The following is a 72,089-nucleotide window of genomic DNA, read 5'->3' as shown; positions in this document are numbered from 1 at the left end:
AAGTATATCAAAAACGTGATATACTGTCTATTAACTGACACAATCGCATGTGTTCTTGCTTTTTCCTAAGAAACTATTGAATCGCTCTGAATATGGAAGTGGATCTTGCCCAGAAAACGAAAGGCCGGTAGGGGTCCGAGCTGCCATGTATTCCTTTATGTCTGGAGCCATATTCATCACAGTGTTTGGCAATCTTGCCATGATCCTTTCCATTTCCTACTTCAAACAGCTTCACACACCAACCAACTTCCTCATCCTCTCCATGGCGGTCACTGATTTCCTGCTGGGATTCACCATCATGCCATACAGTATGATAAGATCAGTGGAGAACTGCTGGTATTTTGGGCTTACATTTTGCAAGATTCATTATAGCTTTGATCTGATGCTCAGCATTACATCCATTTTCCATCTTTGCTCGGTGGCCATTGATAGATTTTATGCTATCTGTTACCCTTTACAGTATTCAATCAAAATGACGATTCCAGTCATTAAAGAGTTGCTGATTCTCTGCTGGTCAGTCCCCGGGACATTTGCCTTCGGAGTGGTCTTCTCTGAGGCCTATGCTGATGGAATAGAAGGCTATGACATCTTGGTTGCTTGCTCTAGTTCCTGCCCAGTGATGTTCAACAAGCTATGGGGCACCACCTTGTTCATGGCAGGTTTCTTCGCTCCTGGGTCTGTGATGGTTGGAATTTATGGCAAAATTTTTGCAGTATCCAGAAAGCATGCTCGTGCAATCAACAACTTACCAGAAAATCAAAATAATCAAATGAGGAAAGACAAGAAAGCAGCCAAGACTTTAGGGATAGTGATGGGTGTTTTTTTATTATGCTGGTTTCCCTGCTTTTTCACAATTTTATTGGATCCCTTTCTGAGCTTCTCTACTCCTGTAGTTTTGTTTGATGCTTTGACATGGTTTGGCTATTTTAACTCCACATGTAATCCTTTAATATATGGTTTCTTTTATCCCTGGTTTCGCAGAGCCTTAAAGTACATTTTCCTGGGTAAAATTTTCAGCTCACATTTCCATAATACTAACTTGTTTACAGAAAAAGAAACTGAATAGAATTATTTGTATGAGTGGAAAGATGCAAAGGACTGGAATTTAGAAGAATAAAGTTACTTAAACTCTGTGTGTGGTGTGTGTATGTGTGTGTGACTTTGGCTACCATGGAAAGTTTTTGGTTTCTAAAACTTGAGAAGAAAAAAGAATTTTTTCTTTGAACCCCAAATTCTGTCTTTTCAGAATAGTTCTTACTGCTTATAGGTAGAGAAGAAAGAAAAAAGTCAGAAAGGTGAAGAGAAGGTAGAAAAAGCCAGGAAGGGGATGAAGGGAACACACACAAAGTTTTGTACTATTTGGAAGGGAGCAAAACACAAGCTGAGCTTGAGTATTGCTCTCCCCATTCTCACCATCACACGCATTTTGTGTGATATTTTATTTACATTGTCTTCCTCAGAGTCTGATCAGAGGTATTTTGAAACATCGACCACTAAAAATTATAGGTAAGTAAATATGGAAATAACAATTTCAAGAAGTCATATGATGTCAAGAATCAATCATTCGATAGCTGAAAATCAGCCTTTACCAGATTTTACAGTTGTGAGATTGAACCTTTTTTTTTTTTTTAACAAAATAAGAAATGGAAACTGTAACTGAGGCCCCAGATTTCATCCACATTTCCGTCCAAGTATCATCTTAATCATACAATTGGCATTTTTTCTTTTTTCTATTTTCTATTTTTCTATTTTACTAGCCAGAGAATTCCAGCCAGAGCCTTCCTTTCTTTCTCTGGCTCATTCACACTTTGTATGACTATTGGTGTTCTGATTTTTAATAAATGTGAAGTACATACCAAAAAAAGGTTGCATTTTGACTCAGTCACTCGTTTTTGCTTAAAATGTGTACATATATCTTTGAATAATAGAGTAGTAGCAGGAGGAAGCAAAGAAGAAAACTTCTATTTATGGTGGTGCTTCTGGGTACAAGAAGCTTTATACAGTATGTGCTATTCAATGACTTTTAAACTTTAAGTTGTGACCCATTAGTAATTTTCAAAATCCACTTAGAAGTCTGCAACCAGTGGTGTGCTAGAAAATGTTTAACATCTGGCTCTGAAAAGAAAGAAAAAAGCCCATATTTGTAGAATTTGATTTTTTATTTTCATTGAGCTGATTTCAAGCTATGAATGTAATGTCAACAGGTTCTAAAATTTCTCAAATTTAACCTATTCCTGCACGTGGACATAAGAAGTTCTAATTTACCACTGACTGCAAAAAACGTTTTTAATGAAAAGCAAACCAGAATAGAAGAAAGTAGATAATTTCAGAATATACTTGCATTCAGGGTAAAGATTGCCTTATGAAGTTTTCATTTAAATGTATATACACAAGTATGTTTGTGGATGTATTTTGTGTGTGTGTACGGGCTCTGTGTTTCATTGAAATTTTTTTTGTTTAATTTTTCCATTACATTATTTCAATGAGCATTTTTTTTTCTCTTTTTGGAAATGTTTACATCAGTTCAGTTCAGTCACTCAGTCATGTCCGACTTTTTGTGACCCCAAGAATTGCAGCACGCCAGGCCTCCCTGTCCATCACCAACTCCCGGAGTTCACCCAAACTCATGTCCATCCAGTCAGTGATGCCATCCAGCCATCTCATCCTCTGTCGTCCCCTTCTCCTCCTGCCCCCAATCCCTCCCAGCATCAGAGTCTTTTCCAATGAGTCAACTTTTCGCATGAGGTGGCCAAAGTACTGTAGTTTCAGCTTTAGCATCATTCCTTCCAAAGAAATCCCAGGGCTGATGTCCTTCAGAATGGACTGGTTGGATCTCCTTGCAGTCCAAGGGACTCTCAAGAGTCTTCTCCAACACCACAGTTCAAAAGCATCAATTCTTCGGTGCTCAGCTTTCTTCACAGTCCAACTCTCACATCCATACATGACTACTGGAAAAACCATAGCCTTGACTAGACAGACTTTTGTTGGCAAAGTAATGTCTCTGCTTTTGAATATGCCATTTGGGTTGGTCATAACTTTCCTTCCAAGGAGTAAGCGTCTTTTAATTTCATGGCTGCAATCACCATCTGCAGTGATTTTGGCACCCCCCAAAAAATAAAATCTGACACTTTCCACTGTTTCCCCATCTATTTCCCATGAAGTGATGGGACCAGATGCCATGATCTTCGTTTTCTGAATGTTGAGTTTTAAGCCAACTTTTTCACTCTCCTCTTTCACTTTCATCAAGAGGCTTTTGAGTTCCTCTTCACTTTCTGCCATAAGGGTGGTGTCATCTGCATATCTGAGGTTATTGATATTTCTCCCGGCAATCTTGATTCCAGCTTGTGCTTCTTCCAGCCCAGTGTTTCTCATGATGTACTCTGCATATAAGTTAAATAAGCAGGGTGACAATATACAGCCTTGAGGTACTCCTTTTCCTATTTGGAAACAGTCTGATGTTCCATGTCCAGTTCTAACTCTTGCTTCCTGACCTGCATATAGGTTTCTCAAGAGGCCCCACAAATGTGCTTTGATCTTAGTTCATTGCACAGATGACAATGAAACAGTGACTACCCAGAAGTCAGCTTAAGTGGTGTCTTGCCTGGTTGCCTGAAGATGGGCTGACCCGTGTTTTCCAGACCTTGTATGTCCCTTCCATCCTTGCTGTCCTAATGATAGGTTGATCTCACCCAATAGCCTATGAGGTAGAGGTGGAACAGTGCATCTTCTTTGAAATGGTGTTCTTTTTACAGAATGATAGTGTTTGTGATGGTGGTTGTTGTTTATTATGGTGTTTATGGATGAAATAACAATTTGTCAGTCCTATCTGGTCCAAAAGTTTCTCATGATGCTTCTTTCTATTAGAATCCTCCTCATATTTTAAAAATCATTCAGGTAGCTAAACATTCTACTCATTTATTCCCCTTTCACTGAAACATAATTTTCTTTGCACTTAAAAAAATTATTTTAACCATATTTAACTGTACAGTTCAGAGGCACTAAGTACATTCACATTGTTATGCAACTCTCACCACCATCCATCCCTCAAATTTTTCACCTTCTTCAACCATACTTTGTTCCCATTAAAAACTCCCCATCCCCCTTCCCCACCTTACTACCCTCTACTCCCCAACCCTTGGCAGCTACCAGAGTACTTTATGACTCTATGGATTTGAATCTTCTAGGTATCTCATAGACGTGGAATCATATCACCAGCCATCTACTTCATACATAGCAGTGTACACGTCAATCCCTATTTTCCAATTCATCCCACCCTCTCCCTCCCCTCTTGGTGTCCATACATTTGTTTTCTAAGTCTGTGTCTCTATGAGGCACTTTTTAGTTTCAGAATGTGGTCATCCTGGCTTGTTCACTAGTTCAAATACAGTAGTAACCCAGCATCCTATCTGCTTTCCTCCTTCCACGGTTCACCCTGCATTCATTCCCAAAGTCAGTACTGTTTCCCCTCACACTCAAAATTTTATAGGCCGTTATAGATGAGAAAGCTGAACCCAAGGGAGATTGAATGATTTGCCCCAGATTATACAATTTTCTATTGTATTGAAGCTGAAACGCCAATGCTTTGGCCACCTGATGCGAAGAACTGACTCACTGGAAAAGACTCTGATGCTGGGAAGATTGAAGGCAGGAGGAGGATGAGATGACAGAGGATGAGATGGTTGGATGGCACCACCGACTTGATGGATATGGGTTTGAGCAGGCTATGGGTGTTGGTCGGAGAAGGCAATGGCACCCCACTCCAGTACTCTTGCCTGGAGAATCCCATGGATGGAGGAGCCTGGTAGACTGCAGTCCATGGGGTCGCTAGAGTCGGACACGACTGAATGACTTCACTTTCACTTTTCACTTTCATGCATTGGAGAAGGAAATGGCAACCCACTCCAGTGTTCTTGCCTGGAGAATCCCAGGGATGATGGAGCCTGGTGGGCTGCCATCTATGGGGTCGCACAGAGTCGGACACGACTGAAGTGACTTAGCAGTAGCAGCAGCATGGGTGTTGGTGATGGACAGGGAAGCCTGGCGTGCTACAGTCCATGGGGTCGCAAAGAGTCGGACACGACTGAGCAAATGAATGGAACTGAACTGATACAATTTTCTTTAGAAGCAGAACTAGAACTTAGCTTTCTGGACTCCTGATTTACTACACTAGTTTTTATCAAGATTTAATTGGATTGTATACTTTTGTTTTTTTAACTAAGGATTCTATTAAACTGGAACAAATCACTGAAGCAAAGATAAATACTTTTCTCCCATCCCAATATCTTCTCATTTCATCCAGGAATCAAAGTGTAAACTGAGGCCTTTTATGATTTGGACAATTATTTCTACTTTGGATATCAGCCAACATTTAGTTTAGCTACATAAGTCTATATGTTTTTAAGATACAGAAATTTTACTCCCCTATTTTACCAGAATGAAGCCCAAATGACCATGAAATTGATATGAAATTGTCATCCTTTATTTGGAAAAAAAAGCACTGAAAACTATCTGGGATATTAAAAATAGACAGAATAGGTTAATATCCCTCAGGAAAGAGAGATAAAAGAGCAATTCCACTGGGGCTGTGCACTTAGTTTCCCTCTAGGAACTCCTGAATCTGTGTTCTTCACTCCAGTCCTCTGGAGAGAAGAGATAAACTTTTATGAGTCAGATATCTCAGTCCTTGACACTACACTGTCTACAATCCTGACTTGATGCCTGCAAAGCCACCAGAAGAGACACAATGATTCACAACTAACTTATCAAGAGAGGGAAGGTACTGAGTCAATAAAAAGAATTAGAAATGTACTATCCTAGTTTTTTTAAATCTGATTTATTCTCTTCTCCAAAATAACTGAATAACAGTAACTAAATTTTACAAAGAACCCAAAATTGTTACAAATAGCATGCAAGAGAGAAGGCAGGATTTTTTTCCAACTGCAAAACAATTATTATGAAAAAAGTTTTTAAATTTTACATCAAAATGGCAAGGTTTAAAGTCTCTATGTAGGGCATTTTAAAAATGTTTTTGCAGATAACAGGAACTATGCAAGACATGATTTATAGTAAATGTAAGTTACATATGTGTTTTAATAATGTTAAAATGCACTCTCCTCTTTGATAATATATCTAAAAAAAAAAAAAAAAAACTCTTGGTATATACTATTTAATTCACTGCCAGACACTACACATCTCACTTTTGATATTTTTTTCTCTTGCAAGCAACATTTACTTGAGTTAGTCTGTCACTCTTTACTCCTCAAGATTATCCACTCATTTCATACGCAAAGAGTGTCCAGACTAAAAATACAGCTTCCTAATTGTCTAGAACCATTCTTCCAGAATTCAATAGTCATGTAAATAACATATTATCCTGCCAAAATGTGCATTGGTGGGAGGGGTCTGAGATTTTTCATTTCCAAAAATGTTCCCAGGAGATGAGGTCATCCATAGCTGATTACAGGCCATAATTTAATTAGCAAGGACCGTATGAAAGAAATATGAACAGATGAAGCCATAGACTTTCTTATTGATATTATTATTATTTCCCATGCTTGGAGAGTAAACAATCGTGGGAAGCTTATTGCAGCAGGAACCAAAGGACCTGGATTGCAATGTTAGTTACAGCATTTAGTAACAACTTCTCCCTCAAGACCTTGGTTACATTCTATACCTGAAAAGTTGGGAGAAGGCAGTGGAAATGTGCCTTTTAAGTAATTTAAAAACTTTAAAATATCCAAATTTTTGTTGGCTGAGTTTCATTTGGAGTATTGTATGTTTGCTGCTAAGTCACTTCAGTCGTGTCCAACTCTGTGTGACCCCATAGACGGCAGGCCACCAGGCTCCCCTGTCCCTGGGATTCTCCAGGTAAGAACACTGGAGTGGGTTGCCATTTCCTTCTCCAATCATGAAAGTGAAAAGTGAAAGGGAAGTCGCTCAGTCATGTCCGACTCCCAGCGACCCCATGGACTGCAGCCTACCAGGCTCCTCTGTCCATGGGGAGAGGATTTATTAGGTACTTTCTAAATAAGCCATAAAAAAGAACAAATTTGAGTAAGCTCTAGTGAGGTGGATGAAGTAAATCAGAAGGAGAAAAACAAATACAGTGTATTAATGCATATATATGGAATCTAGAAAAATTATATTGATGAACCTATTTGCAGGGAGGGAATGGACATGCAGATGTAGAGATTGGATGCAGACATAGAGATTAGACTTGTGGACACAGTGCAGGAGGGAGAGAGTGGGGCGAATGCAGAAAGTAGCATCAGCTACTTTATGTATACACTGTAAGGTGTAAGATGGATAGCTGGTGAGAATGTGCTGTGTAGCACGTGGAGCCCAGCCTGCAGCTCTGTGATGACCTGGAGGGATGGTGGGGTGGGGGGTGTTCGGGAGGAAGGGAATGTATGTATAATTATGGCTGATCTGAGCTGTTGTATGGCAGAAACCAACACAACATTATAAAATTTTTTTAAAAAATATTTAAATAAACAAGATTTACTGTTTCCCTAATGATTTAATCTTTCTCAAACCAAATGTCTCTAATACCATGAGACAAAGTGCCTATTATGTAGATTTCTCAATGTGTTAAAATTAATTTCTTTCCATTTAATTCAGCAAGCCATTACTGCTTACCTGAGATGAACGCAGATCCGTACTAAACATTGCCAGGCTTAGACAGTTAAGGGCATTTTATCTCATTAACTGTAAACTTCTCAAAAAATTGAATTGTAAATTAACGTAATGTATGTTTTTAAAGTGTTGTGCTAAGAAAAGGATAAAATAAAAGGCATTTGAAATCAAAGTCAGCTGTAAAATGGGGAAGACAATATAACTTTAAGATCTTTAGTCATCCCAATAGTCCAGCTGGGAGAGTGAAAAAAGGTTTCTAGAAGGCAATGATATTTGAGCTGAGCCTTCAGGTTTTCAAGAGATTGAAGGGTCAGGTGGAGAAAAGGGGACTGGCCAAACCACAGGTGTTTGCAGGGAATATAGAGACTACATGACCAAAGGTTGCGGAGTATTGTAGATTGAAGGGAGGAGGGGTTACAACTGGGGTTTCCATGCCAACAGATGAGGAAAAGATTTATCATTTATCACAGGCGAACTAGTGCTCCGATGTTCTAGCCAAAGCATGTTTTTCCAGACCTTTTCAGTGTATCCACCAAAAAAAGTACACATAGACTTGATAAAACATTTATTTAGATCAATTTCCATTGGACCTCATACTTCTTTGATAGTTGTAGTAAAGATTTTTCTCTTCTGTTTGTTTTTCAAGAATGCTATAGTTTATGGCTATTTATGAGAAAGATATTTACTATGGTTTTAATTTTCACTCTCCTTTCTCTCCCTGCTCTCTGACATGGAGGTCTCTCTGCCTGTTTCTGGTATGTATTTACTGTCAGTTAAAATATTTTTCCTGCTCCCAGATGTTTTTAAGAAGATTGTTTTCAAGGTGTTATCTCTGCCCATTGCGAACTGCCATATGGTTTTATGAAGCTTACTTACAGACTGTGATTCCATTTATTTGGAATAAATTAATCATTTGTCATAGAAATCAGCCACAGAAAAAAATTTTTTCTTCTCTTTATCTTAGCTTTCAGCACAGCATTTGAATGCAGTCTACTTATTGTCATCCCTGGAATGGTTTCCAAGCAGTTCTGTTATTGTAATAATCATTATGTAAATAATCATTATGGTCTATGTAAGATGTTAGAGAACTTACAGAAAAGATCCAACATCATGGATTTTTGCAAATTTTAAACTTTTGCTTATCTTTCCTGTTATACTACATGTACCATTTACACTGTTGCAATATAGATACTGCTCAAATTTTGAAATTACTCATAAAATCATACTTTTATCTTTATTTAATAAAAATATTAACACAAATCTGCTGTTTGAATGGCATCTACTGTTTAGGCTAAGCATGATTTTGGAGCTTTAAAAAATAGAATTTATATTTGAGACTTGGAGTTTAAGATTTTTTTTTAATAGATATTATAAAAATTGACATTACTTTCTGACTGATGGAGAGAGAAATGAAACAGTTATTATTGGTGTTAGTTCCAGGTCTTTGCATTGATCCTACTTTCAATAAAAAGTCTCTTTGTCCTAACTGAAAGACATAAACAGAGACATTCAGAAAAGTCTACATTTTGAGACGTGGATTTGAAAAGTTATATAGTTCTCTTAAGCAGTTTCCTAACAGCTGAAATACTTTAGGCTTCAGCCTTAGATGCCAGGAAACACATTACAATCAAAATTTAAAGGAGAAAGTGAAAGCACATTATTTATCAACCTTATCTAAGTTCAAACAAATAAAAAATTAAACATTTAATTTGAGTTAGTATATTAAAGAACTAACAACATTAATGTTTATTTTCCATTGCTAATCCATCTGATGTGATTTTTTTCAACAGATAAAAAGGAGGAAAAACTAAATTTAGATAATAGTGTACTTTGCCTGCATGTTCATGGACTTAGAAGTATGTAAGTGTAGTTGTAAGTTGTAAGTCTCCCACATAGTATTTTCTTTAATTTTTCAGAGTATCTGAATCAGCAGGAAGAACACTTCCAACTCTGCAAAGGTAAGGCACCAAACAATGCATAAGGGACGTTAAAGCCAGTATAACCCCATCCTGGCTTCCCTGATGACTTAGCGGGTAAGGAATCCACCAGCAACGCAGAAGACACAGAAGATGTAAGTTCAATCCTTGGGTCGGGATGATCCCCTGGAGCAGGAAATGACAATTCACTCCAGTATGCCTGCCTGGAAAATCCCATGGGCAGAGCAGCCTGGCGGGCTACAGTCCATAGGGTTGCAAAGAGTTGGACATGACTGAGAACACATAACTCCATCCTAACAGGGTCATGGAGCACTGAGTGGGTTCTTATGCCACCACTGCCACCATCTCCCAAAGGCATTTAGCTGAAACCCCTGCAGCAGTTTTTTCTTTTTTTTTCCTTTTACTAATACCTTCATATCCATATCTGAACTCAAAATCCTTAGGTCTTATCTCACTAGCCTAAAGGATCAGTAAAATATGTTTAGAGAAAATCTCTCAGGTCTGCCTCTCTAAATGCTACTCTGGGAGTGATTCTTTTATAGCAGTATTAGAAGCAATTTAATATAGAAAGATACTTTATGAAGTGAGCTCCTGAAATTATTCGATTCTTTTCAGCAAAGTTATAAGTGTATTGAAACAGTTGCTTTTATTGGAACAATGGAAGTATTTTAAAACAGCCATAATTTCACATTTATGTATATACTTATTCATTCATAAATATGCATCTAGTGCCTGCTACAAGCATTAACCTAAGTACCAAGAATTCAGGGAAAACAAGAGACTAGTCCTTTGCCTCCCAGTAGAATAAGAGAAAGGCATGCCTATGATCAATATGAGTCATGCGAAATTTGATTGGCCAAAGTGTGAATAAAGAAGGATGAAATGAAAGAGAAGGATGAAATAGAGTAAAATTGACTAAAACAGGAAAGAGTGAGCAGTTGAGGTTTTTCACTTTCAAATGCAGCAAACAACTCAGAAAGTAAGCACCATTTATATAATTTTAAATATTTATATATTATAATTGAAATGAATTAATGACAGGTGACTTCATTGTACTTTCAGGGCTGAAATTTCCTGGGATCATTTTAAGAGGAGAAGAAACATTGACTTACCTTCCAAAAAAGGAGTTTAAAGAGATAAAGCACCATGGATCTAACTTATATTCCTGAAGATGTATCCAGTTGTCCAACATTTGGAAATAAATCCTGTCCTCCCACCAACCGCCATTTTCATATTCGAGTAATAATGTACTCAATTATGATCGGAGCCATGTTCATCACTATCTTTGGAAACTTGGTTATAATCATTTCCATATCACATTTCAAGCAGCTTCACTCTCCCACAAATTTTCTGATCCTCTCCATGGCAACCACAGACTTTCTGCTGGGTTTGGTCATTATGCCATATAGCATGGTGCGATCAGTAGAGAGCTGCTGGTATTTTGGGGATGGCTTTTGTAAATTCCACACAAGCTTTGACATGATGCTAAGTCTGGCCTCCATTTTCCACCTCTGCTCCATTGCTATTGATAGATTTTATGCTGTGTGTTACCCTCTACACTACACAACCACAATGACCATCTCCATGATAAAGTGGCTGCTTGCAGTTTGCTGGTCAGCCCCTGCTCTTTTTTCTTTTGGTTTAGTTCTATCCAAGGCCAATGTTTCTGGTATGCAGAACTATGAGATTCTTGTTGCTTGCTTCAATTTCTGCGCACTTGCTTTCAACAAATTTTGGGGGACAATATTGTTCACTACATGTTTTTTTACTCCTGGCTCCATTATGGTTGGTATTTATGGCAAAATCTTTATTGTTTCCAAACGACATGCTCGAGTTATAGACAACATGCCCACAAAGGGGGAAGTGAGAAAAAACTTATCCAAGAGAAAGGATCGCAAAGCAGCCAAGACCCTGGGTATAGTAATGGGAGTGTTTCTAGCTTGCTGGTTGCCTTGTTTTCTTGCTGTTTTGATTGACCCATATCTAGGCTACTCCACTCCCATGATAGTACTTGATCTTTTAGTGTGGCTTGGGTACTTCAACTCCACTTGCAATCCTCTCATTCATGGCTTCTTTTATCCATGGTTTCGGAAAGCTCTTAAATATATAGTGTCAGGAAAAATATTTAGCTCCCATTCAGAAAGTGCAAATCTGTTTCCTGAAGCACATTAATAAAAAGGCCATTACAAGTGAATGGAGTATTGAAAGTGAGATTATTATAATTTTGACCTGAAGCATGTACGTTACATCCCCAGGTCACTGCAAATATTATTTTATTAAATTTCAATAATTCTAGATCCAAGAATAATTTAATAATATAATTCAAATATATAGGTTCAAATTGTGTCTTGAAGCATAATATTCAGTAAGGACTACTTCATTCATTACGGTTTTTATTCCCTGTACTTGTTACACGCACCATGAAATTAAGACATTTGCTCTTTGAAGGAAAGCTATGACAAACCTAGGGAGCATATTAAAAAACAGAGACATCGCTTTGCTGACAAAAATCCGTATAGTCAAAGCTATGGTTTTTCCAGTAATCATGTATGGATGTGAGAATTGGATCATAAAGAAAGCTGAGCACCGAAGAATTGATGCTTTTGAACTGTGGTGTTGGAGAAGACTCTTGAAAATCTCTTGGATTGCAAGCAGATCAAACCAGTCAATCCTAAAAGAAATCAATCCTGAATATTCATCAGAAGGACTGGTGCTGAAACTGAAGCTCCAATACTTTGGCTGCCTGATGGGAAGAGCTGACTCATTGCACTCATTAGAAAAGACACTGATGCTGGGAAATATTGAGGGGGCAGGAGGAGAAGGGTTGGCAGAGGATGAGATGGTCAGATAGCATCACTGATGCAATGGACATGAATTTGAGCAAACTCTGGGAGATAGTGGAGGACAGAGGAGCCTGGTGTGCTGCAGTCCATGGGGTCACAAAGAAGCAGACACAACTTAGTCACTGAGCAACTATTTGTTGGTAGAAAAGCAAATGTGCATAATAAATGTATAATTGGTAGCCAATGAATATTTTTATATTTACCAAAGAGTATTTATTAACCCAATTTGACTGCTGGTCTTGAAGTGAATATTTTAGGCTCTGTCCAGGAAGAGACATGTTAGGTTGTGAGAGCAAGGCCAGGATCCTTCTTCCTGAGAGTCTCAGAAGACCATGGACATGATCCTATTATGCCACTCCCTTCACAGATGAGGACATTAAAACAGACTTGAATCCCTTCAGTAGTAGATACACTTCACATCCAGTGATTGGGCTGCTCTGTTTGGCTTCCTTCAACTTTTAGAACTTTTATCTGTTTCTCTACTTTTGAACAATTTCCTTACTCTTAAAAACTTCATGCTCTGTGTGTTAGAGATAAGAAATTATTCATGATATTTGTTAAAGACTGTAAGGCAGACTATTCAAGGAAAGCTTCTACAATAGGGTTTTTTTTTTTCTAATTTTATTTTTAAACTTTACATAATTGTATTAGTTTTGCCAAATATCAAAATGAATCCGCCACAGGTGGTTTTTGTAGTAAAGTAGAGAGATCGAATTCAACTCTAACAAGGTGCAGTGGGGATTTGTTCCCATGGGACTGGGTTGTGAATAGTGGATTGAAAATTATTAAGAGGAAACATAAAGGAGTGTTCTTGCTAGACTGACTCATCAGAATTCTTGCTGAACGTAGGGCAGAGTGATAAGATAGTGAGGCTAGTCAGATACCAAGAGTGGGGGAGTTTTTGCTAAACTGACTTAGCAGGATTCTTGCTCAATCTAGAGTCTACCACAGCAAAGAAGGAAGTCCAAGTTTGGCTTAGGCAAGCAGAGGAGTCATAGGAGCTTGATTAAAATTTGATCAAAGGAGAGAGTCTTTGTCCTGTGTGTGTGTGTCTGTGTCTGTATGCTTATGCCCATGTGCTTCTCAGGGAAGCAGGATTAGGAATTTTCCAAGTGGGAAGGGAGCAGTGTAGGGATGGCCAGCTTTAGTATGTACAACATTAGCATCTGATTATTAGACTGAACATATAAATCTATATAAATATAAATGGGACAATCTATTAGAATGGACTTAGCTAGTTTCATGAAATATATAGCCAAGAGGCTATAGGAAAATTGTCTACATTCACTGAGATAGATATTGGATACTCAGTAAAGGATAAGAATATTTACTTAGAATTGATTCTCAGCATACGCCTCTTCTCTCACCATGTTAGCTAGTGTTCTTGCCTCCCATTTTACAGCTTTGCAATCTACTCTGCACAATTATCTCAAGTTGACACTTTCCTCTTAAATATCTTACATGGTTTCCAAGCTAAATCCCTTCTGCTTGTCCAAGCCTTCTCCACGAACTCTGTGTAGAAAGCACAGGTTCGAATTAGGATGTACAAGGTCTCTTGCCCTGGAGTGTCTAATGGATGGCATTTTACCAACAGGAAGCACTGGCAGGAGATGTCAGGATGGAAGGAGGGGCAATCAGCGTGCTTAGGCCACCTCCCTGCCAAGTTACCCTGGGGCTGGCTGACTCCTTCAGGAAAGGCCATTCAGACTCTTTTTCCATACAGCCATCCTCTAGTGCTCCTGGTACCATCCTCAGCTTCTGTCAGTTCCAGCCAAGGTAATGCTCCTGTGCTCAGTCGTGTCTGCCTCTTTGTGACTTGATGGCCTATAGCCCACGAGGCTCCTCTGTCCATAGGATTTTCCTACTATTGCTGCCCTGGGTGCTAGAATTTTCTGGCTGGTTTCCTTAAACACTGCCCACATCTTTGTAAATAGTTTCTTTCTTTCTTCTTTTTTTTTTTTTTAATTAAACTGTCCTCAATCATACAGGTTGATTGCACCATTTGTTTCCTGCTGGACCAAGAACGAATGTAGCTTTTCATTGTTTTGAGATAAAATGTTGAAACTCTCCTCAAAGACATCAGGTCTGTATAGGCCTGACTTGGCCTTTCTTTGTGTTTCTACACAAAGTCACTCTTTGTGTAGAAACTAAGTTTCTGTACTTACTCACTCTTCTGAAGTCTACCCTCCTCTAAGGAATCACTGGCCCCCTAATAAGTCATCCCCCCTTTGTTGGCCCTACTTGAGGGCGATTCACCCTCCTCCACTTGGCAAACTTCTTTTTCTTTTGAAGATCAGTTATCATACTGAGATTTCTGGTGTCTTTTTGTGTGTAAAAAAGAGTAAGATAATTTTGGCTTTAAGAATTAATATTTTATTCAGAAAATAATATTGAAGAAATTAGCTCTTCTTTTAAAATTTAACTTATAATTTCTATTGAACTTTATTTAACTTAGAATATAAGTTATTCTACACTTAGTAAATTTTCACAACATCTTTTAAGAAGCAGTTAGAGACTTAGGTAATTGAATTCCTTCAATATTTTTATTTACATTTATCAAATTAAAATTTCAAGGTCACTTTTTGAAAATTTAATTGTCAAATATACATAAAACATTCCCCAGTACCTAGCTCTTGCAAATGTAATGACTTACAAATATGATAAATTTAAAAATCTTAACAATTATAATAACTTTAGTAAACTTAGCAAACTTTACTTCTTCCTCTCAACTTAAAAATCATGGCTAAATCAATGATTTAATGACGTATTTTTAAGTGGGAATCATAAAGCTTTTGTAGTAAATGCTAAATTCCCTTAAACATTGCAAATACTGAAAATGACAAATGTACAAAGATTACTTTTAAACTGAGCACAAACTATATTAATACTATGTGGTTGATTTGCTTCATCTACCTGGGAAGAAATTTCTAAAGAGAAGTTTTGTAAACCCAGATGAATGTGCAAAGAAAACAGTATTTTCCTATCATTCCTATTCATTTTATGATGAAAATCCTTAGAAGCTGTAAAAGTTAATTTTGACCAGTTAATTTAAACATGGATAATTTGATTCTATTTTTTATAAATAAACTTTGATACCCTCTAAACATTTTGGGCTCCAAAATCACTGCAGATGGTGACTGCAGCCATGAAATTAAAAGACGCTTACTCCTTGGAAGGAAAGTTATGACCAACCTAGATAGCATATTCAAAAGCAGAGACATTACTTTGCCAACAAAGGTCTGTCTAGTCAAGGCTATGGTTTTTCCAGTGGTCATGTATGGATTTGAGAGTTGGACTGTGAAGAAAGCTGAGCGCCGAAGAATTGATGCTTTTGAACTGTGGTGTTAGAGAAGACTCTTGAGAGTCCCTTGGACTGCAAGGAGATCCAACCAGTGCATTCTAAAGGAGATTAGTCCTGGGTGTTCATTGGAAGGACTGATGCTGAGGCTGAAACTCCAAAACTTTGGCCACCTCATGCAAAGAGTTGAAAAAGACTCATTGGAAAAGACTCTGATGCTGGGAGGGATTGGGGGCAGGAAGAGAAGGGGACGACAGAGGATGAGATGGCTGGATGGCATCACCGACTCGATGGACATGAGTTTGGGTGAACTCCAGGAGTTGGTGATGGACAGGGAGGCCTGGCGTGCTGCAATTCATGGGGTCACAAAGAGTCGGACATGACTGAGCAACTGAACTGAATTGATCTGAAATGAAACATTGGTTATTTAAAATATAACAGTTCTGTGGTTTGATGGACACCAATACAGTATACTAACGCATATATATGGAATTTAGAATGATCGTAACAATAACCCTGTATACGAGATAGCAAAAGAGTCACTAATGTATAGAATAGTCCTTTGGACTCCGTGGGAGAGGGAGAGGGTGGGATGATTCTGGAGAATGGCATTGAAATATGTATAATATCATATATGAAACGAGTCGCCAGTCCCGGTTTGATGCTCGATACTGGATGCTTGGGGCTGGTACACTGGGACGACCCAGAGGGATGGTATGGGGAGGGAGGAGGAAGGAGGGTTCAGGATGGGGAACATGTGTATACCTGTGGTGGATTCATGTTGATATATGGCAAAACCAATACAATATTGTAAATTTAAATAATAAAATAAAATTTTAAAAAATTATTGTCATAAACTCCCTGAAGCTTAGCACACCATTTGAACTATGGTGCACTAGTGAATACACCGTCTCCCAGTGACTATGAAAATACCCACATGATGATGGAAGTTTCCCCTCTTCCTTTGGTTGGTTTGAAGCATGGTTCTTATTGCCTTTTGTTTGGGCTCAGGAAATTATAGACAAAGCACTGCAGTGTGAATGAGTATCACTGATTTGTACATGGCAGCAAACGGGAAAGATATATAAATTAGTCAAATTTTCTCAAGAATTAAAAAACTCACTATTTGAAAACATGCAGCATTTGGAGAAGGCAATGGCAACCCACTCCAGTACTCTTGCCTGGAGAATCCCATGGATGGAGGAGCCTGGTGGGCTGCAGTCCATGAGGTTGCTAAGAGTCAGACACGACTGAGCCACTTCACTTTCACTTTTCACTTTCATGCACTGGAGAGGGAAATGGCAACCCACTCCAGTGTTCTGGCCTGGAGAATCCCAGGGACGGGGCATCCTGGTGGGCTGCCGTCTATGAGGTGGCACAGAGTCAGACACAACTGAAGCGACTTAGCAGCAGCAGCAGCAGCATTTGGTAATAAGTATAGTGAGCATTTGTTGGATTTTAACTCCTTCCTTTGTTCCTCCTTCCCACCTTTCCTCTCCCCCTTTCAATCTTCTCCACTTTTGCCTTGTGTGAGGCTGGTTCTTGGTGCCCCTTTGAAATCATGGAGATGATAGCACAAAACTTTTATTCTCCCAGAGCCAATTCTCTGGTGACTCGATATAGCATTTCTGCTGACAACATGTTGAAGTTAAAAAAACACTCCTGTTAATAGCACAACCCAGGTAATGCAGCCACAGGAGGCATATTTTGTGTATAAATACTGATGACAACACAGACTGCCAGGAGCCTACCAATAAGATCTCGGGCCTAAGTGTATTTTCTGGGGGGAAATCATCAGGGAAGAGAGTGGTAAAGTATAAGGCTCATTTGCATGGTAAGAAACCTTAGCACAACAAATAAATCACTTTTCAACCACGTTAGCTCCAAATTACCAACTTAGCCAAACAAATTCTGATAAGCAAGAGTATCTTGAAAGAAAAGATCAGATATATGTATTTATGTTTATATGTGTGTGTTTATTTATTTCAAGTAAAATAAATATTACCAAACTTAAAATATTAATCTATAAATTCTACAAAGTATAAGATCTATAAAAATAGATTTGGATCATTTTTTAAAAATCACTGGAATTCTAAAGAGGCAATTCTAAAGATCCACAACAGTCATTTCTCACATCTAATTCACAAGTAATCTGTCTTACCTAGGAAATTATTGTTTGAGTGAGATAGAGCAAAGCAAGACAAAATCATTGTTTTCAGAAAAACAGTCTCAGAGGTGGAGTGTTTAAGCCTCATAACCAGTAAGAGGAGAAAAATCATTCCTGATAAAGCAAATATAAGTTCTCTCCTTATTTCTTCCATTTCATTTGCGATATGTTATTGAACTTGTTGGATATTTTCCTTCTTATTTGAGGAAAATACATATATATTAATAGACTTTTAAATATTTAATACTTGAGGAAAATTATCATATAATTTCTTTTTCATATTTTCCTTGAAATTCTGAGAAAGTTCTACATTTTTCAAAATTATTATTTCAGTGTCCTTGAGTCTGTTTATCCATTCTGTAATTTTTTCCCTGAAAGAATGAAATTTGAACTAAAAAGTAATACAGTTTTTGCTTCTCTCCAGAACTGCTAGTAAATATTTCTTTTCACTTCCTGATAAAATTAACAATTTTCTGTACTTTCCTTAGGCCATTCTTTGTAGTGTTGTCATTAATTTGATCCTTTTTTGAAATGTCAGTAATTAAAAAGAAAGATAGGTGTAACAACAATGTCCCATGATAAAAGTCAGATGCCATAGAGGATTTAACTTTACATTTTTAAAAATTACTGTTATTAAAAAATTCTTTCCTGGAGGTGAATCTTCAGTGAAAAGGAATCTTTACTTTGTTAAGTTTTTAAATAAAATCCTGTGCACTTAATAATTTCCTTCTTTTTCTTCTGGACTATTTTCTTTTTTAACAAAGCAGTAGACTAGTAGTTATACTTGTATTTGCTTATTTATTTTGCAACTTTTAACTAAGACGATAAAAGCTTAATTATCTTTGATATTCTCTTAACAAATCTTCCATGTATTAACTTTTAAAATAAACGTGTTTTATTCTATCCTTTTGTCTTAATATGATACTTAAATGTTAAAATATTTCTCTAATATATACAACCATTCATCAGAAGCATGAAATAATACTATTAATTTCTAGCAGCTGTTTCATAACTTGTCTTCCAAAATAAAACAAACAAAATTCACTTTACAAACCTAGGAGGTTAAATTATATCAATCCGTTGTTCACGGACTTTTCCAGGCAAGAATACTGGAATGAGTTGCCATTCTTTACCTGTAGGGAAGCCTATTAGTGACAAATGTATAAGTTATTTTGTGGTAATTGTTAGATATCTTTCAAAGTAATTTTTAAAATAATTAAAAAAAAATTTTAATTCACAAGAGTAAAAGGATAAAAATAATTTTAAAAGTTCATTTATTAAAGAAGGTGATTAGGTATTTAAGATTTTATTATATGAATATCAGAGTTTAGGAACCAAAATGATAAGTAATCAAATAATTAGTGCTGGATACCCTGCAGTTTAAAAAACAGTTGAATAAATCTTTGTCTCTCATATGTTACTCTCTACATTTTGGTTTCTCAAGTTCAACTCAGTTGCATAATATTGGAATGGTTTAGTTAAAATATATCTTAAGAAAAATACTAGTCTAAGAAATTAATTCACTATACCCAGAGCAAATAAAATGTGCCATAATGTTAAGGTTTCAAATAATGCACATTGGAAAAAATTGTTAACCTATGGTTGCAAGTATTGTAAATGTAAATATTATCTTCAAAGTTACATGTATTCTCACTAGTATCTTTTCCAAGTAAATCTGGCAAGGACTTGGTGGTGGGTTCATTTTCCCAATGGACCAGTGAGTCTTAATCTATTCTCAGGCTAAACTCCATTCTCCAACCTGACCTTAGATCTTATGAATGCTTGTCATTGGTCATCAGAGTTACACATCCAGTCCTAGCTCTGGAAAAACAAGTCAAACCCTTGTCATACTCCAGATGAGTCAGTCCCATTATTTTCACATTTTAAGTACAATAGTGTAAATTACATAAAGTAAAACCAATGAGCACCCTATATGTCAAATTTGTTACCAATGTGAGACTTAAAGTCTGTGGACGAGATGACGTCAACTTGAATGTGAGTTTATAAATGAATGTGGCTGCCAAATGGAAGGAGACAACCCAGAGAATTTCACAATCTATCATTTGAGATATTTCCCACCCCTCTTTGGAGGCAATTTCTGTATAATCTTGTAGGCTTTAGAGTATTTTTAGTTACGTATATTGTTCTAAACTCTAAAATCTATATTGACCACATTTGAAGAGAACAATATTTTCTTAATTGAAGAGTATGTATTAAATGGCAGGATCCAAAACATTTGCAAATATTCACAAGAGAAATTTTAAAAAAAGAAGAAGAAGATGCATAATCTTTAGATCACAATTATTGTTTAAACTCAGCATTAAAGAATACTTCCCGAGGTCCTGGTAATTCTTGAGGGGAATTATCCAGTAAATCAAATTGATTAATAAAAGTGGGACAGGGAAAAATTCTTGATCTGCCCATGTCTTCAGAATCCTGAATAAGGATAACATATTGGTACAATCAGAACATGCATTTACCTGGATTACTTAGGTGGTTTTAACTGGGTTATTTAGGTGTTGGGTGACAATATTCATTTAGTTGTATTTAGTCCCTTTCTAATCAAGGAATGGTCCTTAGACTAATAGCACTGGCATTTCCCAAGAGCTGGTGAGAAAAGCAGATTCTTAGTCCCCACCCCAGAACTAGAATCTGTGTTTTGAAAAGATCTCTAACTGATTCATATGCACATTAAAGTTGGAAGCAGCACTCACGGTCAGTAGGGAGCTTATCCCAGGATTGAAAGTGCAGTTAGTTGGACCTCTCTGAAAAGATGCACTATTTTTATTGTTTTTCCTCTTTCTTTCACAGGAAAGAGAGGAACAGTATTTCTGCAAAAGACTCATAGTACCCACAAGACAAAGACAATGAATTCACTGGACCTTTGGAACCCTTCAGAAGTACAATTCTGCTTTGCTCTGGTGAACAATTCATGCCCTAGAAACACGAGGTCTGGGCTGAGTGCCTGTGCCTTGTATGTTGTCATGATCGGTGCCATAGTAATGACCATGCTGGGCAACCTGGTTGTGATCATTTCCATTGCCCACTTCAAGCAGCTCCACTCCCCCACCAACTTCCTGATCCTCTCCATGGCCACCACTGACTTCTTGCTGAGCTGTGTGGTCATGCCCTTCAGTATGATCCGGTCCATTGAGTCCTGCTGGTACTTTGGTGATCTCTTTTGCAAAGTCCACAGCTGCTGTGACATCATGCTCTGTACCACCTCCATTTTTCACCTCTGCTTCATCTCAGTGGACCGCTACTATGCTGTTTGTGACCCTTTGCATTATGTCACCAAAATTACCATCTCTCTCGTAGGAGTCTTTCTACTCATCAGTTGGTCTATTCCCATCTTTTTTGCTTTTGGCCTGGTATTCTCAGAATTAAACATAATTGGTGCAGAAGACTTTGTTGCAGCCACTGACTGTACAGGTTTATGTGTGCTGATATTTAACAAGCTCTGGGGGGTGCTGGCCTCCTTTATAGCCTTCTTTCTCCCTGGGACGGTAATGGTGGGAATTTACATACATATTTTCACAGTAGCCAGGAAGCATGCTAAGCAAATTGGCACAGGTTCTATGATGAAACACATTGGGTCGGAAAGCAAAATGAAGGCATCAACCAAAACAGAAAGCAAGGCCACCAAGACTTTGAGCATTGTCATGGGAGTATTTGTGTTGTGTTGGCTGCCCTTTTTTGTCTTGACAATCACAGACCCTTTCATTAATTTTACAACGCCTGAAGATTTGTACAACGTCTTTCTCTGGTTGGGCTATTTTAATTCTGCTTTCAATCCCATTATATATGGTATGTTTTATCCTTGGTTTCGCAAGGCGTTGAGGACAATTGTCTCAGGAATGATCTTCCACCCTGACTCTTCCAACCTAAGCATATTTCCTGCATGTGCTTAGGTAATGCTCTCCATTTTCTACAATTCTTTCCTACTAAGGAAACTGGATGTTCTTTCTCCCTAGAGGTAAGGGAGTGGATTGACTAGACAAGGATATTCTTCCATTTGGTGTAATAGACACCCATGTATTAGTCACTCAGTTGTGTCAGACTCTGTGACACCATAGATTATAGCCTGCCAGGCTCCTCTGTCCATGGAATTCTCCAGGCAAGGTTACTGGAGTGGGTTGCCATTCCCTTCTCTAGGAGATCTTCCTGACCCAGGAATCAAACCCTGCATTGCAAGTGGATTCTTTACCATCTGAGCCACCAGCTGATGTAATAGACACTTAGGTAGAAGCAAAGATCTAGCCTTCTGGTTATACCAGAGTTCCCAAAGTGGTCAATTTCTGGGGTTCTGGGAGACCTCCAGTAAAAAGACACTCTCTCCCAAGACTTGTTGACTCCCGAATTTACAAAATTAGAGATTTAGATTTTCACTCCTTTGGCATGTCAGATGGGGATCTTCTTTTTATCCTGTAAACATCAAAAGAGGAGACAGTTGGACTTCACACTTTTAATAGCCATGTAGAGTTTATCTAAGTCTTTCTTGAGATTATTACATTTTGGGAGAGTGGGGAGAGCTTGAGAACACTGTGAGGCTGAAGTACAGAGCATGTGAGGACATGGAAAAGGAGAAGGAAGCAGCTGCAGTTGCTTCCAGTTTTACTGATTCTGATTTAATCTCTTAAAAAAGATTTCAAGTGGCTTTTGCAATAGTTTGATAAAACTGGACTGTCTCATTAAATGAGCAGAATGGATAAAGAAGGATTTTAGGAATGTATTCTTTCTCTAACATATGTTTTTGATCTATATAGTCACGTGGCCTACATGTATAAATACAAGTGCTGTGGACATCTCTTTGGCTATGTGTGCACATTTTATTCACCAAGATTAAGCTTCATTCACAAAACTGAAGTTCTTTCCCTCCCCCAGTGTTTTGGTTAATATTTACTGCCAATAATATTTACTGTTAATATTTAATATATTTGGTTATATATTTTTGGTTAATCATGTACCTCAATGATTGTCTTTTCTCCATGTTTTGCTTTTCTCCTCCTTCTCCTACCCTAGAAACTTATTTCATCAGGTTGTGTCCTTTGTGATCTTTTCACCCTTCACACTATTACTCTGTCTCTCTCACCCAGTGGTCCTTAGCCTGGGACAATTCTTCCCCTTGAGTGCATTTGGCAAAGTCTAGAGACATTTTGGGTTGTTATAGCCAGTGAGGGAGTTCTACTGACATTTTAAGGGTAGAGGTAAAGGATACTGACAAAAATCATACAATGCATGAAACAGCCTCCCTGACAACAAAGGATTATCTGGCCCCAAATTTCAACAGTGCCATGGTTGAGAAATTCTGCTCTAACCTTATTTAGCCTCACAGCTTCAATTACTATCTCTCCATGAATTTCTCTCTAACATATTTATTTTCAGTCTTATCATTTCCCTCAAATTTGAGTTTCTTATTTCTTACTACCGGAGGAGGATCTTTTTGGGTGCCCCAATAAGATTTTAAATTCAATGTAGCTGACATCTTCCTTCTATGTTCCCTGCCCCAATACTGTCTCTTCTGGCTCCTGCTTTGTACTGGAGTTGCATGCTTAGTCATTCAATTCAGTTCAGTTCAGTTAAGTCACTCAGTCATGTCTAACTCTTTGCAGCCCCATGGACTGCAGCACACCAGGCCTCTCTGTCCATCACCAACTCCTGGAGTTTACCCAAACTCATTTCCATTGAGTCGGTGATGCCATCCAACCATCTCATCCTCTGTCATCCCCTTCTTCTTTTGCCTTCAATCTTTTCCAGCATCAGGGTCTTTTCAAATGAGTCAGCTCTTCGCGTCAGGTGGCCAAAATATTGGAGCTTCGACGTCAGTCCTTCCAATGAACACTCAGGACTGATCTCCTTTAGGATGGAATAGTTGGATCTCCTTACAGTCCAAGGGACTCTCAAGAGTCTTCTCCAACACCACAGTTCAAAAGCATCAATTCTTTGGCACTCAGCTTTCTGTATAGTCCAACTCTCATATCCTTACATGACTACTGGAAAAAGCATAGCCTTGACAAGATGGATCTTTGTTGGCAAAGTCTCTACTTTTTAATTCATTCAGTCACGTCCAACTCTTTGTGACCCCATGGACTATATCTTGCCATGCATCTCTGTCCACGGGGTTTTCCAGGCAAGAGTACTGGAGAGGGTAGCCTTTTCCTTCTCTTGGGGGTCTTCTTGACCCAGGGATCAAACCTGGGTCTCTTGCACCAGAGGTGGATTCTTTACCATCTGAGCCACCAGTACTGGAGTTAAGTATGCATATATGTGTTGGTTGTTCATGTAGATTATGAGCTTCTTGTGTGTAAGACTCTTTATATTATTCATCTTTGTATCCCACAGTGATTGGTATAGTTCCTTTCCAATAAATATCTTTGGATGCATTCATTGGATAACCAAAACAGAAACTTTGAGGAAAATGGGAGGGAGTTCCTCAAATTCACAGAAAGAAACAATGATAAAGGATATTGGACAGTGGTGGCTCCTTCTCCTGGCAAGGAAGATGGGGAAAATGTCCACTTGTAAAGAAGGAATTGAACTGAATTTAAAACATGCTCTAATGGGCTTTGGTCATATGTGTACAATGTTGTGCTGGGAAACTTGAGGACAAGGCCAGAAGAGGCACACGGTGGAAAATGACTGACCAGCTCAGAAACACTTGCAACATTCAGACTACAATTTTCATGTTCATACAGTGAACTTCCTGAGGATAGACATTAAGTCTCTCCTTTCCTAATGCCTCAGTAGTACAAGTGCTCTATAGAAAGGTGTGGTTGTACAGAAATATTGTTCACTATTCTATGTATTAACAGATTGAGGTTTTCAGATTTATTTATTTTTAATTGAAGGATAATTGCTTTACTATATTGTGTTGGTTTCTACCATACATCAACTTGAATCAGCCACAGCAGACTGAGATTTTTTTTTAATGTAAATCATTAATAGGCTCATTCTTCTAGCCTAAATGGAATATAGTCACAAACTTAGAATCTGTTCATATGTAGTTTGAGCAACATATTCACCAACCTTAGGTGTTTTTTTTTTTTTTTTTTTTGCAGAAAGTAAGGTTGTTTTTCATAACAATAACCAAAAGTCACTGGCAAATTGCAAAGAGAAAACTTGTTACCTTAAGCATGTATGTATTTGCTACAAATACATGTGTATTTGATTGTAGCAATTCTTACAGTGATATCAGAATATTTGGTTAACCAATCCCCTCCCCCCCATTCTCTGACCTGGTAAAATGACATCACACGTCTATGCAGTACAGCTAATCCTAAAGTTTCCAATATTCATATAGGTAAATCCTAAGGCTTTTGTGAAACTTTTTACTCTTTTTTTGAATCTACCCTTGCTTCAGTGTATCTACTGAGGAAACTACTCATTATTTTAAAACACCTTTAACAACATCTCTATTCAGTTGGAGATCCCCAATACCCTCTTGATCTATGTGTTCTATTGAACATTCATAGCTTCCCAAAGTTAGTACTTGTAATTCAGTAATTTGAATATAACATATTTAAGTACTGAGATGTTTCAGCAAATTACTGTTATCACAGTACAATATATGAAATCAAAACTAGACATTAAGATGCTTAATAGAGAATTAGTTTATTCTCTTCTAAGAGCAGTAATGTAGTCCTTCAGGAGGAGATTTTCTCCACCCATAATCCTGAAGGCAGTATTTGGAGGGTAAGGCACTTCTTTTGGAAAATCAAAAGAACAGGAATAGTTACTCAGACTTCAGGCCAAGTTAGACCTCCTTCCAGGGCCTGATGGGCAATAGACCACTATATGATAACAGGAGCACTTTATAATCCGCTTCCCATGATAAGCCTCTTTTCCTCTTTGAGAATTTAGCAGAGATGTTTGGGTTGCTGATTCTAAGGGGCTGAATAGGAAGGGCAACCATTCATTCAGCACATACTTCTTTTCTCCTTAAGATCACATAAAATGTGTTACTGAACATCAAGAAACTGGGGTCTGAGGCCATGGGGTGGTCCTTTTTGTAGACCACCTAGCTTTTTTTTTTTTTTGCCCACTAGGAGCCAAGCTAAATAGAGAAGAAATGAAGGAGCAGGTAGAAGCTTCTACCGTAGTCACAATCATTTCTTACCTCAATGGAGGACTTTTGTAATTTTGAAAGGGTGTCCCATGAATGTTAGTTCAGTTGTTTCACAAAACAGCTTCACATGCTTTTCTCAGGCCAGTTCATATAAAAAGTGAATCATCCCATCCTTATTCCTAATCCAAAATAGATCTTCTATCTAGGTATTATCTAGGATGAACAGAGTAGTCATTTTCTCAAGAGCATGGTAACTGCATGGACACTTTGCTCTCTTTATTAAAAACCACTCAGTTCATTAAATATTTATTGGCCATCTACTATGTGCCAAGCACTGCTCTGAATGCTTGTGGTTCTGAGATGAATAAAACAAATCCTGGCCTTAAGAAGCTTATGATCCGTCACCACTCAATTATACTGCAGGAAGCGGAGGAAGTATGGAAGAGGAAAATTTAGCCAGGTTTGGGATTTAGAGAAGACTGCCTGCATTTTGGAAAAGGAAATGGCAACCCACTCCAGCATTCTTGCCTGGAGAATCTCATGGATAGAGGGGCCTTCTGGGCTACATTCCATAGGGTCACAAAAAGTTGGACATGACTGAAGTGACTTAGCAGCAGGAGCAGCAGCCTGAGTTTTAGGCCAAAGGATTGTTATCATCAGGCTCATTAAAGAACTCACTTCCAATCACTGACTGCTGCTGCTGCTGCTGCTAAGTTGCTTCAGTCATGTCCAATTCTGTGCGACCCCATAGATGGCAGCCCACCAGGCTCCTCTGTCCCTGGGATTCTCCAGGCAAGAATACTGGACTGGGCTACCATTTCCTTCTCCAATGCATGAATGCATGCTAAGTTGCTTCAGTCGTGTCCGACTCTGTGCAACCCCATGGACAGCAGCCCACCAGGCTCCTCTGTCCATGAGATTCTCCAGGCAAGAATGCTGGAGTGGATTGCTATTTCCTTTTCCACCAATCACTGACACAGGACTGCAAAGTTTGAGCTTATAGAGAAGTCAATGGTTAGCTGTTGTCTCTGGCTGACTGCTGCCTCGGTGCATCCTTCCAGGAATTTGGTGGGATACCTGAGGCTACCATTGGTCAGCAGTGCCAGCAGACAGGAGTGAGGCTGAGCTGGAACCTGTTACCTCTGTCCACCACTGTCGTTGTTTAGTCACTAAGTCATGTCCGACTCTTTGTGACCCCATGGACTGCAGCACACCAGGCTGCCCTGTCCTTCACCAGCTCCCGGAGTTTGAACAGACTCATGTCCATTGAGCTGGTGATGCCATCCAAACATCTCATCCTCTGTGTCTTCCAGGAAAAACCAGAAGAATAATGACTGCAGCTTCATTTCTGCTTTCCAAATCTCCCCAAAGTTCCTCTAACTTGGAATCATATACATAAAGAGATTCTGGGAAACATATTTCTCAGGCTGGCAGAGCATAATTCATCACAAGGACTAAAACAAGGGAAAGAAAAGAGCAGCCAGATATTTGTGTAAGAATAGAACAAGTTTGGCCACGTGACGTAGGGAGACGAAACTGCAGAGATGTTGGGAGTGAACTGGGAGCACCTTCTGTGCCTATTAAAGGCTGAATTTCACCCATTAGGTGAGGGGGAGGCATTGAAATAGATTGAAATTTCCAATACTAGATTTTAACTGTTTCCTCCCCATCATATTATGCTTTGGTTTTAATATACATAGGAATGAAAGGATGCAAATTAGAGACAATTCAGTATAAGTATTATGTATAATACCACCTTTCCAGGATTATTGCTGAGCTAGGAAGTGGTTACATATAAGCTGTGTTAGCTGCTCCTGTCTCTCTTTACACACTAGTCAAAATAATCCATGTGGACTCTTGAATGGCCTTTGGGATACCAGATGTGGCTTGTTTAGAAGAAGGAGATGAAAGAAAAGATGTAAAACTAGGAGCTGGTATTTCTGAACAGTCTGTTTTGTGGTCTCGGTTCAGGAGAAATTGTAGGATCTACTTCATGGAAATACTTGTCCCAAAATCTGTATTGACTAGGAAAAGCTTATTTTTTTCTAATATGCATTGTTTTAGAGGTGAGCGTATTCATATGATATTAATAGTTGAACCTCCAATTCGCAAGACAAATGGATTGTGCATTTTCTTGTGCTTGTCTTTTACATCTTAGTCCGTCACCTTAAAACCACACACAATGCAAGTTTCTGACAGTCAACACTGACTTTGCAGAGAAGGGGGAGGTACATGCCAAATTCCTTTCTTTCTTTTTGGACTTCCCACCTTGTCCTACAGGCCCTGCTGCTAGATATAATCCACTGAATTCTATCATTTTTGTGACATCAGTTTAATTTGCACTGTGGAATGATTTCTCCAAGGCTGCAAAGAGACATTCCATCCTCTGGATATTTGGTACCAAGAAACAGAAATAGCAGAGTATGATTGAACATTTTCCTCGATATTATCTCTGTGATATACAGACATATGAGTCTAATCGTAGATAGTCTTATCAATGGGGAAACAAAGGGAGGAAGAGGATCAGTGATGACCTAGAAAGTGGCAGAACGGGAATCTAACTTTGCTATGTCCAGGTGAACTGTTTCACCTTCTGTGATTTCTTTAACCAGCACAAAATGGAGAGCTTAAAAAGAATCCATGATGAATCCAATGTAGGAGTCACAAACCGAAGGGCTTATGATCAATTATTCTCAATTACTTCTCATGCTGGGAGAAAAATACATAATCTTAAAGCAGAAGGGATATACGGAACACACTTAAAGTAAAACTAAGCAAAATAAAATGTAAATCCAGTGTCTTTAAATTTCATCTCTAATTAATTAGCAGGATAAATGATCCTATATTGAGAAGGAGCCTTAAACTACTGAGACTTGTGAACTGTGCAAACTAGGTCCCTGGGTACTCCTTCAGTACTAATTTGTTTCGCATGCCGAAGTAGAGGAGCAGCTTCTATTTGGAGTATAAAATCATTACCTGCTTGTACATCTGCCATCTTTGCTAAAGGAAGTGAGTGCTATGTACCTTATGTCACCTGCTAAAAGAAGACCTCCTTTCCATGAAGTGATTCTGACTCTTCTGTAAGTAGCTTAACAGCTCAGAGTACAATTTTATTAGACTTTGTTTAGAATTTCACAGACCAGTGACTAGACTAGATAGGAAAATGCTTTTTTATTTGTGACAGTTCCCCCAGGATGTGTAAACATTGTGTTATCTTTAGAACTTGTGTAGCACGCAGAGCTAAAATAGGGCAATTCTATTCATTTAATTATTTGTATGCTGAATTCTTTTCCTGAGGAGAGTTGCCACGTAATTCAGCAAGCTTACTCTTTGCAGGGAAGGGATGGAGACACAGATGTCGAGAACAGACTTGCGGATGTAGCAGGGGATGGTGAGGATGGAACAAACTGAGAAAGTATCATTGACATGTATCCACTATCATAACCAGTGGGAGGTTGCTGTATACCACAGGGAGCCCAGCCTGGTGCTCTGTGATGACCTAGAGGGGCAGGAAGGTGGGAGGTATAAGGGAGCTTCAAGAGGGAGGGAGTTATAGTTATGACTGATTTGCGGTGTTGTACAGCAGAAACCAATGCAAAATTGTAAAGCCATTACCCTCCAATTAAAAAATAAATAATAAATGGAATATATTTTAGTAATAAAAAATTCAGTCTTGCAATCTGAGACCACATTGATGGACCTTGAGGACATTATGCTAAGTGAAATAAATCAGACAGAAAAATAAATACTGTGTGATCTCACTTATATGTAGAATTTAAAAAAACAAGCTCATAGATACAGAGAACAGATTGGAAGTTGCCAGAGACTGGGATTGAGTGAATGGGTGAAGGGTGTCAAAACATTCAAACATCCATTTATAAAATAATTAAGTCATAGGGATGATGACTGAAGTTAATATTACTGTACTGCATATTTGAAAGTTGCTAAGAGAGTAGATCTTAAAAGTTTTCATCATAAGAAAAATTCTGTAACTATGTGCAATGTTGAATGCTAACTAAACTTAGTGTGCAAATCATTTCATAATATAAATATATAGAAATATCAAAACATTATGTTGTTCTTGAAACTAAGTTAAGATTACATGTCATTATGTGTGTGTTAGTCGCTCAATCATGCCCGACTCTTTGTGACCCCATGGACTGCAGCCCACCAGGCTCCTCTGTCCATGGGATTTTCAGGCAAAGACACTGGAGTAGTTTGTCATTTCCTTTTCCAAGGGATCTTCCTGACCCAGGGGGATCAAACCTGGGTCTCCTGCAGTGCAGGAGATTCTTTACTGACTGAGCAACCAGGCAAGTCCCATATGTCATTATACCTCAATATAAATAAATAAATTAAAAACAGCTTGCTCAGTTGATTTTATTGACAGTTTATTTAATTCTTAGAAGGAGGAGCCAGAAGTTACATCTTCCCAACTAATGATTTATTAGCAAGAATTAATTCTTCCCTGGTTCAGACTCAAAAATAATTTTATTTTTTCCCCAGTTTTATTTAGAAATAATTGACCTACAGCGCTGTATAAGTTGAAGTACTGTATAATTTAAAATTTCTCCTTGTGAGGAGAACTCTTAGGATTTGCTCTCCTAAGAATTTCCATGTATAACATACAGCAGTGTTAATTACATTTATCATGTTGTATTTTATATCCCAGGTACTTATTCATCTTATAACTGAAAGTTTGTATCTTTTTGACTATTTTCATCCAATTCTCCCTCATCATTTTAATCTCACTTTACATTTGACAGCAGGTACATTTTCAAAATGGAAGAGACACCTCTCAATAATTTTATACTCCCTACTGTGAAATAATTAGCTTTTTATTTGAGGAAATATGTACTTACATCCTTCTTCTCTTTACTTAAGGATATTGTCTCTGGTAGTTTTAAAAGTGCTTAGTCAGACAAACCAGGGCTAACAGAAGTAACTCTTCTGGGACCTTGAGTCCCATGCTGTATTTAATTTTCAAGGCATAGTTGATTCAAATCTTCCTTTGGTTCTTCCTGTAGATCTCACTTTTTAGTCGTTTATCAGATAAATTTTGTTGTTGTTGCTGTTGTTGGGGACAGGCAACTCTTCCCAGAAAGAGAAGAGGAGGAGAAACCATAAATGAGTGTGGTCCTCAACCAAGATGCTGAAGAACGCCCCGAGACTTTCTGCTACCAGGTGAATGGGTCTTGCCCCAGGACAATCCATCCCCTGGGCATCCAGCTGGCCATCTACCTGTCCTGTGCAGCAGGTGTGCTGATTACAGTCCTAGGAAATTTGTTTGTGGTGTTTGCTGTGTCCTACTTTAAAGCACTTCACACTCCCACCAACTTCTTGCTGCTTTCCCTGGCCCTGGCTGACATGTTTCTGGGTCTGCTGGTGCTGCCCCTCAGTACCATCCGCTCCGTGGAGAGCTGCTGGTTCTTTGGAGACTCTCTCTGCCGCCTGCATACCTACCTGGACACCCTCTTCTGCCTCATCTCCATCTTCCATCTCTGTTTCATTTCTATTGACCGCCACTGTGCTATCTGTGAGCCCCTACTCTATCCCTCTAAGTTCACGGTCAGGGTGGCCCTCAGGTATATCCTGGCAGGCTGGGGGCTGCCAGCAGCTTACACCGCCTTCTTGCTCTACACAGACATGGCAGAGAGAGGGCTCCACCTGTGGCTGGAAGAGATGCCTTGTGTGGGCAGTTGCCAGTTGCTGTTCAATAAGTTTTGGGGCTGGCTAAACTTCCCTGTGTTCTTTTTCCCGTGCTTCATCATGATAAGCTTATATGTGAAGATCTTTGTGGTTGCAACCAGGCAGGCTCAGCAGATCAACAACTTAAGCAAAAGCCTGGCTGGAGCTGCCAAACGTGAAAGAAAAGCTGCCAAGACCCTGGGCATTGCCGTGGGTGTGTACCTTTTGTGCTGGCTTCCCTTCACTGTCGATACGATGATCGACAGCCTCCTTAACTTCATCACACCACCGCTGGTCTTCGACACGTTTATCTGGCTTGCTTACTTCAACTCAGCCTGCAACCCCATCATCTATGTCTTTTCCTACCGGTGGTTCAGGAAGGCGCTGAAACTTCTCCTGAGTTGGGAGATCTTCTTGCCACGGACTCCCACAATTGATTTGTACCAAGATTGACCGAATGCAGGCTTGTTGTTTTTCAGCCACTAAGTCATGTCTGACTCTTTGTGACCCCATGAACTGCAGCACCCCAGGCTTCCCTGTCCTCTACTATCTCTCAGAGTTTGCTCAAACTCATGTCCATTGAATCAGTGATGCTATCTAACCATCTAGGGAAAGGGTTTTGCAAAAAGCACGAATGGAATGGTGAAGGTGAGCTGTGTGGTGTTGGGAGTGTGGGCAGGCTTCCAGGGCAGCATGGTTTGAGCAGTGGGGAAAAAGACAAACTTCTTATTCTGGGAAGAGATACAGCATTCTTCTCCTTCGATGTTTCTATAGAATATATGGAAAGGAGAGAGTGCCATCCTCTAAATGTTTATTGGATATTTCAAAACTCTGTGCAAATATTAATCTCCTCATTTATTACTTCCTTGGAGACAACTAAGATGCAGAAGTGAAGGGAAAGAAATACAGAGGGCAGTTTTCTGAGCTCCTGTCCTGATCCTGCAACCTGGCAGCGCCAGGTCAGGCTATTTTGACAATATCTTACCCCTCCCCTCATGAATTTCTCCATCAGAAAAAATCAAGGGTTTGTACTCTTTGCTCTCTAAGATGTCCTTAAGTTCAAATAATTGAGCTTTGTATAACTGAACTTTGGGAAAGATTGTTTGCATACTAATTTTGCATCACTTTTCATAATCATGGTCAAATGTTCAGACTGTCTCTTTTTAAAAATGGTCCCTTTAAAAATGCTGTCTCCTTGGAACCGAGTTGCTAAACAGGTTGATGATAAGCCAGGTTTGTTTCAATGTCTGTTCCAATGCTCAATGAGTAAATGTATTATATTCTTGAAGGAATGTTTTCTTCTTTTTTCTTTAATAATTGAAAAATGAAAATGTCTGGTATATTTGTAAAGTGATGATGCTCCACATCTCACCATTTTAATATTTTCTCCTTTTAAAAAGTCATACAAGTTAGACCCATTTTTCCAGAGACACTGGTATGTGTATTTTCTACAGAAAAATAAGTTATTTATGCCACATGCTTGCTCAGAATTGAATCATTCTTTACAGGAGCTATTATTAGGAAGGATGTGTCTTTTATGTTCATATTGTTTCTGTTTTCTTCCTAAATATTTCCCTAAAGGTCTCTAGTCAGTCTAATTCCATATTTCTTAGTGACTTTTTCAGATTAATAATTACTTGGAAAACTATTTGTAAATTAATTTTAAGTGTCTAGTGTACAGATATATAGATGATATTATAGATGCAGATACAGACATAGACATAGCAATCAATAAATAAAGAAGCAAAAGTCATATTTTGGCAATGAAGTTAGCTAAAGTGGATTTCTTTCTTTTAATTTTTGATGGAAGGATAACTCTTACCGATCCCACTCTTTCATAATTAAAAAATACATTTGTTGTAAAAATATTTTCCAATATATTTTTAATGTTTTTACTTTTATTTTTTAACAGCAAAAACATTTTGTATTGGGGTATAGCCAATTATTGTATTAACAATATTAATAATAATGTATTAACAACATTGTATTAACAATGTTGTGATAGTTTAAGGTGAACAGTGAAGAGACTCAGCCATACATATACATGTATCCATTCTCCCTGAAATCCCCTTCCCATCCAGGCTGGCAAATAACATTGAACAGAGTTCCATGTGCTATACAATAGGTTTTTGTTGGTTATCCATTTAAACTATAGCAGTGTTCATGTACACACTGCTATACTCAATGTATTTTTTAACACTTAATACTTCTTTGAAAGTAATTATTCTTTCTTTTGCATTTAACTCAAGCATTATGAGATAAATTACAAATGAATTACAAATTCAAATTATCTTAGTACTACAGTTTTGAAACTTTAAGGAGCTTGGAATACTGTGTCTTAGATGTAACAATAAATATAATTTGCAAAGTATGTCAGTCATTATTTTTAAAAACACATTTTCCTCTTCCCTTCCTAGAATACATCGATACCCATTCCCAATCCATTAGGTATGGTGCTGTCTGTCCTGAAAGTAAGAATACTTAGCAGCTTCACAAAGTGGAACTCTACAAGTCAATCACATCCACACAGCAGGAAATGATTCTGCTTTTGTATGAACCTGACCATTATTTTTCCTCTAAATATCTCTCAATTTAATTACATTGTTTTCTTACAATTTAGTCAAATCAGGTTATAGCTCATCCCAGCAGGTAGCATCTCAGAATATAGAAAACACATGAATGTATATGTGCTCAGTCACTTCAATCACGTTTATTTGCAACCTCATGGACTGTAGCCTGCCAGGCTCTTCTATCTATGGAATTCTTCAGGCAAAAATACTGGAGTGGGTTGCTGGGCCCTCCTAAAGGGAATCTTCCCAACCCAGGGATCGAACCCAGGTCTCCCTCATTGCAGTCAGATTCTTTGTATTGCTTCTGAATAGCTCTGTTCTGTAAAGTTAGTTCTGCAGAAGGCATTGGGAACCAAAAGGTCACACAAACAGTGGCCTACAAAGTGTGTGAAAGCAGCTGGTCCTTCCCCCACAGACCTTTACAGTTTGCATGGATTTCCTCTGCAACTCTGACGGCTGGAAATTTGGAATTGTAGGGAAAGGATTTGAGAATCAAAGACAAGGAACACATCATCCTCAGTCTTGGCCCTTGGCACCTATCACAGGATGGCACTGAGACTTTGTCTTCTCTACTTCCGCCTCTATTTCATGCTTCTTTCTGACTGCAGTCTCCCCTGTTCCCTAATCCCTGGGAAGTAGCAAATGTTCCAGGTCCACTGATGTTAGGCTTGGCCATACATGTTCTGATAATTAAAATATGGGTTAATGTGGTGTTCAGTTCAGTTCAGTCACTCAGTCATGTCTGCCTATTTGCGACCCCATGGACTGCAGCACGCCAATTTTTCCTGTCCATCACCAACTCCCAGAGCTTACTCAAACTTATGTCCGTAGAGTCGGTGATGCCATGCAACCATCTTATCCTCTGTCATCCCCTTCTCCTCCTGCCTTCAATCTTTCCCAACATCAGGGTCTTTTCAAATGAGTCAGTTCTTCACATCAGGTTGCCAAAGTATTGGAGTTTCAGCTTCAGCATCAGTCCTTCTAATGAATATTCAGGACTGATTTCCTTTTGGATGGACTGATTGGGTTCAAATTCTGATACATACACTTAAGAACATGAGAAAACAGGTAAATAAAACAATAAAATAGCAGTACCAACTGAGACAGTACCAATTAGCTGAGACAGTGATTTTTCTGAGGAAGTCATTTTAAAGCTGAGGCCTGAAGAATGAGAAAGAACCTGTGAAAATCCGAGGAAAGAGTGATGCAGGCAGATGAGAGTCTGTGCTAAGGCCCTGAGGCATCCTGCTGGGGTAATGAGGGGATAGGAGTAGAAGCTCAGAGCATGGAGGCTCAGAACATAGAATCTGGAGCTAAATGGCTTAGATACAAATGCCCAAGGTCATCATTTACTAGAAGTGTAATCTTAGGCAAGTTATTAGCTTCTCAGTTTATCAGTTTTTTCATTTTTAAAATAAGGATAATAATACTTCTGACTTCATTTTTTTTGCACATAACCATATTATAACTTAATACATGTAAACAAAACCACTTATATATACTGTTTGCTGCTTGCTACCATTATAATGATGGCTGCATTAAAGTAACATGTCTTGCTCACCTTAATCTATTCTCTGTGAATCACAGAAGATACTTGTGGGTGTGTCTGGAATATCTATCATGTTTTAGGATGCACACATCTGTATGCCTACTGATTAAAAGTTGTAAGCCAAGGGCTGTGACTCAAATTCCAACAAAACTGGTGTGAAGATAGATGTACAGTAGGCTTTCTGAAGTTATATTCAGTTCAGAAATTACAAGTGACAGTGATGAGAGAATTTGAAAAAGAACTTCAGAATATTTCCACATTTCTGGACATGCACAGGGTAATTATCAAGAGACTAAGAGAGAAGGAGAGATGGAAGAAGGAAGATTAAAAAAACAGAAAACTGACCGAGTACTCTGACATAACTAAAATCTTGGAGTCCTGGCTGAAGACACTAAAAAGGAAGGGGTTTCAATAGGAGAACTAGACCCCCTGATAAGCCTATAATTTCTTTAAAAGTGGAACATTTTCCCACAGATAGAGGGAAAACTGATTATGGTACCTTAGCTCTGAAATCTAAAAAAGCCAAAGCAGCATACTACATCATGAGCCACACATGGATGGTCTGAAGCACATAGAGAGAGGGTCACCAGATTCACAGATCTCAAGTGGATTCAAGCTTAGGGTAATGTGAACATTTTTTTTTCCCATTATGAGAAATGTCCATCTCTCACCAGATAGAATATACAAAGACATCCCAATGTGCTCACATGGAAACCAGGTCATCTGCTTAGCATCCTGGAATGCTGATGCAATTATGCGAGAAAAAGAGTGGGGGGAAAATGAGTGCTATTGTTGCATTTAATAAAATAATCACAAAATTCTAACTTGATAATATGGTGAATTATATTAATTGATTAGATGGAGAAACAGTGGAAACAGTGTCAGACTTTATGTTTGGGGGCTCCAAAATCACTGCAGATGGTGACTGCAGCCATGAAATTAAAAGACGCTTTCTCCTTGGAAGGAAAGTTATGACCAAACTAGATAGCATATTCAAAAGCAGAGACATTACTTTGTCAACAGAGGTCCGTCTAGTCAAGGCTATGGTTTTTCCAGTGGTCATGTATGGATGTGAGAGTTGGACTGTGAGGAAGGCTGAGCGCAGAAGAATTGATGCTTTTTGCCGGGAGCCACCACGGGAGTTCCCACCCATGACAAAGGTCATGTGGAGAGGCCTGACATGCAAAGGCGAGTCAGGACTCGAGGGACCCCCTGGATCTGCCTGAGCATCTACCCCCAAACCACAATCTGTCTGTTTTACTACTTTACGACTTTCACCAACTCCTCTGACATTAACGGGGGGGGGGGGGGGGGGGGGGGCGGGGGGAGGCGGGGGGGGCGCTATCCCTGATCAACTTTCTCTGAAGGAAATCAACTTAGAGCTCTAGTTAATTAGCCTCCTGGGCATATTAGGAGTGTTTCAATGCAAACCCCTCAGATGGCTCTCTCACTTGCCTGACAGGTTTACCTGGACTCCTACAGCTACGCATACGATTGTTTACAGCCTCCCAACCTCGAGAGGCATGGGAAGCTTAAGATATTCAAATAGTATAGAGCCTCTCAGAGAGTTAGAAATTGTTAGAATAAAACTAGTAGAAGATTTCATTGTTGAGCCAATGCTTGCTGCCAAGTTTCCACATCCCCTGTATTATGTCCTTGGGAATATATTAATTAATATAGTTGGTATATAGAAAAAATAAGTAGTGGCCTTGGTGCTAACAACTTTAGACCCTTAAGGTAATAAATTCTTTCCTTGTTGTAAACCCACTGCACCTCTGCCCTATAGGAATGCAACTTTATCTAACACCGTCAGAGGATGGCGCCAAACTTTAAAATAATTACTCTTAGAGAAAATAAGTCTCATGGTTGACAAAACTTTATCAGAGTCATAAGATGTTAACAGGCCTTCTGGCCAGAAGATGATGTAAATCACCTAAACCATTTGTATACGGTAAGAGTATTCAGTAAGTTTGCAGAAAAGAAAGCCTGGTCTCGATAAGGATAAAATACTGCTGACTTTGCATGATTTTACACCTCCTATTATCCTCTATGCACAACTTAAGGTATATAAGCTCCCTTTGAAAATAAAGCTACAGGCCTTGCTCAAAGCTCCGTCTCCCCGTGTCATTCCCAGTCCAGGTTCGATGCACGATACTGGATGCTTGGGGCTAGTGCACTGGGACAACCCAGAGGGATGGTACAGGGAGGGAGGAGGGAGGAGGGTTCAGGATGGGGAACACATGTATACCTGTGGCAGATTCATTTTGATATTTGGCAAAACTAATACAATTATGTAAAGTTTAAAAATAAAATAAAATTAAAAAATAAAAATAAAAAAAATATATAATTAAAGCAAAAAAAAAAAGAAAAAGAAAAGAAAGCTATGGGCCTTGCTCAAAGCTTGGTCTCCCTGTGTCATTCTTTCTTGCTTCCTTTTCTCATCTTTTCTTCTCTGTTCTTCCTTCAGGACAAATAATTGGAGCACGGGGGCCCTCTGAGACTACTTATTTGCCCAGGCTTCTAAGACCCACTAGAGAAGGTGCCTAAGTGGGGCACCTTCCGCTATTCAAGAGGGTACCTGCAGCCTCCACGGTTAGTGCAAACCTGGTGTTACAGGTTTTATTGGCTTTCCACATAAACCAGTTATATTGAACCTCTGATCTTTCTCCTTTTGTCTATCCTTTTAATCGCCAATGCTGTCCTCCCGAAGGAATCCCTGGATCCAACCAGGGCTGGAGCCCGGTAGCTTTTGAACTGTGGTGTTGGAGAAGACTCTTGAGAGTCCCTTGGACAGCAAGGAGATCCAACCAGTCCATTCTAAAGGAGATCAGTCCTGGGTGTTCTTTGGAAGGACTGATGCTGAAGCTGACTCCAATACTTTGGCCACCTCATGCGAAGAGTTGACTCACTGCAAAAGACCCTGATGCTGGGAGGGATTGGGGGCAGGAGGAGAAGGGGATGACAGAAGATGAGATGGCTGGATGGCATCACCAACTTAAAGGACATGAGTTTGGGTGGACTCTGGGAGTTGGTGATGGACAGGGAAGCCTGGCATGCTGCGATTCATGGGGTCTCAAAGAGTCAGACATGACTGAGTGACTGAACTGAACTGAACTGAACTGAATGTTAACACAATTTCCACTTTTGGCATTGATTGAATCAAATGTATCATCTTTTTATATATTGATACATTTGGTTTACAAACATCTGTTTAGAATACTTGCATCTTTGTATATGAGTGAGATATCCTCTCATTTTCATTTTTCATGTGATCCCTGGTGTGAGGTCATTCTACATCACACAATGCCTTATAACTGGAGATTATTAAATATAAGTTTCTTCTCTCTGTTCACACCTTGCACTACAGGGACTCCACTGTAGATATTTTGATATGGGCTTTGGGTGCTTTATTGACTACACCAAAGCCTTTGACCATGTGGATCACAATAAACTGTGGAAAATTCTGAAAGAGATGGGAATACCAGACCACCTGATCTGCCTCTTGAGAAACCTATATGCAGGTCAGGAAGCAATAGTTAGATCTGGACATGGAACAACAGACTGGTTCCAAATAGGAAAAGGAGTACATGAAGGCTGTATGTTGTCACTCTGCTTATTTAACTTCTATGCAGAATACATCATGAGAAACGCTGGGCTGGAAGAAGCACAAGCTGGAATCAAGATTGCCAGGAGAAATATCAATAACCTCAGATATGCAGATGACACCACCCATATGGCAGAAAGTGAAGAGGAACTAAGAAGCCTCTTGATGAAAGTGAAAGAGGAGAGTGAAAAAGTTGGCTTAAAGCTCAATATTCAGAAAACTAAGATCATGGCATCTGGTCCCATCACTTCATGGCAAATAGATAGGGAAACATTGGAAACAGTGTCAGACTTTATTTTGGGGGGCTCCAAAATCACTGCAGATGGTGATTGCAGCCATGAAATTAAAAGACACTTACTCCTTGGAAGGAAAGTTATAACCAACCTAGATACCATACTAAAAAGCAGAGACATTACTTATCAACAAAGGTCCATCTAGTCAAGGCTATGGTTTTTCCAGTGGTCACGTATGGATGTGAGAGTTGGACTGTGAAGAAAGCTGAGCGCTGAAAAATTGATGCTTTTGAACTGTGGTGTTAGAGAAGACTCTTGAGAGTCCCTTGGAGTGCAAGGATATCCAACCAGTCCATTCTGAAGGAGATCAGCCCTGGATGTTCTTTGGAAGGACTGATGTTGAAGCTGAAACTCCAATACTATGACCACTTCATGTGAAGAGTTGACTCATTGGAAAAGATGCTGATGCTGGGAGGGATTGAGGGCAGGAGGAGAAGGGGACGACAGAAGATGAGATGGCTGGATGGCATCACCGACTCGATGGACATGAGTTTGAGTGAACTCTGGGAGTTGGTGATGGACAGGGAGGCCTGGTGTGCTGCGATTCATGGGGTCGCAAAGAGTCAGACTCGACTGAGTGACTGAACTGAACTGAACTTAGGTATTTCCTGGGGGTTTTTGTCATTAACTCCTCAGACATTCTTGAGGGGGTGGGGGTAGTAAAGGTAACTAATAAATAACAAATCACATGTATCTCACTAACTTTGACAATGAGGAATAAATCCAATATCCAGTCCAGGTAAAAAATTTTTTCATAAATTACAAGGCAAGACATTTATTGTGGCAAAAGCAAATTTGCCACAGATTTGCTTAAATTCTTATTGGATATGGAAAGTTGTTTTCAACTATATTCTAAAGAATAAAAATAAAATAGTAATTATTAATAGTAGTATTTATTGAGAACTTAACTTGCATATATTATTATTATATATGTTCTGAGCTTAAAATTAAAACAGATATATGACAGGGCATTATGATAATACCTGATAGCTGTAACATGGGTATTTAGTTAAGAGACTCCTCTCTCTTCAGAAGATAGAAAACTGCTCTATTTTATGTGATTGAAAAGGGCAGAACATCTCCAGGTGTTTACATGCTATTAACAGCACCATCATGAATAGCAGTTCATCCACCCCTGCAGCTGTGCAGCCCTGCTACAAGCACCTGAACGGATCCTGTGTGAAAACCTCCTGCTGCTGCTTCTGCTGCTAAGTTGTGTCAGTCATGTCCGACTCTGTACGACCCCATAGATGGCAGCCCAACAGGGTCTTCTGTCCCTGGGATTCTCCAGGCAAAAATACTGGAGTGGGTTGCCATTTCCTTCTCCAATCATGAAAGTGAAAAGTGAGTGAAGTCGTTCAGTCGTGTCTGACTCTTTGTGACCCCATGGACTGCAGCCTACCGGGCTCCTCTGTCCATGGGATTTGCCAGGCGAGAGTACTGGAGTGGGTTGCCATTGCCTTCTCCGAAAACCCCCTACTCACCTGCATCCCGGGTGATTCTCTACTTGTTGTTTGGCTTTGGGCTGTCCTGGCCATGTTTGAAAACCTCCTGGTGATGACTGCCATCCTTCATTTCAAGCAGCTTCACTCACCAACCAGTTTTCTCATCACCTCTCTGGCCTATGCAGACTTTCTAGTGGGAGTGACTGTGATGCCCTTCAGCATGGTCAGGTCTGTGGAGAGCTGTTAGTACTTTGGAGCCAGATTTTGTGCCCTTCACAGTTCCTGTGATGTGGCATTTTGTTACTCTTCTCTCTTCCACTTGTGCTTCATCTCCATTGACAGGTACGTTGCCGTTACTGACCCCCTGGTCTATCCCACCAAGTTCACGGTGTCTGTGTCAGGGGAATGTGTCAGCATCTCCTGGATCCTGCCCACTGGGTACAGCAGAGCTGTGTTCTTCACAGGTGTTCACAAGAATGGGATAAAGGAATTAGTAAGTGCCCTCAGCTGCACTGGAAGTTGTCAGCTTGTTATAAATCAATTTTGGATTTTGATAGACTATTATTTTTATATCTACTTTGGTTATAATAATTCTGTGTAGTAATATATTTCTTGTGGCTAGACAACAGGCTATAAAGATTGAACATATTCCTAGCAAAGTAGAAGGATTATCAGGCATATACAAAACCAGAGTGACTAAGAGAGAGAGAAAAGCTGCTAAAACTCCAAGTATAGCATTTTTGGTGATAGCATTTTTGATCTCATGGTTACCGTATATGATTGATTCATTTATTGATTTTTTTTGGGGGGGGTTTATAACACCTTCATATGTTTATGAGCTATTTTGCTGGTTTGGTTATTATAATTCTGCTCTAAATCCTTTGATTTATACTTTATTTTACTCTTGTTTTAGGAAAGCAATAAAAGTTATCATAACAGGCCAAGTGTTAACAGACAGCTCATCAACCATAAACTTATTTTCTAAAGAGAGCTAATTTTCAAACCTAGGAATTTAATGATTTATTTGGAATGTCTCAGTAACTGTGGCATGCAATACATTGCATAAAATTGTTCCATTCAGCTGGGGAGGAGAAACAATACCTCAGTTTCTGCAGCATCACCTTCATGCTCTTACTTTTTTGATGAGTGAACATTTTAAATCATTTGACAGAAATATATTCAATAAAAATGTTTGACACAAGTTGATATTTTCTAGTTTCCTCAAATCTGCATGCTTCCTTGCTTTGTTGCTAATGATTTTCCTTTTCTGGGCCTCTCTTTCAGGCTGATCTTTCCCTCACTTTCTTTTTTTTTTTAATTAATTAATTAATTTATTTATTTATTTTTTACTTCACAATATTGTATTGGTTTTGCCATACATCAACATACATCCACCACAGGTGTACACGTGTTCCCCATCCTGAACTCCCCTCCCACCTCCCTCCCCATACCATCCCTCTGGGTCATCCCAGGGCACCAGCCCCAAGCTTCCTGTATCCTGCATCGAACCTGGACTGGCGATTTGTTTCTTATATGATATTATAAATGTTTTAATGCCATTCTCCCAAATCATCCCCCCCTCCCTCTCCCACAGAGTCCAAAAGACTGTTCTATACATCTGTGTCTCTTTTGCTGTCTTGCATACAGGGTTGTCATTACCATCTTTCTAAATTCCACATATATGCATTAGTATACTGTATTGGTATTTTTCTTCCTTCATTTTCAAAAGTTTCTTATTTCCTGTCCCATGAACGTCTTGTATTCCCTGTCTTTTTTTCTGAACTCAGTTAACTTTGTTCTCATTTGCAGAGGCTTGTATCTTAGAAAAAGATTTTGTGGTCCTTGAGTCAAGTCAGGGAACTGAAGAGCTCCCTGAGTCATATACATCAGCCATTTCGGACTCAGGGCTGGACTTATATAATTTTGGGATTTCTGTAAATGTGGAAATAGCCATGAACAGGTGGTGCTATTTCTGCAACAGTGATTATCTTTCCATATTTGACCTCTGATGTTTTTCCGTATTTGACCTGATTCTATTCTCTTGATACTTGTTTCTCGTTATATTTTGTTTCTCTATTGTTTCTTTCGTGTTTTTTTTTTTAATTTTGCTAAAATAATACTTTTAGTTTGGTTTTTTCCCTCTTTTAGCTTCTTAACCATGGAAAGACAAAATATGCATTTGGCTAGGTAGGCTCAATATTATTAAGATGTACAATCCTTCAATGTTAGGAAACTATAGCAATTTAAAATTTAGAGGCTTTGCAGCTATTTTCAAAGCATCTAAATTCATAAATCATTGTGGTTGTTGTTGTTCAGTCACTAAGTCACATCCAACTCTTTGCAACCCCATGGACTCAGAACACCAGGCTTCCCTGTCCTTCACCATCTTCTGGAGTTTGCTCAAACCTATGATCCATGGAGTCAGTGATTCCATCCAACCATATCATCCTCTATCACCCCCTCTTCTCCTGCCCTCAATCTTTTCCAGCATCAGGATCTTTTCCAATGAGTTAGAAAACCATACATGATGTAATTAAATGGGGAAATGAGAAAATTTACTGTCCCGATCAAATATTCCAGTGCCCCTCTTCATAATTGTTTTAAAGACTCAATTTTATAACAATGAACACTGCTGGGTTTTGTTTTGTTTTTTTCTTTTTTGACAAGGTGGTTTTTTTATAAAAAATAAAGACATTAGATGGCCAAAACAATTTTGGAAAAGACAAAAAAGTAAAAGGTTTACACAACTTGGCTTTAAGACTTAAGGTAAAGTTTCAGTCAAGACAAAAGGGTATTGACCTAAATATAGAAATAGAGATCAACAGAATAGAAGAGAATCTAGAAATAAATCCACACACATATGATTGATTGATTTTTGATATGAATGAACATGGATCACTGGAGAAAGATAGTGATTTCAAGAAACGCTGCTGGAATTACTAAATATCCTTATAGTACTACTCATTCTCCTAATAAACCTCAGACCCCTCCTCATAACATATTTAAAATTAATATTATGTGAGTCATAAAACACTAGCAGTAAAGTTATAAAAATTCTAGAAGAAGCATAGAAGAAAATAGTTGTGACTGCATTAGATAATTTTCTTAGGCAAGGGAAAAAAAAACAAAACACTAGCCATTAGAAAAATAGTAAGTTGGACTTCATTAAAAATAAAACCTTTTATTCTTTAAAAGACATTCTCAGGAAACTATTCAGGAAACTAAAGTCAAATATTCAGTCAAATATTCAGAAGATATATGCCAAAGGAACTGGTACCCAGTAAACTCAATAATAAGAAACTTTAGAACTCAAGTAAAAAATGGGCAAAATTTTTAATGGACATGTCACCAAAAGTGGATACATTAATGGTCAATAATAACATGAACAGCTTTTCAATACCACCATTCATTAGATTAAAAGCATGAGATGTGACTATACACCATCTAGAATGGTTAAATTTAAAAACATGTAAATAGCAAATGTTGAAGAAGACTTGAAGCATTTAGAACACTCATAAATTGCTGGTGGGAGTATAAAATGCTACAGTTACTTTAGAAGATAGTTTGTATTTTCTTGTACAGTTAAACATATATTTTCCATTAGGGCCAGCAATTTACCCAAAAGAAATAAAACACATGTCTATGCAGACAATTATATATGAGTGTTCTTAGCAACACCTAATAACAGCCCTAATGTGAACAAGAGTCCAAATGAATATCAAAATATATACGAATAAAACAATTGTGGTATGTTCCTACAATAGATCACTCCTTAGCAAATAACTGGGAATGCATTCCTTATATACCAAATAAATGGATGAATATTGCACAGACACTGAACTGAGGTGTTGGAAACAGTCTATTCTCTACCTTGATTGCAGGGGTGGTTACATGGGTGGAGACAGTTACCATAATTCCACAACCTGTTCACTTTAAAAGTGTGAAAATTTCAAATATAAACTACACCTCAGATTTAGAAAGCTGATTTTGTAAAATGACCAGAAGCCACTCATCAGAAAAAATTTTTTTCAAGTCTAAGTTGAGTTCTGTTCTAGAGCTCTAAGAGGAGAATTTGTCAATGGTAAAATTCGTAGTATAATATAGGAATATTCACATTCCCAAAATACATTTTTAATATTATTTTCTTTAATATATCCCCAACAGTTCCCATTTAGAAACAACAAAATTCCTCCCTCTCCAAAATAAAAACCTTTGCATGAACTGCTTTTAAGATGTACTTACTCTTCCTTCATGTATTTCTATGAGGAAACGTTTTGGATTCTCCACGTTCAGTTTTCCAAATCAGGATTATTAAAACTAAACCTGAAACAGTCTAGATTTTAATATAATTCTGTATTTAATCTCTTCACCCAAACTAGAACTGTAAGAGCTTAACAACTTCTCTGAAAGACTTCTAGTGACAAACGGGAATCAACAACCAGTGGTCCTTACAAAATGAAAATTGAGTCACCATAATTAGTAAAAATAAACAATATGGCTTTCAAATCTTGAGCAAGTTTTTAAGGAGACTATTCCCATTTCTATTTCATGAGAAGGTCAAATGTCATCAGAAAATTAGTAGGGCATAAAATTATTTTTAGCATAAACACAATCATGATTTAAAATTTCCTTTCTTTCTACACCTTCCACTTTGGGGATACAATCTTAAGTGTTTTGGGTATTGGAATCATTTGGCTCCTTTCCTGAGGGGATAGAGTGTTTGGGGCATTATCATTGCTCTGATAAATTAGGAAAAGGGTCCTATAAAATGTAGCACTTGAACAAGCATCATATAACAGCTTCTTGAAGACCAGCACTTCTCAGACATGAAGTACCAGATAGTGCAAAGGAATACATTTTTTTAACTTAAATAATTTAATGATTTAAGTTAACTGTTAATGCATTTGTAAGTGAATTATTTTACAAGATATGAATCACTTTCTAAACACGAAAGTAAGGATTTGGGGACTTCCCTAGTGGTCCAGTGTTTAAAAATCTGCCTTGCAACGCAGGCAATACGGGTTTGATCCCTGGTGGGAGAATTAAGATCCCACATGCTGCAGGGCAACTAAACCCACACACTGTAAGTACTGAGTCCACAAGCAGCAACTAGAGAGTCCCTGCCATGCAACGAAAGATCCCACATGATGCAACTAAGATGCAACACAGCAAACAAATATATTTTTAAAAAAGAAAATAAAGATTGGCACTTACAAAGAAATGGAGACAGAATATGCTGGAAATTACTAACATATTGTATGTATTTATTTTTTTTAAGGACTTTGAAAACTGCAGTGACATCCTGAGCCACAGAGGGTGACAGGTTTCCAAGTATCAAATCAAAGAATCATGAGCAGTGCGTCTCCTTCTGCTGCAGTTGTGCAGCTCTGCTACGAGCACCTGAACGGATCCTGTGTGAAAACCCCCTACTCACCAGGTCCCCGCCTCATTCTGTACACAGTGTTCATCTTTGGAGCTGTGCGGACTGTATTTGGAAACCTCTTGGTAATGATTTCCATTCTGCACTTCAAGCAGCTGCATTCTCCAGCCAATTTCTTGATCACCTCCCTGGCCTGTGCAGACTTCTTGGTGGGAGTGACTGTGACGCCCTTCAGCACAGTGAGGTCCATGGAGAGCTGCTGGTACTTTGGGGAGAGTTACTGTCAACTCCACTCTTGTTTTGAAGGCTCATTCTGTTACGCTTCCATCTACCACTTGTGCTTTATCTCTCTGGACAGGTACATTGCCGTCACTGATCCCCTGGTTTATCCAACAAAGTTCACTGTGTCTGTTTCTGGCATGTGTATTGTCTTCTCTTGGCTCTTTCCCATTATTTATACTTTTTCCCTTCTTGGCACAGGAGTGAATGCAGCTGGACTGGAGGATCTAGTAAGTGCTCTCACCTGTGTGGGAGGCTGTCAAATTGCAGTGAATCAGAGTTGGGTATTGGTGAATTTTCTATTATTTTTCATCCCCACCCTTGCGATGATAGTTCTTTACTCCAAAATTTCCTCATTGCTAAACAACAGGCTAGAAAAATTGAGAGTCTGAGCAATAAGCCTGGGCGATGCTCAGAAAGCTACCAAGACAGAGTGGCCAAGAGGGAGAGAAAGGCAGCAAGAACACTGGGCATGGCAGTGCTAGCGTTTCTGGTCTCCTGGCTGCCTTACTTCCTGGATTCCATCATTGATGCCTTCCTGGGTTTCATCACTCCCACATATGTTTATGAAATACTGGCTTGGATTGCTTATTATAACTCAGCTATGAACCCCTTGATTTATGCTTTCTTTTATCCTTGGTTTCGAAAAGCCATCAAACTCATTGTCACAGGCAAAGTCTTGAGAGAGAATTCCTCAACAATACATTTGTTTTCTGAGTAGGTTCTGGTCTTAGTTTGGGAAAACTGAAAATAGACTCACATTAGACAGATAATGAGGAGAAAAAGTTGATTGTAAAAGTGCAATTTTTGTTATGTAAAATAACTTAACTGTAGTTCAACCCTGACCCAAATGCTTAAATTTAAGTTCATAATTCTTTGGTAAATATAACATCAAAACCTATTTGTAATGGGGACAGCACAGCTTTGGAGCCAGAAATGCCTGGATGGCAATTTTCATTCTGCTGTTGAACATTTGGGTGATCTTAGGTGATCTTGGGTGGCTTGGCTCTTTCTGAAATTCATGGTATTTCTCTGGAGAATAACCTCTCCGTTGTAGTAGTCATGACCAAATTTAGGAGAATACAAGTGAAGGACCTAATATACATTTGTTAATATAAATCCTTCTTTCAATTACCTTGTATTAGTTCAATCTCTGCCTAAATCTTCTGTTTCTTCCTTTGTATAGTTTTTCTATTAAAATGTAAATACAACCACTTAGTGACGGGGCGCCTCCTTGCTCGGGGAGGGCAAAGCAGTGTGTTTGCACTGTTCGGTGTTGAGATTTGTGATTCCCACACTGTGGTTTCAGATCAGGGAATACAAATCAAGTGATCACTCTGTTAACTATAACATCAACTCAGTTGTGCACAATGGGAAAGATAATTTGCATCATAGCATTTATTTATTCAGTGAGCTTCTTCCTTATTATTAAGTCTGCTCATAAAATTATATTAGAGTTTAGAGCCAGTTAGCAGATGTTTAAAGCAGGGTTTTAAGACTGTCATTCATTATGTTATTTTATTTTTGGATTAATTTATTCCATATTCATTTAGTTGTACAGTGTTCTAAAAGTAATTTACAGTGGATTTTGAGGATACACTTGAAAGCATAGCTTAAAAGTGTGCTCAAAAGAAGAAAGAAAACTGAAGTGAAGGGCATAGAATGAAGCCAAGACAGAGGCTGTGAAAGGCATTTTCTTATGTCCCACAAACTCAGTTCTAAGGCAAAAAAAAAGAAATGAATTAGTTCTGCAATTAACAGTGGATAAATCAAGCCAATTATTTCAGAGAATTATTCTTGATACTAAGACTGGAGGGTTCTGTGTGTCAATTAGACATCAAGACTTTAAAATCAGATTATGATATCTTTGGGGCAGGAGAGAATATACATCAAAGTATTCTTGCTCTATTTTAAAAATTTCTAGCTTGATGTAAATCAACATTACCTATTAGCACATTATTTCTGACTACCATTACACAAATACTTTGAATTGGTAAACATTTCTAGAAATAGTGTATTATTCCTAATTATACTGTTTCTGGAGAAGGAGATGGCAACCCACTCCAGTATTCTTGCCTAGGAAATACCATGGACAGAGGACCCTGGCGGGCTCCTTGGGGTCACAAAGGGTTGGACACGACTTAGTGACTGAGCATACCATTTCTATCTGATTTTACAGATAATTAAAGGCACCCTAGCCTGCATGGTATCAGTTTATACACAATTTTTCAGTTCTAACACAGTGTAATGAATTTATTTTGATTTCTGTGGTTTCAATATAGTAATTTTCCTATATAATCTTGTTTTGCAAGCTACTGATGGAATGCAGTTTATGTTTCAAGGCAGGAGAAGAAAATTTAAGCGTAACATACTCTCTGCCCGTTTTGTTGTTCAGTCACATTGGCAGGCAGATTCTTTACCACTGAGCCATCTGGGAAGTCCATTTTATATATAGAAATTGTGTGTGTGTCAATCTCAGTTTATCCCTCCACCACTTATACCCTGGTATTAAAAGTTGTTTTCTGTGTCTGTAACTTTATAAAATACCACTTTTACTATTAAAAAGACTAATGTGTCAGGATGGTGGTTCTTAGAAACATGGGGTTCAGAAATAATAAAGATGGTGAAAAATTCAAGGAACCCACAGATAATTTCTGAGTGTTAACCCTGCCAACCAAGGACATCGCAAAAAGCCACAACAGCAGCAAGGACAATCATATATACTTTGCAATAATTTCATAAAAGAAAAGTGCGCTTTACTTTGGGAGGAATCTAGCTCCTCACTTTATGGAGATCTAGGGGTCTGTCCAGGTTTTACACAGAAGAAGCTTCAGGTCTCCCACCCCATCCTGCTTCTGACCACAGCCAGACTTCTCTCTCTCCCTCTTTGCCTCTTTCTATACTTCTGGTGTAATATCTCTCATTAAGTTTCTCTATGCTAAAAAAAGGTCTGAAATCTCCAACTATAGTTTCACTCATTTCCTATTTTCTTTCTCTGAGTATATATTCTACTTGCTGTTGTTGTTTTTAGTTGTAAGTTGTGTCCGACATTTTTACAACCGCATGCACTATAGCCCACCAGGCTCCTCTGTCTAAGGGATTTCTCAGGTAAGAACACTGGAGTGGGTTGCCAATTCTTTCTCCAGGGGATCTTCCTATCCCAGAGATAGAACCCACATCTCCTGCATTAGCAGGCAGATTCTTTTCCACTGAGCCACCAAGGAAGCCCATATATTACATTAAAAGTCTATAATATTGCAGCAGCATTTTGGGTTTACTCTGTTGGTAGGAACTTTACTGTCTCCACCTGCCTGTCTAGGTGGTCACTACTCTCTCACGCAATACTGTCTTTCACCTTTGTAATACTTCTCACAATTTTTATTCATACATCCATTTATCTGCTTACTTGTTGAAGGTTTATCCTCCTTTTAAGACTGAAAGTGTCATAAAGAAAGGGGTCATGTCTGTTTTGTTCATTTCTTTGTACCCAGCTCCTGGCACTCAGTAAATATGCCTTGGATTAAAGAATTAATTATTGAATAAATTTAAAATAATTGAGGGAGATAAAGTTATTTCTGGACCCCAAATGACAAATGATACTTGTAATACTTGTGATCATATGATACTTTTTTTTTTGCCTAGAATCATGGTTCTAAGTAAGGCAGATCCACTGATATATTGGGTTCAGACAGTAAAGAATCCATCTGCAATGAGGAAGAACTGGGTTCAATCCCAGGGTTGGGAAGATCCCCTGGAGAAGGAAACGGCTACCCACTCCAGTATTCTGGCCTGGAGAATTCCATGGACAGAGGAGCCTGGCATGGACAGAGGTGTCCATGGTGTTGCCAAGAGTCAGACACGACTGTGCTCATTTCACTCATTCCCTCTCTGATACATTTGCCCCTCAGAGGACACTTCTCAGTGTCTGGAGATATTTTTGGCTTTCACAATTAAGGGGATTTTACTGGCATCTAGTAACAGGGATGCTGCTAGATGTCCTTCGATGTACAGGACAGATCCCACATCAAAACTTATCAGAACTCAAATGTCAATAGTGCTGAAGCTGAGAAAGCCTGCTGCTGCTGCTGCTGCTGCTGCTGCTAAGTCACTTCAGTCGTGGCTGACTCTGTGCGACCCCAGAGACAGCAGCCCACCAGGCTCCGCTGTCCTTGGCATTTTCCATGTAAGAGAACTGGAGTGGGTTGCCATTGCCTTCTCCAATGCATGAAGGTTAAAAGTGAAAGTGAAGTCACTCAGTCATGTCCGACTCTTTGCGACCCCATGGACTACAGCCTACCAGGCTCCTCCGTCCGTGGTATTTCCAGGCAAGAGTACTGGAGTGGGTTGCCATTGCCTTCTCCATGAGAAAGCCTAGCCTACACCCTTGTCAATTTAAGTAGTTGATTATTTTACAAAATCATACTCTCAGAATACATTAGGAAGAATCTAAGAGATCATTAAGAATATTTTGTGTGTGTGTGTGATTAGGAGTCAGATGGCCAGATGAATTAATAATAATTTCTATGGCACAATTCAAAAGAACAAGTCCAGATATATATTCAAAATCAGTGGCCCTACAGTCCAGATATATCTTCAAAATCAGTGGCTCCTCTGTCCATGGAATTCTCCAGGCCAGAATACTGGAGTGGGTAGCCATTTCCTTCTCCAGGGGATCTTCCCAACCCTGGGACTGAACCCGGGTCTCCCACATTGCGTATGGATTCTTTACTGTCTGAACCCAATATATCAGTGGATCTGCCTTACTTAGAACCATGATTCTAGGGGGAAAAAAAAGTATCATATGATCCAGTCTGGAATCCTGCTTGAAGAAGGCTGGATAATACTTTCTTTTGCTCTGCTCTGTCCCGACATTCCAAGGGTGGGAAATTACCAAGAAATGTATTGCTATGTTTCCGTTTTCTGTTCATTATTCCTTAGTTGACATTTTTTAGCACAAGGGACAGAAATCACTTGGATTCACAAACGAATGTGAATCATTCGGAGGGTTTATGGGTGGACTTCTTACGTGGATGAGGAGACATTACAGATCCACTTCCGATGATGTCTTGAGAAGAGAACACATCTTTTCTCTAAGAGCACTGACAGTCATAGTAGTTCAGAAATGTGGACATGTCTAAATACCCTGGTGTGTTTTTTAATGTTTTCCCGAAATGTAATTCATCCAAGTCAAGTTGCTCACGCTGTATGCTACCTTTTCTGTTTGTTAGTAGCCAGTGCACAGGCAAAAATTAATCCTTATTGGGAGAGCAAGGCTAAGTCGACTCGCAGTGCCTGTACCTTATGATACCTCTGTAACAAAAATCCAATAAGGTGCTCACAGCAGGACTAAAAATAGGGGAAAAGTCCCAAGGGTGAGAAGAAAAAAAATCTTGAGTTCAAGAAACATAATGACCTAATTAAAACAGTTGTTTGTACAATAGCTTTCTTAACACTCACTACTGAAAATAAACTTCTAAGTTCCCACCTTGCACTACAGGGATTCCAGCTAGGGATTTTCCTATTGATGGCATTTATATATCTGGAAGGGCTGTATGCTTTAGGCGGTAAGGCAGATAAACCTAACAGGAGGTAATGTTATAATTACTTCCCATATCAGTGCCTGTTGCAAAGAGGAACTCTGAACGTAAAAAATTTTTAAAGATATTTAGGACCAAAAGGGGGTTTCATCAAATTCAAGGATCTAAGCTTTAGTTAGTTGAAATTCATTCCCAGTGACTTTGTCCAATGTAAATTTTTTTGCATTTTATTCTGTTACTGAACTTATTTAAGATTTATGATAAAAAAGGAAAATTGAAAAAATAATACTACTAATGTCTGATAATAATCCTACTGTATGTATGATTTCCTCCAGAAGCATTGAAAGTCCATGGAAATCAAGAAGGACAGAATTCTCTGAATGTAAAGGACAGATCATGAGCAGCAACTCATCCCCCAATGCAGCTGTGCAGCTCTGCTATGAGCACCTGAATGGATCCTGTGTGAAAACCCCCTTCTTGCCCACATCCCAGGTGATTCTGTACACGGTGTATGGCTTTGGGGCTGTCCTGGCCGTGTTAGGAAACCTCCTGGTGATGATTGCCATCCTTCATTTCAAGCAGCTGCACTCACCAACCAATTTTCTCATTGCCTCTCTGGCCTGTACAGACTTTCTAGTAGGAGTGACTGTGATGCCCTTCAGCATGGTCAGGTCTGTGGAGAGCTGCTGATACTTTGGGCAAAGTTTCTGTGCTTTGCACACATGCTGTGATGTGGCATTTTGTTACTCTTCTCTCTTCCACCTGTCCTTCATCTCCATCAACAGGTACATTGCTGTTACTGACCCTCTGGTCTATCCCACCAAGTTCACAGTGTCTGTGTCATGCATATGCATCAGCATCTCCTGGATCCTGCCCATTACTTACAGTGGTGCCGTGTTCTACACGGGTGCCAATGAGAAAGGGCTAGAGGAATTGTCTAGTGTCCTCAACTGTGCAGGAGGCTGTCAGATAGTTATAAATCAAAACTGGGTGTTGGTACATTTTCTATCCTTCTTTATACCTACCTTTGTTATGTTAATTCTCTATTGTAATGTTTTCCTAGTGGCCAGACAACAGGCTAAAAAGATTGAAAATATCAGTAGTAAAAGAGAGTCATCATCAGACAGTTATAAATCCAGAGTAGCCAAGAGAGAGAGGAAAGCAGCTAAAACCCTGGGTATCACAGTCATAGCATTTATGATTTCATGGTTACCATACAGTATTGACTCATTAATTGATGCCTTTATGGGCTTCATAACCCCGGCCTATATTTATGAGATTTGCTGTTGGTGTACTTATTATAACTCAGCCATGAACCCCTTGATCTATGCTTTATTTTACCCTTGGTTTAGGAAAGCCATCAAAGTCATTGTGAGTGGTGGGGTTTTCAAGAATGGTTCTGCAAGCATGAATTTATTCTCTGAACAAATGTAAGCCATTGGGTTGAGGAAGTTGAAGGTATCTTCACATTTTAAAAATGAATGAATTTTAAAAAATCAAGTAAGATTGTTACTACAGAGAAAACAAATTGCTTTTCCAGTTTAATTGGATAAATCAATGTCTCAGTCTATTAGGATGTGCATTTCCCTTTTGCTTCTTCAAAATTATTTATTTGACTAATAAATGTTAAGCCCATTATTGTTAACTGCTGTAGAACGCACCATTTCCTGTTCCCTGCAGTCATTCCCCACCTTTTCTCTCTTATTCCATTGACTCTTCCCTTTGTAACCTGTAAACACGTCTGTTGCCTTTTATTTTCTTTCTTTTTTTCCTTACAAACTGATCTACTCTTTCCCAATTTATCAAAAATTTCTCTGTGATTAACTTTCTCCAGTTTGTTGCTTTTCTTGCTTTGATTATTTTCCCAGGGAATTTTTTTGGGGATGCAGTTAAAAGTATTATGTTTAAGTCTGCATGGTGTCTGTGTCAGGAATTGGCTGCAGCATCTTCTCCATCCTGCCCCTGGCGTACAGTGGTGCCAAGCTGTACGCAGATGTCAGAGATGATGGGATGGAGGGATTAGTAAGTGCTCTCTGTGTAATAAGTGATTTTCAACCTGTTTAAATCAGTTTTGGATATTGATAGGATTTCTATTATTTTTCACACCTGGCTTTGTTAAGATCCTACTGTACAGGAATATTGTTCTTATGGTTAGAAAGCAGACTAAAGAGATGGAAAATATTACTAGAAAATAAATTTGTTACCAGGGACTCGCAAGATCAGAGTGGCTAAGAGACAGAGAAAAGCAGTTAAAACCCTGGGCTTCACAATGTAGCACTTTTGGTCTCATGATTACTCGATGTATCTGATTCATTCATTGATTCTTTAAGTTTTATCACACTTCATATGCTTATGAGATACTTTGTTGGTTCAGTTATTGCAAATTGCCCTAAATCATTCGATTTATGCTTCATTTACCATCGGTTTGGGAGAGCAATAAACCCTATTAAACTGGCAATATTAAAAGACAGTTTATGAATTATAAAACTAACTTCTAAAGCCTAAGTTTCATATCGATGATTTGAAAAATTTTAAGTTGATCTGGTGATATATTGGAAATTTCTGTAGTGATTATTGCATGAAATATAGACTTGAAAATGATCATTCAGTTGAGGAGGAGACATGGCACCTCGACTTTGGCAGCTTCACTTTTATACGTTTACGGATTTTGAAAAGTGAGCATCCTTTGAGCATTTGATAGAACTCTGTTATCTAGTAGTGGTCCACACAGTGGCCGTAATTTCTAGTTTCCTCAAATCTTTACACCAGCCTGCTCTGTCAGTTGTTATTTTCTTCTTTCAAGCCTGTTGCTGTTTTACCTTTCCTACCACCTAACTTTTTTTCATTTTCACATTTCTTCCTTCTCTGTTCCCTGTTAATGTCAGGTTGTTCTGTGGACTCCGTTCGCATTTATTTTGAGCAAATTGATTCTTGGGGTCCAGTCTTCTAGAGCTTCTAAAGGTCTCTGAGACGTATCCATCAGCCATTTCAGACTCAGGATGAGATTCATGTTTTATTTTTTTAGGAGACATTTTGTAAATGTAGGAATAACTGTTAGCCAAATGGAAGCCCAGTTTCTATCATAGTTGCATCCCTTTATGTAACCGTTTTCTCATTTCATGAAGTTTGTTGTTTTACCTTCCAGCTGATGATGGAGAGCAATTGTTGGTTATTTTTCCTTCTATAGGTACTATTTGGAGCTTATATACTGTTTATGATAAAAAAAAATACCAGTATTATATATGTTATTGGAAAAATGTGTAATTTAGAAATGTTGTTGTATAAAACTTTTTGAAAGATTCTTAAGGATCTTGCTTCATGTATTTCACAAAATCAAAACTGATTTCTTCCCGATGTTAAAAAACCAGAAGAAAACATATATATTTTTTTAACTTTATTGGTGGAATCATGACAGAAAATCCATATGGATTCAGGCACTTAATTTTTAAACTTCAAAGAAAAACAACACCATGTTAAGGAAAACAGACAAACTTAGAAAAACTATTGGTAGCATGCAGGATGAAGAATTAGTAGATTTTAAAATGTAAAAGCAATTTACACAATAGAAAGACAGAGACAAATGTCCCACTAAACAAATAAACAGGAAATTTTACAGAGATATGGTAATAAATACATTAAAATGTCCAATGTACAAATAATTTTAAAAGTTAGTTAAAATGTAATAAAGTTTCATATCTCAAATTGGAAGGACAGCATTGAAAGGATCATTAATATCAGATTAATTAGATTCTGAGAAGTTGAGCACACTGCTGAGAGTTGGGCATGTTCATATAGGAAAAACACAATTTAATATCTCTTGTCTTAGAGGAAAATGAAGACATTTATATAAAATTTCAAATCACATATCACTTGACTCTGTAGTTCCATTTCTGCCAAGCAAGCCTAAGAAAATAGAGTCAGGCAAGGAAGGAAACATGACAAGGACATTCATTGTATATCTCTCAATTATAGATGGAAATAAACTAGGATTGATATGGTGTAAATTAAATCAATTATGTTCTACTTTTGAAATGGAACATTATAAAACCATTTAAAAGAACAAATGCCTTATAACAGTTAACAAGGTAAGACAACCACAATATATTTTTTTCACTAAAATCAAAAGAAAACAGAAGCAAAAAAATCTGACCTAGATTGTAAAACAATATATGGACTAGGTCCCCATATTACACTTTTACAAAATGTAATTTTATGTATAAAAGACTGTGTCTGTGTTTGGGGAGGGGGACTTACTTTGTAATTTAGCTTTACCATTTTAATGTTTGTGATTGAAATACATAGGTTAAAATTGATATTAATAATACCACCTTTATTTTTATCTAAGCATCATTAGCTTTATCTGTGTGCTTGCTTGTTTTATTTGGCAGGGGAAGAATATCTTTTGAGAATATATCTTTGGTATATTTTTGTCTTATCTAATGAAACTATGACATAGGTACATTAGTATATTTTAGAAACTGCACCTTATATAGATAAATATCTAAGGAATTATATCTTAATATTTTTAAGTATTTTTATGGTTTTCTTTTAGCAGATCTTTAACATGCTCCAACTCTTCTGGTCTATATTAATTATGTGCTGTCTTTAGGAGCGATGGAAGCTATCAAGAGTCATGGTTAAACGTTCCACTTGTGCTTTATTTCTACTCTTCAGGTCATTTCTTGAAAAGTGATAAACAGTAGATGTGTTGAGTAGACGCACATATTCTAAGAAGAGACTTCACCTCCCAGCGAGGCTGGAAGGAGCATTTCCCGTCTAGAAGGGGAATGTTGCCCAATCTGCCCTTGTTGTTAGTCACTAAGTCTTGTCTTTTCTTTTGTGACCCCGTGGACAGAGGAGCATGGCAGGCTAGAGTACCTGGGATTTCCCAGGCAAGAATACTGGCGTGGGTTACCATTTCCTTCTCCAAGGAATCTTCCTGACCCAGGGATCAACCCGCATCCCTTGCATTGGCAGGCGAATTCTTTGGTAAAGCGTCTGCCTGCAATGCGGGAGACCCGGGTTCGATCCCTGGGTCAGGAAGATACCCTGGAGAAGGAAATGGCAACCCACTCCAGTACTCTTGCCTGGAAAATTCCATGGATAGAGCCACCAGGAAAGATTATAAGTCTGTCCCTTAGGTCAGGAAAATGCATTCCTCAGAAGACAGACCTCAAAGAACACCCACAGATACTAATGTGAGACCTAGCTCTCTGAAGACGGATGACACTGTGGGGATAAAGGTCACAATCCCTATACTTACTGAGGTATTATTCTTGTATCTGGTGCAATGTGAGACTCTAAGTAGATTTAAGAGTACTGCAGAAAAATAAATCCTATCTAGCATCCCTGAGCAGGTGAAACGAAGATTTGTATCTGTTACCACAGGTATTTCATGTCCTCTCCCCTCCTAACCTCTGACCTCCACAGAAATCCAAACAACTTGGCAAAATGAGGGGGGTGGGGTCAGGTTGTGCGCAGGTCTCCTTGAGCTCATGCCGCTCCCCACACTGCGCCTGCGCTACAGCCGCTCTCAGCCCTGCGAATGCGTCCAACCCCCATCTCGGAGCCTCAAAACACACTGCCCTCTTGCCCTGGGAAACCCTTCTCTGTTTTTACCTTAAATATCTCCTTGACCCTCTCAACCTATCTTTATAGTTACCTGCTTGGTAACTTTGCCTGTGGATACGGTTCCCTTGCTTCATTGCGGTGACCTCCACTGCACTCTGTGTATCCGAGCCGTCACCACATTGAGTTGTCATTACTTGTTCACAGGTTGGCCTCTCACGTGGAGTTAGAGAAGTAAGATAAAATATGATGGATAAGCTTTGATTTATTCCAACATCTTTTAAGTCGATAGACAATCCACCAGGAGGAAAGAAAGATTTGGAGCAAACTGGAACACTCATAGGTTGCTGGTGGGAGTATAAAATGGTCCAGTTACTTTAGAAGAAAGTGTATACTTTCTTGCAGAGTTAAACCTACACTTCCCAATATAACAACCCCAAGCTGAACAGTCTGAATATTTATTAACTGATCAGACATGACTGAGCAACTGGACAACAACAAAATATGGATAAAATAATTGTGGTATATTCAGACAATGGAATTACATTTAGCAACGATAAGGAATGACCTGAAAATGTACTCAGACATGGATGAAACTCACAGACATTGACCTGAGTGAAATAAGCCAGACATCAAAGAGGACAAACATTGTGATGCTTTTCATAAAAGATTTTTAGGCCTTGAAAATTAATCTCTAGCCATAGAATGGAGATCAGCGTTTTCCCTAGGAAATGTGGGGTGAGATTAACTATAAAAGGGCCTGAGGAGAATTGCCAGGGTGTTGCTTTCTACCTTGGTTGTGGTGCTGAATATAAGGGTGGATACATTTATCATGTCATCAGTCCGTGTGTGCTAAAAATGTAAACTTTTCAAATTTATTTTATGCCTCAATATGAAAAAAATGATTTTTAAACATAGAAGTCATTCCTCAGAAAACAGTTTTTAAATACTGTTGGGCATACACACCAAGGAAACCAGAATTGAAAGAAACACGTGTACCCCAATGTTCATTGCAGCACTGTTTATAATAGCCAGGACATGGAAGCAACCTAGATGCCCATCAGCAGATGAATGGATAAGAAAGCTGTGGTACACATACACAATGGAGTATTACTCAGCCATTAAAAAGAATACATTTGAATCAGTTCTAATGAGGTGGATGAAACTGGAGCCTATTATACAGATTGAAGTAAGCCAGAAAGAAAAACACCAATACAGTATACTAACGCATATATATGGAATTTAGAAAGATGGTAACAATAACCCTGTATGTGAGACAGCAAAAGAGATACAGATGTATAGAACAGTCTTTTGGACTCTATGGGAGAGGGAGAGGGTGTGACGATTTGGGGAAATGGCACAGAAACATGTATAATATCATATAAGAAACAAATCACCAGTCCAGGTTCAATACAAGATGCTTGGGGCTGGTGAACTGGGATGACTTGGAAGGATGGTACAGGGAGCGAGGTGGGAGAGGGGTTCAGGATGGGGAACATGTGTACACCCGTGGCGGATTCATATTGATGTTTGGCAGAACCAATACAATATTGTAAAGTAAAAAAAAAATTAAAAAATTAAAAATGGTACCCACAAAAAAATAATAATTTTATTTGTTCAGTTTATGGCTGTGCTGGGTCTTCGTTGCTGCGCAGGCTTTTCTCCAGTTGCTGCTGCTGCCGCCTAGTCGCTTCAGTCGTGTCCGACTCTGTGTGACTCATAGATGGCAGCCCACGACTGAAGTGACTTGGCAGCAGCAGCAGCAGGGGCTGTTCTCTAGCTGCAGTGCACAGCCTTCTCATTACCGCGGCTTCTCTTGCTGTGAGCACGTGGTGCGTGCGCTGCAGTAGCTGCAGCACATGGCCTCAGTGGTTGCGGCTCCCGGGCTCTAGAGCACAGGCTCAGTAGTTGTGGTGCAGGGACTCAGTTGCTCCATGGCCTATGGGATCTTCCCCGATCAGGGATTGAACCTGTGTCTCCTGCACTGGTAGGCAAATTGTTTACCAGGGAACCATCAGGGAAGCCGCAAAAAACACTTTTTGAAAAACTAAGGTGAGATCTGTTCTAGAATGCTGAGAGAAAAAGGAAATTTGTCAGTGGTATAATCCAGCGTATATAATAGGAATATCCACATTCCAAAAGTCCTTTCATTTTATTTTATTTTTTAAGTATCTTCCACGCTGCTCCCACTACAACTCCAACAACAACAGGAGCAGAAACGATGTTTTATTTGTACTTACACTTCCTTTGTTGTTCCCTGAGGCAAACACCTTGTATTCTGCTACCCCACTTTCCCAGGTCAGAATTTTTAAAAGCAAACCTGAAGCATTCAAGTATTTAACATATGATTCTTTAACTTCTTTGAGCTTTTCAGTGTGTGGTGTGGTAAAGAATCCAACTGCCAATACAGGAGACATAAAACACACATTTAGATCCCTGGGTTGGGAAGATCCCCTGGTGAAGGAATTGACAACCCACTCCAGTGTTCTGGCCTGGAAAAGGCGAGACAGAGGAGCTTGGTGGGCTATAACCCATGTGGTCACAAAGAGTCAGACAAGACTGAGTGACTGAGCAACTGAGCCCACACATTTAATTTTTTAACACAAATCAACACTGGTAGGGATAAAGAGTTTATTTGAAAGAGTTCTAGTGACATTCAACACAGAAATCATATACATAAAAGGTTCTTAAAAAAGTGAAAAGGCAGTATTTAATAATAGCAAATAATATGACTTTCAAATTCCACTCAAAGGTTTTAAAGGATAGGCACTATTCGATTCCATGCAAAGCTAAAGTGTCATCAGGAAATTAGTAGGGCATAAACTTATTTTAGCATAAACATAACTGTTATTTAGTTTTTTCTTTCTAAGCACCTTGAACTTATGGGGATTCAATCTTAAGGGCTTTGGGGATTGAAATTGTTTAGTTACATTCCTGAGGGGAGGGAGTGTTTGGGTCATTATCATTGCTCTGATAAATTAGGAAAATAATGCTAATAAAATGTGGCATTCGAACATGTATCCTGTAAAAGCTTCTTGAAGACAACCTCTCCTTTAATATGAAAAACTAGGGAAGATTTTTCAAAATTTAAATCAACAGCATTTTATGTAATGTTGAAAATTAACTTCTTATTCATTTGAAAGTGATCATTTTACATGAGGATATGAATCACTTTCTAAACATGCAAGTGAAGATTTGCACTTACAAGGAATTAAAGACAGAATACACTAGCAAGTGCTGACATTGTATTTATCTTCTCTTTAAGGACATTTTGAAAACTGGAATGACATCCTGAGCCACAGAGGGTGACAGGTTTCCAGGTATCAAATCAAAGAATCATGAGCAGTGTGTCTCCTTCTGCTGCAGTTGTGCAGCTCTGCTACGAGCACCTGAACGGATCCTGTGTGAAAACCCCCTACTCACCAGGCCCCCGCCTCATCCTGTACACAGTGTTCATCTTTGGAGCTGTGCTGACTGTATTTGGAAACCTCTTGGTAATGATTTCCATTCTCCACTTCAAGCAGCTGCATTCTCCAGCCAATTTCTTGATCACCTCCCTGGCCTGTGCAGACTTCTTGGTGGGAGTGACTGTGATGCCCTTCAGCACAGTGAGGTCCGTGGAGAGCTGCTGGTACTTTGGGGAGAGTTACTGTCAACTCCACTCTTGTTTTAATGGGTCATTCTGTTACGCTTCCATCTACCACTTGTGCTTTATCTCTCTGGACAGGTACATTGCCGTCACTGACCCCCTGGTCTATCCAACAAAGTTCACTGTGTCTGTTTCTGGCATGTGTATTGTCTTCTCTTGGCTCTTTCCCATTATTTATACTTTTTCCCTTCTTGGCACAGGAGCGAATGCAGCTGGACTGGAGGATCTAGTAAGTGCTCTCACCTGTGTGGGAGGCTGTCAAATCGCAGTGAATCAGAGTTGGGTATTGGTGAATTTTCTATTATTTTTCATCCCCACCCTTGTGATGATAGTTCTTTACTCCAAAATTTTCCTCATTGCTAAACAGCAGGCTAGAAAAATTGAGAATCTGAGGAGTAAGACTGGGCGATGCTCAAACAGCTACCAAGACAGAGTGGCCAAGAGGGAGAGAAAGGCAGCGAGAACACTGGGCATTGCAGTGCTAGCGTTTCTGGTCTCCTGGCTGCCTTACTTCCTGGATTCCATCATTGATGCCTTCCTAGGTTTCATCACTCCCACATATGTTTATGAAATATTGGTTTGGATTGCTTATTATAACTCAGCTATGAACCCCTTGATTTATGCTTTCTTTTATCCTTGGTTTCGAAAAGCCATCAAACTCATTGTCACAGGCAAAGTCTTGAGAGAGAATTCCTCAACAGTAAATTTATTTTCTGGGTAAGCCCACATTTTAGATGGAGGAATTGAATATAGATTCACAGTAAACACATCATTGGGTAGAAAATGTAATCATATACATGCAAGATCTTATAAAGTAAAAGAATAAATTATGCTTCATAATAAATTATGACCTGAAGACTTAAATTCAGTTTCATCATTCTTTGGTCAATATAACATAAAAACCTGGTTGTTATGGAAACAGCATGACCTTAGAGCCAGAAACGTAACATTTTAACATTGATCTTGGGTTGCTACTTGTCTCTGATCTTCACTGTACATCTCTAGTTATTAATCCCTTCCTTGTAACATTCTTGAGAAAATGTAAAAGAATGTATAGACAGAAACTGCAATGTTTTGTTATTCTAAATCCTCCCTTTTATTACTTTATAATAGTTTAATCCCTGGTTATAGTTTCTCTTTATTCCTTTGAAACGTTTTTTAAATTACTATTACAGTGTAAATGTAGCTGGGGAATACTTAGAGATATTCTGGCTCAGGGAGGGCAAAGTAGTGACTCTGCCTTGTCAGGTGTTCAGATTTGTGAGTCCAGAAATATGATCTCAGAGTCAGGTAAAATAAACCCAGAGATAAAAGTATTGACTATAATATCTGTCGAATTATTTGCCCTGGGAAAGGTAATTGATGTTATAAATAGCATTCATTTGTTGAGTGGGCTATTTCCTGGTGATTGTCTGCTCATAAAATTTTGGCTGACTTTATAAATTTTGCCGATTAACATATGTTTAGAGCACGCACGAGTTTTTAACATTGTCATTTTTTATTGTACTTTATGTCAAATTAGCTTTCTGTTTTGTTCACTTTTGCAGTGCTCCAAAGATTAGTTATAAGGATTTTCAATGATATACATGAAAGCTCAAATTACAGATATGTTCTAAAAAATACAGAACTGAAATGAAGGATATAAAAAGATGACAGAGGCTGATAAATGCATTTTATATAACCCACAAATTTGAAACTGAACAAGTTAAGCAATTCACATTGTATAGAAGCCGGTCAACTTTTCAGACATGGAGACTTGTTTTTGGTACCAAGACTAGAGAATGTATATTTCTGTATTTTTAAATAATTTTTAAAATAAATTTCTTGATTCTATTCTAATTTTACTTTGTAGCAATCAGATATCAAGTTTGAAAAATCAGAGCATCATATCATTGGACAGGGATGAATATATATCAAAATATCCTTGTTTATTTCTCTAATTTCTCATTTAATGTAAATCAATCATATATTAGGGTTATCATTTCTGACTATTATTTAACAAATGCTTTAAATTGGTAAACCTTTCCTGAGATTGTGTATTATTTCTGATTTAATGTACTTGTGAGAAACTCTCTCCCATCTTTACTTGATGGTTAAAGATGAAACAAATGATTTAAAGGCACCCTAGACTGCTTAGCATTAGTTTACCCTCAACTCTTTAGTTCTGACAGTGAAAATCATCAACTTATTTTGATTTACTGCTTTCAAAAATACAATCTTTGTTGTTGCTCAGTCACTAAGTCATGTTTGATTTGTCGCAACCCCATGGACTGCAGCATACCAGTCTTTTCTGTCCTTCACTATCTTCCAGAGTTTGCTCAAATTCATGTTCATTGAGTCTATGATGCTATCTAACCATCTCATCCTCTGTCTCTGTCACCCCCTTCTCCTCCTGCCCTTAATCTCTCCTAGCATCCGGGTTTTTTCTGATGAATTGGCTCTTGTCATCAGGTGTGGCTCAGCTGGATAAGAATCTGCCTGCAATGTGGGAGATCTGGGTTCGATCCCTGGTTTGGGAAGATCCCCTGAAGAAGGGAAAGTCTACCCACTCCAGTATTCTGACCTAGAGAATTCCTTGACTCTATAGTCCATGAGGTTGCAAAGAGTCAGAGACGACTGAGCGACTTTCACTTCACATCAAGTGACCAGAGTATTGGTGCTTCAGCTTTGACATCAGTTCCTTCCAATGAATATTCAGGGTTGATTTCCTTTAGGATTGACTGGTTTAATCTCCTTGCTGTCCAAGGAACTCTCAAGAGTCTTCTCCAGCACCACGATTTGAAAGCATCAGTTCTTTGGTGCTCAACCTTCTTTATGGTCCAACTGTCACATCCATACACGACTACTGGAAAACCATAGCTTTGACCCTATGAACCTTTGTCAGCAAAATGATGTCTTTGCTTTTTATTATGCTGTCTAGGTTTATCATAGCTTTCCTTCCAAGGAGCAAGCGTCTTTTAATTTCATGGCTGCAGTTACTGTCAGCAGTGATTTTGGAGCCCCGCCCCCTCCGACCCCCGCCGCCAGAAATAAAATCTGTCACTGCTTCGGCTTTTTTCCTATTCTATTTGCCATGAAGTGATGGAACCAGATGCCATGATTTTAGTTTTCTGAATGCTGAGTTGTAAGCCAGCTTTTCACTCTTCTCTTTCACCCTCATTCACAGGCTCTGTAGTTCCTCTTTACTTTCTGCCATTAGAGTGGTATTATTGCATATCTGAGGTTATTGACATTTTTCTTGGCAATCTTGATTCCAGTTTGCAATTCATCCATTCTGGCATTTCACATGTCAGGTTTACATATGCCAGATGTACACATGCCAGGACATTCAGATGTACTCTGATTATAAGTTTAATAAGCAGAGTAACAATATACAGCTTTGTCTTTCTGCTTTCCCAATTTTGAACCAGTCCTTTGTTCCATGTCCGGTTCTAACTGTTGCTTCTTGTCCTGCACACAGGTTTTTCAGGAGACAGGTAAGGTGATAAGGTATTACCATCTCTTGAATAATTTCCCACAATTTGTTGAACCATACAGTCAAAGGCTTTCATGAAATCAATGAAGGAGAAGTAGATATTTTTCTGGACTCTCCTTGCTTTCTCTGTGATCCAAAAAATTTTGGCAATTTGATCTCTGGTTCTTCTGCCTTTTCTAAACCCAGTTTTTATATCCAGAAGTTCTCGGTTCACTGTTGAAGCCTAGCTTGAAGGATTTTGAGCATAACCTTACTAGCATGTTAAATGAACACAATTATATGGTAGTACAATTCTTGGGTGAACATTCTCTGGCATTGCCATTTTTTGGAATTGGTTTGAAAACTGACCTTTTCCAGTCCTGTGGCCACTGCTAAGTTTTCCAAATTTGCTGGCATATTGAGTGCAGCACATTCACAGCATCAGATTTAAGGATTTAAAATAGCTCAGCTGGAATTCCATTGCCTCCACTAGCTTTGTTCCTTGTAATGCTTCCTAAGGCCCAGTTGACTTCTCACTGCAGGATGTCTAGCTCTAGGTGACTGACCACACCATCGTGGTTAATGCGAGTCATTAAGACCTTTTATATATAGTTATTCTGTGTATTCTTGCCACCTCTTCTTAATATCTTCTGCTTCTGTTAGGTCCTTACCATTTCTGTCCATTATCATGCCCATCCTTGGGTGAAATGTTCCCTCGATATCTCCTGTTTTCTTGAAGAGAACTCTAGTCTTTCCCAGTCTGTTGTTTTCCTCTATTTCTTTGCATTGTTCATTTTAAAAGGTCTTCTTATCCCTCTTTGCTATTCCTGGAAGTCTTCATTCAGTTGGGTATATCCTTCCCTTTGTCCTTTGCTCTTCACTTCTCTTCTTTCATCAGCTATTTGTGAAACCTCCTCAGACAACCACTTTGCCTTCTTCAGTGCAGTAACTTTCTCTAATCCTGTGCCACAAGATATAGAGAAATCATTCTTCCTCGTTTTAAAAATGAAAAAGCTAAAATCAAAGTTTAAAAGTCTGCTGAATGTCATAAAGCTTCTGGATTCAAATAAGCACTCTAACATCTAGTTTAATGCATTTATGCTTGTCTTCCTTTTGTTTTAGTAGACTTTCACATATATTAGACAAAACATTTAGTTTTACCACTTCCTTTCCTAGGTCAACATTCAATTCTGTCTATAATTATAAATATTTTAGAACTTTCTTATTAAGAAAACAACAAGCACTTGCCCTCATTTCTCTTCTTAATTTACTCTGGCTGTATGCGGGCTAGTCTACTGGCCTTTGTGTCAGTGAACACTGATTGAGTGTTTCTGGTATGTAACACATGAGCTTTGGAACTGGCAGGGTACAACGATAAAAACCATCTAACCCTAAGAGTGCTGTCTGAATTATGGATCTTTCATTGAGCACTTGGGACCACCTTACCTCCCCAACTCAGTCTTCACAACAACTCCATGTACAAGGGAATATTGTTACTATATTATTATTACTTTACATCATAAATGAGGAACCTGGGGCATAAAGAAGTGAGTCTCATGCCCAAGGTGGCATATCCGTTAAAGAATAGAGCCAGTATTCTGGCTTTCCAGGTGGTGCTAGTGGTAAAAAATCTGCCTGCCAGTGCAGGAGACACGAGAGATGCAGGTTCGATCCCTGGGTTAGGAAGCTCCCCTGGAGTAAGGACTGACAACCCAGTCAGGTATTCTGGAAAATTTCATGAACAGAGGAACCTGCCAGCCTACATTCCATGGGGCCGCAAAGAGTGAGATGTGGCTGAGTGTTCACACACACACACACACACACACACAGCCAGTATTCACATCCAGGGAGTCAGAAATTAAGTGAAATAACCAGTAAGTAAATTTTCTCCCCTGTTGTGGCCCAGCCACTGCCATCAAGTTTCTGGGAGCAATATGAAAAGACGCTTTGTACTAATTATGTCAAAGGAAAAATTCTGTCATCATAAAGGAAAGATTAAACAAAATTCTTTGGAGATATGGGGACACTGGTGGGAATAATTGATTTCCTGTGACATATCAATTCAACCTAGACTTCTTCATTATATATTTTACTGTATAAGGTTTCCCCCTCTAAGGGTGAAGGGAGCATCATTTAGATAAATTACATTGTAATTTCTATAGCAGGATTGGTCAGCACATCAAGCAAATACAAACAATCTTATTGTTTCTATTAATAACTATTTGGTTCCTTTGAGCTCCTTCTCCACAGCAAGACTTCTACTTTCAAAACATTTCAAGGCACCTGAGTGTTACAAATTTGCAAATTGCATACAATTTTTTCATGAATATCATATATTATTATGATAAAGAATGATTGTATTTGCAAATCATGTGCTCCTTTAATAGCTCATATATTAACAGTACTTTATAATTTTATTTTTATTTTATTTTATTTTATTTGACTGTACCGGGTCTTAGTTGCAGCATGTGGGATCTAATTCCCCAACCAGGAACTGAAAGCAGGCTCCCTGAATTGGGAATGGAGAGTCTTAGCCACTGGACAACTAGGGAAGTCCCAGCAGTACCTGGTAACGTGTGTCTTCATTTTTTCATGAATGAAAAGCGACAACAATAGAGGTTGTAAATGTATATCTACATAGCCCCTGCCTTCTCAGGAACCACTTTGTTCATTTGTCTGTTACACTGCTTTCTGCTTTCTGATGATCTGTTTGGTATATTGTGTGCCCCTCTCTCCCCAAATGTGTGCTCCTCAGAGGAAGATAACCAGCTCTTCATATGAATACCTCTAAGATGGACCTCCCACTATATGTGTAATATAGGAGAGAGTCAAACACTAGAGTAGCAAATAGCATAGATTCCTCTAATAAGTTTTGATGAGTAGCAAAAACAATATAGAAAGACTCAGCACAACTCTTTTCATAGTTGACGTTAGATATTGCTTTTTCTTTTTTTTTGCATTTTATTTATTTATTTTTAATATATGTGGTTGATTTCTCAGATATCTGCTTCTATTGGAAGAGATTTCACTGTCTCAAAAGTTTGGAATTGACCAGAGGCTGCCCTGGTTTATTTTTAGGGTTATTCTATGCAAAAATACAACCTTTGTTATTAAAAAGACTAATGTCTCAGGATGGTAGTTCTTAGAAACTTGGGTTTCAGAAATAAGAAAATTTGTAAAAAAAAAAAAAAAAAAAAAATTCAAGGAACCAACAGATAGTTGCCAAATATAAACTTTGCCAACTCAGGACATCATAGACAGCAGCAGCAACAGTAGCAGGGACAGCTTTATGTTTTGGCTGAATTTCACAGAAGAAAGTAGAAGGCAATGGCACCCCACTCCAGTACTCTTGCCTGGAAAGTCCCATGGACGGAGGAGCCTAATAGGCTGCAGTCCATGGGGTCGCTAGGAGTTGGACACGACTGAACGACTTCACTTTCACTTTTCACTTTCGTGCATTGGAGAAGGAAATGGCAACCCACTCCATTATTCTTGCCTGGAGAATCCTGGGGATGGCGGAGCCTGGTGGGCTGCTGTCTATGGGGTCGCACAGAATCAGACATGACTGAAGTGACTTAGCAGCAGCAGCATCAGAGAAAAAAAGTATGTTTTAATATCAATATATAAGAAATAGATTATTTAAGAATAAAGGGCAGTTCTGTAAATTGAACAAACAATATGAGACATGCATTTTATTGTTCTCATTCTCCTCTGACCCCCAGACTGGTACTGATCCCCAGACTGGCATTTCAACATAAATGAATTAAGATTGAAAGACATTACAAAGAATAAATACTGAGATTTAACTTTACAAACATGTTTTCTTCTGTGTCAGTTCTGTGCACCTTTTAGGAACCTGGTCTTCATCTGAAGTCTCTGCTCTTTCACAGCAGAGCAATGAGGGGGCATCCTTTGTATTCTTCTTCATGGTGGTGGAGCATTCACCTTGCAACCTCCCAGAAACCCCTAAGGTCATCAGACTGTACCAGTCTTGCCTCTCTCCAATATTGTCAACATGGGCACAGGGTCCTTCTTCCTTTTTGCATCTTTATGTTAATTCTGAGCACTCCATCATTCTCTCCACAACTAAAATACATATATCTATACATATACATATATGTATATAAAACATTTAAAGTTATGAACACTTGCTCTGTTAAATACTCAAGATGTGCTTTAGCAATCAGATTAGATCATATCTGTCGCTCAGTTGTGTCCGACTCTTTGCGACCCCATGAATCGCAGGACGCCAGGCCTCCCTGTGCATCACCAACTCCCGGAGTTCACTGACACTCATGTCCATCGAGTCAGTGATGCCATCCAGCCATCTCATCCTGTCGTCCCCTTCTCCTCCTGCCCCCAATCCCTCCCAGCATCAGAGTCTTTTCCAATGAGTCAACTCTTCCACTGAGGTGGCCAAAGTACTGGAGTTTCAGCTTCAGCATCATTCCTTCCAAAGAAATCCCAGGGCTGATCTCCTTCAGAATGGACTGCTTGGATCTCCTTGCAGTCCAAGGGATTCTCAAGAGTCTTCTCCAAAACCATAGTTCAAAAGAATCAATTCTTTGGCACTAAGCGTTCTTCACAGTCCAACTCTCACATCCATACATGACCACAGAATAAACCATAGCCTTGACTAGACGGACCTTTGTTGGCAAAGTAATGTCTCTGCTTTTGAATATGCTATCTAGGTTGGTCATAACTTTCCTTCCTAGGAGTAAGCGTCTTTTAATTTCATGGCTGCAGTCACCATCTGTAGTGATTTTGGAGCCCAGAAAAATAAAGTCTGACACTGTTTCCACTGTTTCCCTATCTATTTCCCATGAAGTGGTGGGACCGGATGCCATGATCTTCGTTTTCTGAATGTTGAGCTTTAAGCCAACGTTTTCACTCTCCACTTTCACTTTCATCAAGAGGCTTTTGAGTTCCTCTTCACTTTCTGCCATAAGGGTGGTGTCATCTGCATATCTGAGGTTATTGAGATTTCTCCCGGCAATCTTGATTCCAGCTTGTGTTTCTTCCAGTCCAGGGTTTCTCATGATGTACTCTGCACATAAATTAAATAAGCAGGGTGGCAATATACAGCCTTGACGAACTGCTTTTCCTATTTGGAACCAGTCTGTTGTTCCATGTCCAGTTCTAACTGTTGCTTCCTGACCTGCATACAAATTTCTCAAGAGGCAGATCAGGTGGTCTGATATTTCCATCTCTTGAAGAATTTTCCACAGTTTATTGTGATCCACACAGTCAAAGGCTTTGGCATAGTCAATAAAGCAGAAATAGATGTTTTTCTGGAACTCTCTTGCTTTTTCCATGATCCAGAGGATGTTGGCAATTTGATCTCTGGTTCCTCTGCCTTTTCTAAAACCAGCTTGAACATCTGGAAGTTCACAGTTCACATTGCAGAAGCCTGGCTTGGAGAATTTTGAGCATTACTTTACTAGCGTTTGAGATGAGTGCAATTGTGTGGTAGTTTGAGCATTCTTTGGCATTGCCTTTCTTAGGGATTGGAATGAAAACTGACCTTTTCCAGTCCTGTGGCCACTGCTGAGTTTTCCAAATTTGCTGGCATGTTGAGTGCAGCACTTTCACAGCATCATCTTTCAGGATTTGAAATAGCTCAACTGGAATTCCATCACCTCCACTAGCTTTGTTCTTAGTGATGCTTTCTAAGGCCCACTTGACTTCACATTCCAGGATGTCTGGCTCTATGTCAGTGATCACACCATTGTAATTATCTGGGTCGTGAAGATCTTTTTTGTACAGTTCTTCTGTGTATTCTTGCCATCTCTTCTTAATATCTTCTGCTATTGTTAGGTCCGTACCATTTCTGTCCTTTATCGAGCTCATCTTTGCATGAAATGTTCCTTTGGTATCTCTGATTTTCTTGAAGAGATCCCTAGTCTTTCCCATTCTGTTGTTTTCCTCTATTTCTTTGCATTGATCACTAAAGAAGGCTTTCTTATCTCTTCTTGCTATTCTTTGGAACTCTGCATTCAGATGTTTATATCTTTCCTTTTCTCCTTTGCTTTTCCCTTCTCTTCTTTTCACAGCTATTTGTAAGGCCTCCCCAGACAGCCATTTTGCTTTTTTTGCATTTCTTTTCTATGGGAATGGTCTTGATCCCTGTCCTGTACAATGTCACGAACCTCATTCCACAGTTCATCAGGCACTCTGTCTATCAGATCTAGGCCCTTAAATCTATTTCTCACTTCCACTGTGTAATCATAAGGGATTTGATTTAGGTCATACCTGAATGGTCTAGTGGTTTTCCCTACTTTCTTCAATTTAATAATAATCATCGTACTAACTCTTTGTTGAAGGTAAAATTATCGTCCCCATTTCACAGCTGAAAATACTGAGACCTGGGCCAGTTATGAAGTTGGGGAAAGCCTGAATTCAATCCTAGGACAACTGGATCTAGAGTCTGTGCTCTTGACCATGCACTAATGTGCCTCATAGTTTCTAGAAATTCTCTCCTTCTAGAATATCACCTCCACCCTGCCTCTGTCCTTACTTAGAACTTGTAGTTTACTAGACACAATCTTTTATCTGAAACCCCTAAACTTGTAGAATTCAGACTCTTTTACTTTTTCATTTAAAAGGCCTATCCATTAAATATTTGGAATATACCAGTGGATATTGTGAAGCACTTGTCATCAATGCATTATTTCCGCATCAATACTCAGATAGTCAAAAGAATATTAATGTATCTGCATGAATATTCAGATAGACTGATAAGAAATTAACACTAGAAATAGCCTCATCCAAGTGTTCGTCAACAAATTAATTAGAAACAACCTTTCAATGTTATAGATTTTAGAATTTTAGAATATGGACCTGTACTTGAAATCCCTCCAATTTGGGTATCTAATCACTGATACCAGTCTTTCCAGCTCACTTGCTCTAGGAAGCCAACTGCATTCTACCTTCACCTCTTGCTTACAGGCATTCATCACTTACCCACCTTCAGTGTCAGCACCGTCATTCTACTCAGTCCTTAGAAGTGAAGTTATAAACTGGAAGGAAAGATCCTGTACTTGTTTTATTATTTTTACTAATGGTTATTATATCTCTAACTCTACTATGCTATACTAACCTGTACTATTCTATATTATTGGTAATGTA

General features: G+C 38.7%; 5 protein-coding genes and 3 pseudogenes across 5 annotated transcripts; all 8 read left to right on the top strand.

Annotated features, from left to right (window-relative positions):
• Positions 1 to 91: 91 nt before the first annotated feature.
• LOC113898828 (trace amine-associated receptor 2) lies at positions 92 to 1,066 on the top strand. Its single transcript, XM_027552177.1, has one exon. It carries the CDS (start codon positions 146 to 148, stop codon positions 1,064 to 1,066), a length of 921 nt encoding a protein of 306 aa, XP_027407978.1. The 5' UTR covers positions 92 to 145.
• A 9,652-nt stretch (positions 1,067 to 10,718) lies between these two features.
• On the top strand, positions 10,719 to 11,744 carry LOC113898827 (trace amine-associated receptor 3). The gene has a single exon (XM_027552176.1). It carries the CDS (start codon positions 10,719 to 10,721, stop codon positions 11,742 to 11,744), a length of 1,026 nt encoding a protein of 341 aa, XP_027407977.1.
• Positions 11,745 to 20,747: 9,003 nt separating this feature from the next.
• Positions 20,748 to 21,791, top strand: LOC113898826 (trace amine-associated receptor 4). The gene has a single exon (XM_027552175.1). It carries the CDS (start codon positions 20,748 to 20,750, stop codon positions 21,789 to 21,791), a length of 1,044 nt encoding a protein of 347 aa, XP_027407976.1.
• A 9,281-nt stretch (positions 21,792 to 31,072) lies between these two features.
• On the top strand, positions 31,073 to 32,086 carry TAAR5 (trace amine associated receptor 5). Its single transcript, XM_027552186.1, has one exon. The coding sequence runs from the start codon at positions 31,073 to 31,075 to the stop codon at positions 32,084 to 32,086; it is 1,014 nt and encodes a 337-aa protein (XP_027407987.1).
• An 8,676-nt stretch (positions 32,087 to 40,762) lies between these two features.
• Positions 40,763 to 42,089, top strand: LOC113898737 (annotated as a pseudogene).
• A 4,354-nt stretch (positions 42,090 to 46,443) lies between these two features.
• On the top strand, positions 46,444 to 47,474 carry LOC113898825 (annotated as a pseudogene).
• Positions 47,475 to 52,686: 5,212 nt separating this feature from the next.
• LOC113898824 lies at positions 52,687 to 53,724 on the top strand (annotated as a pseudogene).
• Positions 53,725 to 61,196: 7,472 nt separating this feature from the next.
• On the top strand, positions 61,197 to 62,228 carry LOC113898736 (trace amine-associated receptor 7a-like). Its single transcript, XM_027552141.1, has one exon. It carries the CDS (start codon positions 61,197 to 61,199, stop codon positions 62,226 to 62,228), a length of 1,032 nt encoding a protein of 343 aa, XP_027407942.1.
• Positions 62,229 to 72,089: the final 9,861 nt, after the last annotated feature.

This window comes from Bos indicus x Bos taurus, chromosome 9 (genome assembly GCF_003369695.1).
Source record: "Bos indicus x Bos taurus breed Angus x Brahman F1 hybrid chromosome 9, Bos_hybrid_MaternalHap_v2.0, whole genome shotgun sequence".
Lineage (NCBI taxonomy): Eukaryota > Metazoa > Chordata > Mammalia > Artiodactyla > Bovidae > Bos > Bos indicus x Bos taurus.
This window is presented reverse-complemented; position numbering and strand designations above follow the sequence as displayed.

Coding starts and splice junctions, on each gene's coding strand:
- LOC113898826 (XM_027552175.1), top strand. CDS start 20,748: ATGAATTCACTGGACCTTTGGAACCCTTCAGAAGTACAATTCTGCTTT.
- LOC113898736 (XM_027552141.1), top strand. CDS start 61,197: ATGAGCAGTGTGTCTCCTTCTGCTGCAGTTGTGCAGCTCTGCTACGAG.
- LOC113898828 (XM_027552177.1), top strand. CDS start 146: ATGTATTCCTTTATGTCTGGAGCCATATTCATCACAGTGTTTGGCAAT.
- LOC113898827 (XM_027552176.1), top strand. CDS start 10,719: ATGGATCTAACTTATATTCCTGAAGATGTATCCAGTTGTCCAACATTT.
- TAAR5 (XM_027552186.1), top strand. CDS start 31,073: ATGAGTGTGGTCCTCAACCAAGATGCTGAAGAACGCCCCGAGACTTTC.